The sequence below is a fragment of the Crocodylus siamensis genome, chromosome 3, assembly GCF_052110815.1.
Source record: "Crocodylus siamensis isolate JL-2025a chromosome 3, ASM5211081v1, whole genome shotgun sequence".
Classification (NCBI taxonomy): domain Eukaryota; kingdom Metazoa; phylum Chordata; order Crocodylia; family Crocodylidae; genus Crocodylus; species Crocodylus siamensis.
In genome coordinates, this window is record NC_143397.1 from 6824146 (window position 1) to 6896234 (window position 72089).

The following is a 72089-nucleotide window of genomic DNA, read 5'->3' on the forward strand; positions in this document are numbered from 1 at the left end:
ATGATGCTTAGGAAGCTGCCTGGAGCTAAGCAATAGTAACTGCTAGGCACAGGGTTGTGCACTAGATAATTAGCTCAGGGTTGCACAATTGGTAACTTTATCCTTAAAGGATGGAGACCTTTTTAAAGGTGTGCGACTGTGAGTGAACAGCTGTTGATGGTGCTGCCACCCATGAGTGTTCTAATGACTATGGTGTTGTACAAAAGATGGGCTCATGAGGACAAGTTGTGTGAAAGTGGCTTCAGCCCATTGGTGCATATTAGGAATTTTCACCTACTAATTTTCAATTTTGCATCTCCCCTCTTCCCACGTTCTGTCCCCTGTAGCCTTAGGCAGATCTCTTCCTCCTATATGCATTAGAACACAGATTTTGGTATTTCCACACTATGAAGTATAAATTTAGACACCAAGGTCCAAATCCAAATCTAATTCCCCTTTCGATGTGTAAAGGGCATTTATGTGGTGAACTTTGGATCTATACCTGCTACCCGAGCCATGTACACAGATGTTTAGATCTTATTTCCTTTGCACATCTTGTCAGGTATGCTGAGTATTTTCAGCTACTTATAGAATCATAGAAAACAAGGTTTGGAAGGGACCTCAGGAGGTCACATCTAATCCAAGCCCCTGCTCAAAGCAGGACCAGCCCCAACTACATCATCCCAGGCAGGGCTTTGTCTAGCCGGGTCTTCAAAACCTCCAAGGATGGAGACTCCACCACCTCTCGGGGTAACCTGTTCCTGTGCTTTACTACTCTCCTGATGAGAAAGTTTTTTTCCTAAGATCCAACCTAAACGTCCTTTGTTGAAACTTGAAAGCATTGCTCCTTGTTCTGTTATGCTGTTGTGATCCTACTCCATGTGAGTAGGCATGTACACTCCCTGTAAATATTATTCCTAGAAAACACCATCCCCCATACGCACACACCCACACACCCAAATCCACACACACACACACACACACACACACAGAATTCCTCCCACTTGTAACCCCAAAAGCCTACTGACAGGTGCCAGCTCCTCCCTTTTTAGCCAATAAGGGTTTGAATTTACAGCTCATCCTTCCCAGCAAAGTGCTACAACTACCAAGCCATGAGCTCCAATCCTGCTTACATGTTTCTGTCTAAATAGGCCAAAAGGCAGAGTCCGTATAGCAGGGAGCAGAGCTTAGGGCCTCTCTTTCACAGAATAATACCTTGTCACAAGGGAACAATGTTACAAATCCATCTGCTTGCTCCCCTTCTTATACTCCTGGGTGCCCAGTACCCTGCCTTCAGCAGCATGAGTAGAGTGGGATCCCAACTAACTTTCTCCAAGACCAGTTGCTTGGGCAGTCTTCTGGGAAGTGGAAGATGTGAAGTTAAGTACCCTGCCAGATGAAGGCACTAACCAAAAGGGAGACAAATGAGCAGTACTACTTCCTTCTGTACCGGTGTTTTGCAGTGAGCTGTATACGTGCTGTCATTTATAATGAGCTCCAAGCTATCAGCAAGAGACATTCAGTAGATGTCCTCTGTCCCTCTTCCAAGGAGCTGAGGATTTAGCTGGATGTTAGGCACTTCCACACCAATTTGGGTAATAACAACAGATCCAGGGCAGAAGCTAGGAAGTCCGGAATTGCTTTTGAGAGTGCAGAGTAGTCCCCGCCCAGGCACCGATGGGACTTATGAGGCCAAAATGGGTCTTTGTAATGAATCTAGGAGCCTACACAGTTTTGCAGGTGCTGGAATGGGATGGATCTGGTTTGCTTCTTATGTCTTAGGTGACCAAATTATGTGTAAATTCTAATTTAAGGGCTTACAAAGTTGATTTGGAGCTGGCCCTTTGGCTTCTCAGTGCCTAGCCCACCTTGGAAAAAGAAACAGGGGTTCCTAAATCATGTTGGCATTTCTGAAAATTCTACTCCAAGACTCCTTGAAAATGCCAGTGCTTCTGTGGTTATTTAGCTGCCTACTACTTGGTTTAAACCTCCCAAAGTGGCATGTGATACCCTGTTGAAGCTTCTTCATACGTCTCTAAGAAGCCAGACGGTAAAAATTGACTCAATTCTTCATGAGGAGGAGGAAAATAGAGAATGCACCAAACTCACGTCTTTCTGGAATATTGTAGCAAAAATCCTGTAAACTGACAATATAGTCCTGGGGAAAAATAAGAAAGGTCAGAAAAAGTGTAGTGAGACAATGCAGACAATAGCCACAGCAGTCGGCCTTGTGTGAATCAACAGAGCTAAGATCCATTTCAGGAAAAAAATAAAATAAAGCCATGAGATCATTATTCAGAAATGAAGATTCTTTGCCCCAAGGCTGTAGCCGAGGCTGGGGCTCATCAGCCCCTACTCCCTGCTGACTTAAAGAGAAGAATTTCAAATATGAGAGAGGCTGAAGAACAAAAGAGACAAATCTCAAAGCAACTAATGAAAGGCAAGAGCGCTCAGGCTCCACCTTCTACTCCAAGTTAACTCTAGAAGTAGCAGAAATGTATAAGCAGAGCAGAGATTTTTTTTTTTTTTTCTTTCTTCCTTTTCTTTTGCAAACTCTTGAGGAAAAGAGATTCAGAACTTTCCTGGACAGAAACTTCAAACACGTTAGGACAAAAATAAAACTTCAATAGGCAGAAAAAGTCTCCTTGAATATATCCTTCTATGCATGCATGCGTGCAGCTCTCCCCTCCCTTCCTCTGCTAAACCAAACCTGTTTGAAGAAAGAAAGACCACTTAAAAGAAGGTGTGTTTGGAAGCTTAATTCATGCCCTTCTTTTTAGTCTGTCCCTGTCTTTCTCAGTTGTATCCTATATTAAGTTGCCCTCTGTCTCTTTTTTTTTTTTCTTTTTTTTTAATTATATTGCAGTGACCCGGGAACTTCTTTAAGGTACATGCAACATGTTCATTTTTCATATCAGGAATCAAAATATTTGAGATCTTTTTTTAACCACAACATGTTTTGTGGAAGTCGTAGGCCATCGTGAGGAGAAGGTGCACTGGGTTAGCCAGGAAAAAAGATCTAGTGGAATGAGGATCCTCCTGCATGCCATTACTCACCTATCCTCTTTCATGCCAGCTTTGGATGCATTTGAACTTCGAAGTTTTTCAGGGGTGTGCTTAAAAAGGGTAAGGGTAAAGTTTTTCAGGGGTGTGCCTGTTACCACATTTGGGGACAGAAAGGAATTGTACCCCATGGTCAGATTGGTACATACCGTGGGGGCATTTTTACATGTGTAAGCGCTGCAGCATTGGGTGCTTTGAATAGCATCTAGAAATGCAACATTTGCAGTTGTGTAAGTGGCAATACACTAGAAGCACAGTGTGATGCACATCAGCTCTCATGCAGAGCAGACTCAATTAATTGAATCTGCTCCAAAAAAGTGGATATCCAACGCATCCGAGAACTAAAAGATATGTGTATAAATCCCCTGGGTTTTTTGCCTTCCTCTGTAGGCCAGGTTTGGATAAGATAACCTTCAGAGATCCCTTCTAGCCCTACTTTTCTATGATTCAATGATGCATGGGGCTGGTGTGCTTAAGGCATGAGCTTTTCACCCAATTGCACACCAAGCAACAACATGGACACACCACATCTAACTTCTCAGCTCTGATGATCAAGTACCCATTTACAGCAGGGTTCCCTGAGGGAAGGCTGAACCCATCAGGTGGAAGGTTCACCCTCATACACATCTATATCTACAGCAGGACTTCATAACTGCACCATCACCAGACTTCTATGTACTATGCACAGTTCAATTAGTAACTTCTGAAAAGCTTTGTGAGGGCCCAGATCCCCCAATGCAGGATGGTTATCATCTTGAAGTTGGCAAGCAAAGCAAAGTTCACAAATTAACTTGAAATCCTTTCACCAGCCGAACCACAGAGAAAACTGTGTAAAACTTTAAAGGGAACAAGGGTCAACTCAGCCCTTGTCAATATTGTGCTTACATTTGTCAAACAATAGCGCTTGACAACATGATAACCCCATCACTTTGATTTGAGAGGGAGAATGCGGAGTGTGAAAAAAGCTTTTCTAAATTCCCTGTAGCTAGCATTTGATCAAAGAACTCCAGATAAAAGACTGAAAATTGTTTAAAATATATAATAAAAAGGAAGAAAAAAAAACGCTGTATTTTTCCAATCATATTCTTGCTGAGGTTACTAGCAAGCCGACGGCAGCTAGGTGCCTGCCTCCTTTGGCATGATATAAGCTTTGAGAAAACTCCAGAATTTTTCTTATTTGATTGTTACCTCTTTAAAAGAAAACCAGGTATATTTTTTTGTTTTGTTTTCTTCTCCCTTTTTTTTAACTTTACTGCTGGCAAAACCATCACTGAAAATCCTTGAATACATGAAAAAGGCTGAGATTTATTCAATGTATTCAACGAGTGAATTATTTAAGTCTAGGAAAGAAGCCATATATATATATTTTTTTCAATTCCTTTCTCACTGTGGATAGTTTTAGGCTGAATAATATTACCTCCACCTTCCCTATACTATATGTTCATACACACACTCTTGGGTATGTAACTTATTTTCACTTTACTTTTGTCGGCTTTCAAGGAAGGCCTTTTTCCCCCATGACTCATGGCATGACTGCTGGGGGGGGAAAAGAAAGAAAGGAAAGAAAAAATTGAAAATACTTGAATAAATAAAAAATAGAAGATTTATTCAATAATTCAATTATTTAAATCTGCATAAAGTATGAGACCTGTAAGGCAAAAAATCTGTTTATAATACTCCAGGCCCTTTGGAACTTATTTGATATATAATTTCCTTAGCTGTTTGCTCTAATGTTTTAATCCTATTATTTATTTTTCCTGAAAGTATATTATTCTAGGAAGTGAACTCTCAACTGTATCTGAGCTGACTGATCAATTAGAACCAGATTCCTCTCTCATTTTCATAAATGTAAATCCAGAATCACACCATTGATTATTGTAATTTGGTAGTTCTTCTAGATTCACAATGGCATAATTGAAAGCAGTTTGGTCCCTAAGGTCCTTTTTTTCCCCTCCCGTTTGCACGTATAACAACATTAGGTTTAGCCTAGTGCCAAATGGATATGTGCCAGTATTTGAATCCTTGTTTCATTGTTTTCTTCACTGCCGCTCTGATTTTTTTGTTCCTGTTGCTCGTCCTAAAGGGGGGAGGAGAGGAATGATGCATAAAAAGAAGGTTAGTTAAAACTATGTCGTCTATGTCCATGCCTGAGTTTCAGCTCAGACAGATTTGTTGTGTGATTTTAGACAAGCTACCAAATATCTCCAAGCCTCTGTTTTCCCACTTATAGAATTGGACTGTTAATTACAAATGGCCATTTCTACTGTTCTTTTTCCTTCTTCAGTGGTAAGAGGCCAAAAGAAAGGAGCAAGCCCGGCTCAGAGGATCCTGAGCTAAAAGGCCTGTCTGACACCCAGTATGATCCTGTCCGACTGCCTGTGCCTCCGTTTCCCACATTTGGAAAATGAGACAGTAATACTATTTATTCACCTTTTGGAGCACCTCTGGGTGAAAAGAACAATGCATAATGTGGAGAAGATTTGCACGGATGATTCTTAGAGGCTTTGCTGCGTTGGCATTAGTACCGTGTTTCCCCGAAAATAAGACGCTGTCTTATATTTATTTTTCCTCAAGAAGACACACTATGGCTTATTTTCAGGGGATGATCTCTCTGGGCTCAGTAGCAGACTGCTTGCTGAAGCTTTTCCCCTATCCCCTGGTGTTTGTGTGGGGTGAGAGAGACCCACAGACTGTTGCTGGTCAGTGTTGGGTGAGAGAGACCCACAGTGCTGAGTAAAACAGCAGCCACAGCTTTATTCTTCCCCCTGAGGACACACAATACCTAAAGCAGAACTTCCTGCTCCTCACTTCACTGAGGAGACTTTTACTTTTACTTTCACTTTCTATTTCTCCCTCTCCGGTCACCTCCGAGATAGCAGCTGTCACGATGGGGCAAATGAGAAGGGCTGCCCGTCTTATTTACCGCTTCGCGCCGGTACGCTTAGCCACGCCTATCACTATGTCTTATTTTCGGGGTATGGCTTATATTGCGCAAATACGTAGAAATCCTGCTACGGCTTATTTTATGGGTATGTCTTATTTTCGGGGAAACACGGTAAAAGCGTCTGTTCGAAAGACTTGTCTCTCTGCTGCAGAGCGTCCAGATTGCTCTAATGTACAGATGATATGAATGGTCACAACAGCAAGCAATGCAAAGAAATTAAAGGGTTACAAATTATATTGCGAGATACAAACCAATCCCTAAATAATGGAGGTTAAGGAGAAAGTATCCTTGTTGCTGGGGTTGTCAGCTGCAGGATGCCTGGCACTTCCTTCTGAGATATCTCATGCTGACCATTATAAGAGGCAAGGCACTGAACTAAATGGATGACTGACTCATTTCAGTATAGCAATTCCAATCCTTGTCTAGTAATAGGGTAATATTCCTTTAAAGACTTGGGAGTCCTCTATTGGGACTCCTGGCCTGCTAATGCTGAAGGTATTAGAGACTAACAAAGCAACTATGTTCAGATTAGGTCCCTTTAAGTACTTTCACTGTTACTAAAACCTTTATTGGGAGTCCACTTGTGTGTATTTTTTATGCCGTTATTGTTGTGTAAAGAGCAAAGGCACAACACTGTTCCCGTGAGCAGAATTTTTGCCGTTATTTTTGCTGCTTTCTATTTAAGGCAGGTTCTGCCACTAGAACCTTTTTTGGTTGTTTGTTTGTCTTGCACCACATTATTTTCAAGCTAGCTTTACCCATTCTTCATTGCATCATGAATGACCTCTTTATAAGATTGAGGAGACAAAAGTATATTGCCTCTCTCACCTTGCTGATGAGAACCTGAAACCAGTTCCTTAAGCTAATGAAAACATCAAACATGAGTCTCAATTTCCCCATTAAAATGTAGATAAGCCAATGTACCATGACACCAGTACATACTACTAGAGCTCAGACAGAGATGCCTTCTGGCTGTCTAAGCTGAAGTTAAATATGACACTGTTCAAGACTAGAAGGCAGGCTCCTGACTGATTCTTCTCTCAGTAAAATAAGTACTGGCATCTTAAGTCTTTGTGAGTCATCGGGGCTGGGGACAGAAGTTATACACAAACCAGTTTAAGTCATCAGAAACAGGTTTAAACCTGGAACAGAACAGAAGTTCAGTGCACATAAACCAGTTTCAAAATGGCTGAAACTGGTTTAAGACTAAACTGGTTGAATGTAGTATCATACTTAAGTGCTTTGAGTCAAACGGGTTTATTAAACTTCTGTCCCAGACCCCATTGTGGTTCCAATTAAATTGGTATCTCCCAGCATGCTTCCCAGCCCTGGTCTGGGATGTGCTGTCTGCTCTAGCAGAGAAGGGCTGAGGGGTGGGGGAGGTGAGGCAGGAACTGCCCCCCTCGGTAAACCCCGGATGGGGTCTGGGGCCAGGGAGAGGGGCTAACTCCCATTCCCCCAAGTACAGAACAGCCCTGCCCTGCTCTGCAAAACTGAAAGTTACTGCTGGCTGTGACTGGGGACTACAAATCCCAGAGCCACTTGCAATTGCAGAGCGGAGGCTGGGAACTGTGCTGGTCAGGGGCAGGTCCCAGGTCCTTGCCCTGATCAGGTGATTAAGGCACAGTGCTTATAAAGACCTGCAAACGTGGGGTAGATCCCAGCCCCATGCCCTGATCCACTGTTCGGGTAGCAAGCAGGGAGATAGCTGCTCCACTGGCAGATGGGACAGGGGGCTGGCACCTCCATCTCCCCTGCAGCTCTTTCCAAGTCCCATGTCCCCAGTCAGGGAGCCAGGGCCAGGAGCTCCCTGCTGCCAGGGCAGAGGGATATTGTCCCGCCCCAGCAACGGGCAGCCCCAAGCTGCAGTATCCCAGCTCTGGCCAGGAGGGTGCTCCCTGCCAGACCCTGGGCTAGCAATCACAGGGAGCCTAGAGCTCCCACTGGTGGTGGTGGAGCTCATTCCAGGGTCCCAGGAAGCAGGAGCTAGGAAGTAGTAAATGACTCATGAGTAAATGCTCCCAGGCAGGCATCTACATGTGCAAGGAAATGGGAGCAGGTTTGCTGCCCTTTGGGCAGAAAAGGGCTGGGGGGTGAATCTGCTTCCACTTCCCTGCATGCGTAGATGCCTGCCCAGGAATATTTATTCACGGACATTTTTTTGCATGAACATTTATTTGTGAGTTAGCTGCTCCCGCATCAAATGCATATGTAGACACACCCACTGTGGAAAACATACATTATAGCTATTCCTCTGTGAATATAACTAAGTAGATAGCTAATTTTTTTTTATATATTTTTTTGCAATTATATATTACTTCCCATGAAAACATTGCAGGTCTCTTTGTTCATGTTTGTCTTTTTTAACTGTGGAAGAAAATTACATGTGTATATATATATATGGAAAACAAAACCTAAGAGGTCATTTTTGTGTATAGTCAATAAATGAGATCTAAGATCAGTTCTCTTGGCTACCTATGTCTGGACCCTGTCCCAAGGAGTGCCTTCATTACCAAGGTAGGTAACCTGAATTTGTTACCTAGTTTTCAGAAATTACCACACCATAGACCCGTGCTCTAGAATTTGCACTGGCTTATAGGCTTGTGCAAAGCTTTGGTCCCTGATTTGATTCAGCCTGATTCAATGGCTGAATCTCTGAATCTGAATCAAATCAGGGGACACTTTAATCTCTTTGAACCAATTTGGAGAGATTAGGAAAGATCCAGTGACTTGGACATAGAGACAGCTTTAAATGTTTTTTCTACATACCTCTAGGTGGCGGGGGCTCATGAATGCTGAGATGGTGGGGTGGATGGAGCATCCCACAGCAGCACGGGAGGCTCCCCAGGGTACCCAGCAGCAGACCCGGAAGTGGACCAAAAACACTTCTGGTCCACTTCTGGGTTCTCTGGGAAGTGTGCAGGGGGACCCTTCCACACCCCCCCCCCCCCAGCTTGGCGACTGGTGTCTCCTGTGTTTGGGGCGGTACCCAGGGTCCCCCTGTGGCTGATCACCAAGCCAGGGGTGATTACCATGCCAAGCACATGGAGGGCCCCCCTGGCGCTCCTGTGGGATGAGTCATGCACCCCAGCACCACAGCAATTAGGAGCCACGCCTGCTACCTCAAGGTATGCAGAAAAAACTTTTAAAGCTGTGTCTGCGTCCAAATTGCTGATTCTCTGAATCAGCATCAAAACTTCAGTTTTGGATTCAGCTGAATTGAATCCGGGACAGTGATCCGAATCAACAAATCAAATCACTGTCCCTAATTCGGGCTGAATCCAAATCCAAATCTGAATTGAACAGGGCCCACTTCACACCTCCCCACTTGCTACCAATTAACTCCTGGCTGTATCACAAAAACATAGCTATGGAAACCAAGCTCAAATACCTCTAGGTTACAGAAGAGGGTGCTAGTTTGTACTGAACTCTTTTTCCCCGTCTCCTTGGGTAGAATGATGCTTGGATGGAGTAACTAGTAGATGGAGTTTGCAATAGGAACAAGGAAGAGTTAGAAGTTTATTTAAATCTTCCATGTTGGTTTAGCTATTATTTACATGTTTTATTTTCCTCATAGCACCAACATATTTGATACGGGGTGAGTGAAGAAAAAAATCCAAAATATATGCCTTCATAATTACATACAAATATGACATGAACCCAGCAACCCTGACACCACTATCTCATTCATCATAGGGCCAAGTAATATTTCATTTTTATATACACAGTTGGCAGCTACATAGCTGCCAAAGCACAATTTGGGGCACTTTGTAGATCCCTGGTGCTTACAACTTGGGTTTTAGGCCCCTCTCACACAGAGGAAACTCAAACCTGTATCTCATGCTTCCCAACAAAGTGCTCTAACTACCACAGTTTGAACTTCACATCACCTATGCTTGAAGCTGGCTTGGTCACCAAGAAGGAGAAAAAATGGAGGATGAGAAGGTATATAAATCAGAGCAAGTGTGGCTCACTGAGAGTGGGCCCTGGCTTTTGGCCTCTGCCCCAATAACTTTTTTGCATCTTGCATTTAATATTGGTTGGATAAAATGGATTAGCAGCACTAGGACAGTTTCTGTCCCACTGGGACCAGGGTTGTCTCTTTTTCAGGGAAGCATTCATCTTACTGAGCTACATTCCCACTGTCTAGGCAAGTTCCCTAGCCACTAAACTGTTTGGCTTCGAGCTATAAGGGCTCTTACATTTTACTTTGGACAGATATGCACATATCCACAAAGTCCTATCCTGCCACAGCAGGGAATAGAATCGAAATATTGTATAAGTGCCAGAAATGACATTCACGCAGCTATAGCTACAACACAAAAGTGGAATAGGATTTTGGCCCTCAGTTTGCATTTAATGTGGTTACAATATGGTATTGCATTATGTTGTGCGTATGTGCGTATATAAACACACAATATGTATGTAAAATAATGACTCTCTCTCTATATATATGTATGCATAAAATCAAGCAAACAAGCTAAAAGCAAGGATAAAGAATAAAGTAAAGACTTAACTAAGATTGTTGATTGCAGACCAGACCAAATAGCTTACATTTGGAGAGAGCAGACTTTCTCAGTTTGTTTTATATAATGCCTTACAGGAATGCTAATGAAGACAACAGGGCTCATTAGAGGAAGATACTGTTATTTTCATTTGTTTTCTTTTTTTCAGAGGAACTGATGCATTTTTCCTGCAGATTGAATAAGGCTATGGATGTGTGAACCTGTCTAGGAAACAGAATTTTTCCCCCCACTGGCTCTCTGCCTATTTCTACAAGCAAACCTAAACCAGCCTTTTCAGAAAGAGTTGGCTAATATTTATTTTTGTTATTATTCAGTGTTTGTTGCTACGCATCCCAGATGTATCCATGTAGTTCCAGAAGCAAAATACTGCAAAGATCCACTTTTATATTTCATTCAATGTTCACAAGTCCGTGGTTAAATAGACATGTGCTTGCTAGATGAGGGGCCCTAGAATATGAAGACTTTGTGGTCGGGACTGCATCTTCCTCTTTGCATTGATATTCAGCTGCACATTCATTCATCAAATGTATATTCAGTGCATTCAGATGCTAGAAGCCCATTCTTCACATCTGACAAAGCAGACTGTTGCCTGTGAATGCTCATGCCTCTCTGAACACGTTAGTCTCTAAGGTGCCATCCGTCCCTACCTTCTCTACCTGGTACATTCTGTGATTTATAGAGTTGGAGAGGAATTGCGTGGGGTTTTTTATAGTTTCATTTTTTGTTAGATCTGAATTTTTTTGGTAAAAATGATTTTGTTCCAACAAAACTTTCATCAAGAAATACTCTCAGGTTTAGAATGGATTTACTGGTCAGAGGAAGAGCCACTTGAAACAGCAATATCTCAGTGCACATACCTGGGAGGTAAAAGACTTTGAACTCGAATCTAGGTCCCCGCCCCCCCATAAGAACCGAGTGCCTAGAACATGAGGATATTTTATCCCTCTGCCTCTCGCCCATATGGTTGATCTGTGTCTCATGCTTTTCACCACTCAATCTGAAAATAAAAATGTCATTTTTATTCTACCATCTTTATCACATTTTTTTTGCATCAGAAGAAAAAAACAATAACATTTGAAACCAAACACTTGGCATAAAATGGAAATTTTTTCTTGCCAATTCTATTGAACTGTAAATACAATAATAACTTCTGAAATAAATCCTGCCCTCATGTATTTTCCAGCTGTGAACTCCTGTTTGTCTCCCCAGGTATACTGATGTAGCCTTAGCAGAGTCCCTTACCCTAATCATAGCAAGGGATGAAGTAAGCTGTTGCTTATGAAAGCATATGCATCTGTGAACAAGTTAGTCTCTAAGGCGCCACCCTGCCCTGCCTTATTCATAAGTCAAGATGAACAAAGGATCAGGATTTTCTCTTTTTCAGGTGGGTCCATTGTTGGTATGTACAGTTCACATTTTTTATTCTCAGTTATATCAATGTAATTTCATTGACATCGGCAGAGTTAGTCCAGATTTATGTCAGCGTAAAGGAGGGAACAGTTTGACTCAAGAAATGGCCACAATAGTTGGTAGCTGAAATGAGAATGACAAAGCAGTGAAACCACAGAGGAATTGAGACTGGATTTGAAGATTGGACAGAATTAATATCAAAATGAGGGACAGAAAAAAATCTTTTGCCATATTATTTGCTATAACAAGTTGACCTTCTTTTCTTCACTGTCCTTCTCCTACCAGTCCTGGGACTTGAATTAAGATCTGCTTTTGTCAGGAGGAGTCTTGGTAACATCACCTGGGCTGATAGAGATCTCCCAGTCCTGTGACCCTTCTGTCCCCTGCGTGCAGAAGGAGTATAATTCTGTGGGAAAGTTTTGCCATGTGAGAAATTAGAACAGAGTACTATACAGAGAGTGCTAGACCTTAAAGAACTGCTTTTCCATTTATCACCATAAATAAGTGGCCTTTTTGAAGGCCAAGGTGAAAGAGACTTAGAATCAGGGGCCCGTTTGGGACGAGAGAATAAATTAGAGTTCATAGGAAGAGAAGAATGGAATAGAAAGAAAGAAAAAAGGAGAATCTGGTACATTTGGGGAGAAAGAGGGAAGGGGAGGGATGGATTGAAGAAATGGAAAACGGGGGTAGCTGATGGAATTGAACCTTTAACTGCTTGAGGTTTTTCACCATTAGTAGTGGGAGGATCTGTGATGAAAGTACTAGAAGGGCAGTCAAGAAATTTTATAAATCTTGTTTCTTTCACAGACTTCTATATGACTTGGGACTGTATAGAGGATCAAAAAGAAGGAAATAACACTGCTTTCCCCTTTTTTGAGTCTTTCTTTCTATATAGGTTACATAAAGGTGGAGGCAGAGACCAAACAGAGACCAACTCCGTTCCTCATGGTCAGCTCACTTCTGTGGAAGTATGGGAGACCACATCTCACTAAATATATATTCAGAGTGGAACAGTCCCAACAGTGGTCTGGGCACTACTCATCTGGGCTAGAAGAGGTCCAGATTCCAGTCAAGAGTCTGAATCTGGTAAAATATGAGTATGTATCTGGCCTTATGGCTCATGTTGCTAGTTATTCTAGGAGGTCTTTCTCCCTTTCATTCATCCCTTCCTCCCCCCAAACCCCATCCCTCTCAAAGATGTCTTAACCCTCCCAGTGAAAAGCAGAACCATTTTTTTAGATGTTAGAAAGTTCTGCTGGGCAAGAAAATTGTTTCTCACCCACATCCGTTCTCTCTTCTAGCTGAATCGGATAGCCTCCTTCGCATTGCATGGTGACCTGGTTTCCTATTTCCCTCCTAGAAGAAACAGAGCAGTGCCTCCTGCTTTTCAAAGATGGAAAACAACTCATGTGTGAACACCAATTCTGATTTGCTTAGGAGCCCACAAGCACCTCGACAAGATCCCAGCTGTCTCAAATGCGGGAAAAGTGATTTGTTTTGTTTTGTTTTTTCCTGACTGCAGTAAAATATAATTTGGCAGAAATAATGAGATTCAATTGCTCATAAGTAAATGGCAGCTTAAACAAAAACAGTTGGGCAGTAATTGTTGCTGTGTTTTCAGATTTTTTTTTCTTCTTTCCCACAGCAAGCTTTGCCATTGACTTTATCAGTGCATATTAGCCATTGGCTAAGGTTTTGGTTAGCCCAACCAAGAAAAGAAAATTAATTTACAGTTTTGCTAGCTAAACAGACCATGTAGCTCTGTTCCAGTTCTATGTTTTCCAAGAAGCTTTTGAAACATCAAAGGACATATTTTAGCTCTTTATTAGTGTTCTTTAGCTCAGTACCACTATTGCTGCCTGTCAGATGCCAGGACATTGGTGGTCAGGACTGGAGGCAGTTCAGGGATCAGAGGTTTACCAGATTGGAGCATGGGCAACTGGTACCACCTTAGTCGGGGGGGGGGGCTTGTGCCCCCCCAGTGACCAGTCATGGGGGGCACCAATATCACCAACCTGGGGGGAAGTCCACAGCCAATCTTCCTGATGGGGCGGCGGGGGGGGGGGGGGAGGGGGTGGCCACGACCGATCGAGCCAACTGGGAGTGGCCATGGCACTTCATCCCATTGCTCGCACTCCCCAGCCGGCACTCCCACCTGCCCCCCTGCCCGTCACCTAAGTGGAGAGTGCGGCCTATCAGGGGGTGCATCAATGCCCTCAGGGGTGCACATGCACCCCCAAGCACTCCCTATGCATTGCCACTGGATTCAGAGGTTTCAGAGCCAGGGCCACAGAGTCAGAGCCATGGAGTCAAGGCTGAGGTTAGCTGAGCTGAAGAACAGATCAGGTTGGGCCAGGTCAGGAAGCAGAAGTCAGGAGACAAACAACTTTTAGGAGCACACTCATCTATCAGGAAGAACCCTAACACTTCTCATTTTTCTCTCCAGCCTTACACAGAACAAGTGGCTAGTCTGGTTTTGCTGATTAGCCGACTGGGTGGCGGTCAGGGCAGGCACAAAGCATTTTATACTGCTGCAGGCCTTGTCCATCCCCTAGTAACTGTAAGGAGTGGGGGAGGAGGTAGGAGGGGAGAGGGGTCGAGGCTGGGACAAGCTACCGCTCTGGTGAGGCCAAGATTTTTGCATCATGGTTGCACTGATAGTGCCTTGTATCTGCAATAGTTCCAATTACACCAACAATTTACAAAAGTCAAAGAATATCTAACTGTATCTGAGAAAGAAAATGAATTTTCTAAAGGTTCATGAACTCTTTAACAATCCCATGAGTAAAAATACTTCCATTGAGCTCAGTGGGTTGTATATCACTTTAATGGAGGGACCAAAACCATTTCTGCTCCAATCCATTTCTTATCTGTTCCTAGGTCCAGTGTCAAAGAACCGTCGGTGGATGTTTGGTAACAATTTGGTGAAAATGAGTCATCCCTTCTTTCCTTGTGGCAGTCCACTGGCACCCTATTGGGATACAAGCATCTTAGTAGCAATTATTATAATAATGAGAACTTGTTTTTGTTGATGTTCTCAGGTAGGAAATAAGCCAGTAACTCAGCACAGAAGAGGAGACCATAACAAGAAATAGTTTCAATGACTGGCAGATTTTGAACGTTAGTTGTAGATACTACTATGGTGATCTCACCTGGCTTCTTAAAAACCATAGAGACTTTCTTCATACCACATGAGAATAGCTCCCAGGCCTGTAAACTTATTTCTAAACGCCTTATACAGGTGAAGTTTCCCAATGACATAATGGTGTTTTGGACCATTATTTGCAAATAGAGCTTAACCTGAATGAGGCATAGAGGATAAGGCTGTCTTAAAAATACGACAGTGATATGTTCAGATAGCTTTTAGCTAGCATCCATCAGCTGAGCCCTGAACTAAGTGAGAATCTTGCATTTGGGGTTGTATGGTATTGTGATATATATGTAATGTATAATTTTGGCCTGACAAAGGATTGTCCTCGTTACTTCCCCTCCATGTTCATTTTGCTTTTAGTGAGGGTGTTTTAAGGAAATTAAAACATAGGGTGGATATCCACCTCAGACAATCCCAGGAGAGCTTCTGAGCCACGTTGCAAAAAAACCCTTCTGGATGCCCTTTACTGCTCCTGTATTGTTGCATTACTTATTGGGTGTCAGCTCCATACTGTTTTGCACAAATCAAGGAAAGATCTTTAGCAATCAGCCAGAAAGCCTGCTTTCCTATCAATCTGTCTGGTTTTTCACCTTGCCAAGCAGAGAATGCAAATCACTTTAAAAGTGGAGATGGAAAGCTGACCGGGTTCAGAAATCTCCAGGTAGGGAGTACCTGCCTCCAACACATTACACGGTTCAAACAACTTGCAAAACCTAAGAGCCAAAAAAAACTTTCTATTAAATGAAGCCAGACAGACAAATCATAACAGGAGCGAGGGTCTTTTAAAATAGCTCCTGGAGTGGTCCCATCATAAAATCATAGAAAATCAGGGCTGGAAGGGGTCTCAGGAGGTCACATCTAGTCCAACCCCCTGCCCAAAGCAGGACCAGACCCAACTACATCATCCCAGCCATGGCTTTGTCTACTCACGTCTTAAAAACCTCCAAGGATGGAAAATCCACCAACTCTCTGGGTAACCTGTTCCAGTGTTTTACTACCCTCCTTGTGAGAAATATCTAACCTCAACTTCCCTTGCTGCAGCTTGAGCCCATTACTCCTTGTTCTGTCATCTGCCCCCACTGAGAACAGTCCAGCTCCATCCCCTATTCAACCGCCCTGCATGGAGTTGAAGGCTGCTATTAAATCTCCTGTTAGTCTTCTCTTCTCTAGACTAAATTAGTCCAGTTCCCTCAGCCTCTCTTCAGAAATCATGTGCCCCAGACCCCTAACCCTTTTTGTTGCTCTCTGCCAGACTCTCTCCAACTTGTCCATGTCCTTTCGGTAGTGGTGGGCCCAAAACTGGACACAGGACTCCAGGTGACTCCAAATGTGGCCTCACTGGTGCTGAGTAGAGGGGAAGAATCATCTCCCTTGATTTGCTGGCATCTCTCCTGGCTTTTACATGCCTCCATTGTGAGCTTGGTAAAACAGATAAGTCTGGCAGAGGCGAGGTGTAATTCAGACACCAGGAACACCTGGAAATGGGTGTGGGTTGGTATATTTGCCTGTAGATATTCATGACCATACCAATAGCCTTAAACTACGCCCCATGTTTGAATGCCTTTGTCCCACACAGGAATATTGCTGGAAAGATGGAAAAATAATACTGTTTCTTCTGAAGTACCAAACGTCTGATGTGAGTTCTGCCCAATCTCCTCCTCGGTATGGCACCAATGATCCTTCATCCTTTGTACCTTTTCCAGCTCCTCTTCTATGTCGTTATCCCACTTGCTTTCATCATGCCATCAATTCCCTTATTTTAAAATGCTGTATGTATTCTTTGGATCCAGCTTGCGAAGGACTTGGATCAAGCCTAAGAAAGTCTTACCTGGCCCAGGGCAGCACGGGGGAATCAGGCAGCACACAACTGCACTGAGCAGGTTGTCCCTTCCGCCATCCTCTCTGCTGTCCTTAAACCCTTCTTCAGAGGGACCTAGTATCAGGGGTGAGGGGAAGTGCAGAAGGCTTGGATGCTCAGGGAAAGGGAGAAGATTCACAGCCCACAGCAGAGGGCCAGGGCCCAGGCCCCAAAAGTTTGCTGAACCCTAGTATAGAGAGTCACTCACAATGCATTCATTGCAGTTTGTAGGCATTCAACCACATTACTGATTTCCTTAGCCATCCACACGGCTTTCTTCATTGCACATAAAGCATATATGTTGCGTATGAGTTTGGGAATGTAATAGTAATAGTATACATAGTCTATGTGTTAGCTTGGGAATGTAATACATCCAGGCTGTGAACAAGGAAACAGGTGAAGGGAATCATTTCTATTTTGAGGCGGGATGGAGGAAGCACTTAGCTGAGAAGTGGCACTTAAAAAGTAGTTCATTAAGTGATTTCAGGTGACAGACCAGGGTAAAATAACAAGAAGAAATTTAGCTAGTTGCATGTTTATTCAAGGAAAAGAAATATCAGCACTAGAATCAGAGAAATCAAAGCTAAAAATTAATTATAGGTCTTGTCATCCGTCTCAATAGTGATTTCTGGATGGTTACATACAGCATGGTAGCAGTAGGGTTGCTCAATATTTCCCCATCAAAACCGTGTTTCAGCAAAGAAAATAACTTCTAATGAAACTTTTTCTTTAAGTATATGTTTTCTGTGGATAAATTCCACTGTTCATTAAAGATGAAATGTTTGAAAACCAAACACATTTCAGCTTCTGGCTGAAAACCAGAATGATTTACTTGGAAATGTTGAACACGAAGCTTCACTGGAGCTGTCGTTCAGGGCCCTCATGCCTCTGTCCTGTATAGACTAGGCCCAGCATCCTTTCTCATCACCATCTCCCATGCTGCACCACAGTCTTATAGCTCCCCTGCTTCGTGGTCACATCTCTGCAAGGAAGAAAGCAATAGTATGTGATGGCAGCCATAGCCCAATCAGAGAATATATCCCATAAAGGAATATGGGTATAAGAAACACTAAAGCCATGTTTCTCATGACACTATACAATATTATTTCTGAATCAGCTCCCTCCCCGCCCCCACACACACACCTTTCTCAGCTGAAAATGTTCATTTTCTTTCGAGGATTTTTTTCCCCCCTCCAACCATCTGTATTCATCAGTGCTTTTGTCAGGGTTAGTTTTGTACCGTCTAAGAAATGGGGCTTCCGCTACTTCCCTTAGGAAAATATTTCACAGTCTGATAGATCTCCCCATTACAAAGAAATGGCTCCTGATGCCTAGCCTACAAACTCTTTTCCTTAATTCCCCCCCATTAATCCTAGATGAGTCTTGTTGGACCGTTCTAAATAAATCCTCTCTCTTTTTGGAGTTTACTCCCTTGAAATGCTCACAAACAATTATCATGCTCTCCCTTGGTTGTCACTTGGTCAATACATATTCAGTTTTTAAACTGCAGAGATGAACCCCTTGTGGATACAGGGTTGATCATATGTGTGTTATCTTCTATTTGTTCTTTTTAGAGAAAGCAGAGGTGTAGAAACAAGTTCCAGAGTTGATCAAAGGCATCTAGTTTCTCACTCCATTCAGCAGCCAGTCATTCATATTTTACTGTTTCCAGCAGAGCACTGACCCAGTAATCAATATTAAGTCTTAATATTTTTCTCGAGACACAGTGGCTTGAAGGGAGCATTTATGTTTATGAGTTGTCAGTGTGAAGGTTGTCATTTGTTATAATTAGACCTATAATTATCATAATTAAAAGAAAATGTCATTAACCGAAAGTGAATGTTGCTTCTATATAAGCAAAGCAGGATATTCTACTTTTTTTTTTCTTTGAAGGGAAATTTTTAAAACCCTAAAAAAACAGGGAAAAGAACAGCTCAGGAACGGCTGATGCATTTTTTTAAACTATTCATAGTTCACATGTCCTCGTAAAGAAATGGGCCCTGGTGAAGTACCGCATTGCAACTTCCAAGACCAAACTTAACACTGTTTCATGTCCCTGTGTAACCTCAGCTCTAGGCTATGTTACATAAATTAAAGTGTATTCTCACACTTCAGTAATAACAGTTACTTACATCTATGCAGCACTCTTCACCCAAAGATTTCACAGCTTGTCACAAACAGTGAACGTAGGTAAAAGCCTACAGTGGATGTAGGTAAATACCGATATGCCCAGTTGTAGACAACAAAACTAGGTCTAACCTACCTGTCTCTGTGTTACAGTTTCCCCCACCCCCCCAGCCAGCCCAAGCCTGATTTGTTCACCCCAGCTGTCCAGCTGTAGGGACTTATAATTTTAGCTATGGAAGTCTACAATTTACTCATTGGTGTGGACCAAGATAGCAGAGGCTACAAAGCAGAGGTGGGCAAGTCAAATGCCACCCTGTAAATCAGTGCCACCTGTAGACGTGTGAAGATTAGGGTCTTCTTCTTGTACGTGAGCCATTAGATCACACAGAATATTGTATGGGGGCGCAGAGGGGAGGGTGTGTATGGGGGATTATATTTGTATCTCACTTCTCCCAACTTCAGCCCCTTTCTATGCATATTTAAATATCCATTCACACACACAGGGGGAAAAAAAAAAAAAAAGATTCTGCAGGTAACTGGTGTTGCTCCAGGTATTGGTCTCAGGGCTTTTAGCACTATTGGAATATGCCTGGATACTATGTCTGCAAGTGCAGCGTTAAGAACTTAAGTAAAATAGACAATTTGTGCCTTACAAATGGGTTCCTGGGTCTAGCTCTTAACTTGGGCCTTATTTTCCTGCCATCTACTAAACAGAACAGGTCATTCCTGTTCATAAGTGCCAGTTTTCTCTATAGGGAGAACTACTGGAGTCTGCTCTTTCTGCTCTCTCAGTTGTGAATTTTATTCCAGATGCAGCATGTGTGAAGTTAGCTGAGTGTGGGTCAGTAGCTGCTCACCTCTAATGTAAAGCAATCTTGGTGAATACTTTCTCAGAGATGTCATTATACTGTCACCAAGTGAAATGCAACAGGTGATAGCCTCAGCATCTGCCTGTGGGAGAATCTGAAATTATGGAAGTTTATTGCATTCCATTTATCATGTTGTGGTTGTTAGCATGCTGTTTTATAGGCACATTGCTCCACAGTGTAACCATTTTAGTGTGCAAACTCTATGTTTTAGTTTAATTTGCAACAGATATGATATAAAGATAAACAAGATGATGTCTCTCACCCACCAACTGGAACTGTCCCCAGCAGTTTGCTAGCCATCAATCACAATGAGAACAGAAGTCCTCCCACAATCCACACTAAAAACCTTATTTGCAAAGAGGGTAATGAGGCAATGAGCAAATGCTACGTAGTTTTGTTCAGCTCTATCGGGAAAAACTTGAGAAGAGTGTGGGGAGGGAGCTAAGAGGACAATTGAGCCATCCTTTTGACAACATCAGTGGCAAAAAGACCACCCTTTCTCAATGGAAAAAAGATATGCGTACCTTTTGTAAGCAAAACACTAGCTGTTTTAACGTAGTTCAGCTCCAAGGACCAGATTCTCGTCCAACTATGAGAAATCTAAGTGAGATTCTATTCCATCACTTTCAGGCCTTGAAAATCCATTAATACATCTACTTTTGTAACATCATCCTTTTACCCTTCACACTGGATGCATCTACACATTCATTAATGTGCTTTAGGTAATGTGCATTAAATCTAGTACCTTAGGGCACTGTTACACATGCTCTGAGAGCTGCTTTAATTAAAGCACTGCAGTGTCTCATATGTCAGCACCCTGAACTTCAAAACAGTGGTGGGGTGTTTGAACTAGAGCTTGTTGAGCTTTAGTTCAAGTGTCCCTGCTGACATTTCAAAGCACAGGGACACTGATACACGAGACACAGGAGGCTGCTGAAGTCCGATAATTACCATGCTCCACCAGACTTGATTAACCGTTGCAGTGCATGGGAGCAGCCTTTGAACTTATGTACAGGCACCCTCCATTGTGAGGTACTGGAAAAAGGTGCATTAGCCTATTTTACTCTGTATTAGCTAAAAAGCACGGGTTTTTTTGTGATGATTTAATACTCATTAAAATAGGTTAAGGCGCATTCAAGCACATGTGTAAATGCACCCACAGCATCACAAAAAGCAGTGAAGAAGAGGAGAAAACATCCATCTTTTGCATTAAGGACCCTAAGAGGTGGTCTAGAATCTGGCGGTAAAAGACCCACCAAGAGCTGGCACTTAAGATGAATGACTAACCTGTGTTGTAGTACGTCACTTGGATGGAAAGTGATGGCTAGAAAATGGTATTTAGAGGCTTGCTTTTGGGAATTAGTTTAAAGGTAAAGTAGATATGCATTAGAATAATGGTCCAAAGCAACAACAAGTGTTAAGTGATTTCTACAAAGCCTATGTGTGACAAAGTTTCTTCAGGGCCCACTGAGTCTGATACAGGCAAGCAGAGAGCAGACACATGGGCTGGGAATTGAAGTCATGTACTACACTGTTCCGTAAGATGAGATAAGGTGGCACCAGGTCACAGTGCCGAACTGCAGGGCCCATGAGATTTCTGGTTTTGGGGAACAGACCAAATTAGGAGAAGACCGGTATAGCCCACATTAGGATGTGTGCGTGTGATGGGTTTGTGAAACAAAGGAATATGCTGACAGGACAGAGTGTGGACAGTATGACAACCACAGAAAGACCAGTCAGCGATTCCCAAAGATGAAGAGTCATCACAGAGGGAAAAAGATACAAAAGAAGGGATTTTAGAGCAGCATGGATAGAGGACACACCACAAGCCTGTCTCACCCACCCTAAAGTGGGGAAGGGTGGGCCTCAGCCTCCAACTTCCAGGCTGCTGACCTCTGACATTCAAGAGAGAACCTCAGGTTGAAGCTCACGTACTGGCCACAGGTACCTTGACTCTGTTGACAGCTCTAGAGCTGGTAGAAATAGAATTGTTTGCATTATTCTTATCTGCTATCGCTATCAATAAAATTTGCCTATTATTGAATGGAGAGGTCATGGTCAGTCTGAAGGTCTGAGTCCTCCCAGAACAAGGTATCTGGGTCATGAATCCAGTGCCAACACAAAGGATATGCATTCAATTCCTGGATCGACTGCAGGAGCCTTTTGTAGTTTTAGCCCAACGACTTTTGTAGTTTTAGCCACATCTGTAAAGCAGGTATACTGCTGTTTTCTCCCAACCTTTGTTGTCCTTGCTTATTTAAAGTGGACCAGAGCTCTATTATGTTATGCATCTGTGTAGTGTCTTGCTAAATTGAAGCCCTGATTTAGGTATTCTATACCCTACTGAAATGGTACTAATACTACGAATGCATTGTTATTAAGTATTAATCAATTAAATAATACTGTTAACATAAATAGTAATATTATTATTTATCAGCAATGTAACTTGGGCATAATCAAGAATTTATTCTTAGAAGTGAAAATAATTACTTCTTATGATATGAATATAAACAGTGATGTTTTTGCTTAAAGGTATAAACAATATTTTCTTTTCTGTTTGAAAATTCAATGCATATGATAAAGACTTGCTGTTGCATTGAAATGGAAATTATTGAATAGCTTTTAGGTTCTGAGTTTTGTTAGGATTTTTTTTTAAATAAATGTATGTGTAAAGACATCTTTATATCTCTCATGAGAGAAAACATATTTTACCGACAAACCCGACATCAGTTATTAATCTGAGAAATCTTATTGAAATCGTTGTAATAATACCTACTTTTCTAAATATACATATTGAAAAAGATCATTGTCATTAATTAAAAGTAGGCCTAAAATAGTTCCCCATCCCAGAATGACTTTTTTGAGATTCCAAAATTTTTTTTTCCCATTTCAAATCATGAAAAGTCAGCATCTTGAAAAAATGTCTGAAGCTAAAAACTTAAAAAAAGAAAAAATATATATTTTGAGTCAAAGTATTTAATTTTGATATTGTTTCCATTTCAGTTTCATTCATTTTTATTCATTGTTTGATACTGTTATTTATTCATTTATTCAATCCATTCTAGGCTGAAGACTCCGCATCCCCCCACCATCTAGGAGTTGCTGAAATGGGATCATCTTACAAATTGGAAACCTTTTTCTCTAACAGTTTCAAGTTGAGAAACTCATCAAAATCAACTCTTTTGCACAAAAAAAGGTTCGCTTTAAATGGATCACTGTCTTTCTCTTAAAACATGTCAAAAAATCCCTGATTGGCCCCACCCTTAAGAGTTACACAAATAATTATTGTTAAGCAAGGGTGATGAATATTAATTAAACGTTTTTCTTAAAGGGACTTTTTCCTTATTTAACTGGCCTCATGAAATGTAGTATACTCAAAGAGGAAAGATGAAAGCAGCCATCTTATTTTTATTACCTAAAGCAAATGAAATGCAAACACTAATTCAACAGCATTGACAGTAAAGCAGGAGGCCCATTAGGGATTTTGCTATTTTTACTGTATTTTACTTGGAAAGTACTTAGGTACTACAGTGATTGTCTATGGTACAAAACTCTAAGATGATCCGTCTACTGTAACTGCTCACATAGTTATATTGTAAAGTCCCTGGGAAGGGAAAATATTTTCCTATATGGGTAATCCAATAATGCTCAATCTTAATTTGAACCTCTGGGTACTGCAAATATCATTGAAGCAGTAATGGATAGATCTAATATTTGATGCATCCATTTTTGATCTGGATATTTCCCCTTTAAAATACTGCTGGTGGAAAAGAGACAAAAAGAAAAAGGGTCCTTGAAACACAGATGTAATGATCTGTATAAAGTTATTTCTTCCCAGGCACTACCACGATGCCCCAAAACGAAGCTATTTGAACCAAAATTAGAAAAGGAAAAGAAAAAAAAGCACAGGAAAGGTTCTTTACTTGTTTAATTTGACCATTTTAATGGAGCATGTTGTGTTTATGTCCTGATTCTTTATGTGAGGAATTAATGAAGCTGTTTTTCCATTTAAGGGACTAGGGGGATTCGAGGAGCCATTGAGAGGTTACTGCTCAGGCTAGTGGTCTGTGCAGCTGGAGATGTCAGGCCTGTGCTCAGGTCGCATGCTGTGCAGAAAGACTCGGCCCACGTGCATTTCCAAACGGATGCAAGTGTTATATGTAAGCAACAGCTGTTCCATTACCTCCCTTCAAATGACTCCATAAAGCAGAGACCCTTTTCCCAATGTGTTTTAGTTGCTCTTGTTGAACAGCTTATCTGGGGCGTGATCCAGTCTGTGAAAGTCAACAGGAGGCTTTCCACTCTCTTCCATATGCCTTGGATCAGGCTTGTGATGTGTTAGTGAACCTTGCTTCGCTTCCCATGACAAAAAAAAAAAAAAAATCTTCATTTTAGTCAGCAGCAAGCATTTTATTTCCCGTGCTTTATATGGAGCAAATCATAAGGGGGCAGTTTCCAAAGGTTCAGAGCTGAAGTTCATTTCTAATTCATCTGAAATTTAAATAAAACTCTTTAGTTTGTAATTAGGGCTGTTTGGTACATTTTGCAAAGATCCTTTGTTCAGAGAGGCCCGAGCTTTTGATGGTGACAACCTACTTGGTCACATGCATGTAATGAAATAAGCTGTAGCCAACAAAAGCCAATGCCTCTTTGAAGGAGGCATGGTCTGCAAGCTGCCCCGCCTTGTATTTACACTATAGCCATACTTACCGGCTTCAACCAAGACACCAGTGTAAGCAGAGTGGGGCTGGACCTGATGATCTTCCGAGGTCCCTTCCAGCCCTAATGTCCATGAAGTCTATGAGGGGAAATCAAAGCCTGGCTCTTAGAGCAGATCAGGAAACAATCATTGATTCCTTTTTTCCCCCACTGTCATTTTTCTGGAAATAAAAGTGTTTAAATAATATGGTTATTTTAGTAACATTTTTGCTTAGCATCAGAACACTCTTTTGATAAGGCTCCACAAGTGTCCTGTTGTGATAATTCAAAAAAAAAAAAAAGTTAATAAAGGTTAAAAATGGAGGCGTATGCTTCAATTTTACAAGAATGAAAAATGCTGATTGATGTTATTCATTTTTCCTGAATTCGGGGACAGAAGAAATTGAAACGGGAATTCATTAGGAACTGGAAATCTGGCTCTCTCTTGACACTAATTATTATCTGCATCTAACAGGAGAGGATTTTATACAGTGATACAGTTGATACAATTGGTGATGGCCCTGGTATGAGCAGGGGGTTGGGCTACATGACCTCCTGAGGTCCATCCCACCCCATTGTTTTATGCTTCTATGAGTAAAGATACAAAAACGTTGAATCACAAGTCCAAGGTTGCCCCCAAAGCATGTGACAAAGCTAGGTACAGAATCTCTAGTCTCTCTCCAAAGTCAGATGTGTGTACATTTTGCTTCTTTTACCCCAAGATCTTAGCTGACTTCTTATTTATAATAGTTGCAAAGCTATTACTTACCCTTTTTCTTCTAGGCCCTAACATTAGTATTGTGATAATATTGTCTTCCTTGCTAGCTGGTTTCCCAAAGTGAAAGATGTACAAAAACAAAGTGAGAAGGAATACAGCTGCTCATTGCAGAAACTTGAAAAAAAACAGCAATTTAAGTTTGGTCCTAAACATGGGGAACATTTCAGGAACTTACAAAAAAAAAAAAAATCAGTCATCTCTGTTAATTCTCTGAGATCATTTCCCACCATTAAACCCCTTAATACTTATAAGTAACAAACTTGCTTTGAAGAGGGTTTACTTCACTTTTGAGAACGTGCTTTGAGCTTGTCATTTGTCAGCAGCACTCACGAGTCCCTTGTCAGATTGCCTTGATGATGATGATGTGCATGTTTTTGTATTTCTGCCAAGGAAATAGCAATGTCAGGACTCTATATGAGTTAGCACTGATGAGGCATATTTACCCTATACCAAACTGCCTGAATGGCATGCTTACTCACTATGTATTTTAAGCATGCTCTACTTGACAAGGTATCAAACACTTGAGAACACTTAAGGCTAGATTGTGACATGATCACGCTGTTGTACTGCCCCTGGAGCAGCTCAGAAGGGAGATTTTGGAACTACCTTCTCCCTCCTGGATTCTCGACTGCTCTAGGGAGGAAGTGTGCTATGACAAGTCTATACCTGATGTAGCAGATGCTCGTTGACACACAAGCGCAACTGGAGACACATCTACACTGCTGTCAGAGGCAGGATTACAGCACAGGTGGGCATCTGCACACCTTGCTTTAATATAGTTATCATGGGTACCAGCAGCAGTGAAGCAGAGCATCACAAACCTCATTACAGGCTGGTAATCTGAATACTCAGGGTTCCTGAGTATCAATGCCATTGCATTTTCACTGCTCCTAGGGGCTGAGTTAGCTAGACAGAAGCTAACCCAGTCACCTTACACTTTCCTTTCTCTGCTTCTTACCAGGCACATCTACATGTGCATTAATGCATTGTAATTAATGCACATTAAATTTAATATCTGTCATAACAGGTACCAGCTTAATGCACAATAATCAGCACTAGTGCATAGTAGCACTGGCACATCTTTTAAGTGACACTAATGCACAATAGGCTAATTCTGCACAGCTTTTGCCAGGACACCCTAATGCATAGTAGAATTTTCCTACTGCTCTTTTAGCATCTTGTGTAGACGTACGCACTTAATCTTCCCACAACCCTGTATGAGTGAGAAATGAAGTGGCCTCTTCGAAAACTGGAAGTCAAGGTATGGAAAGTGAGAACAAACAAGTAAGATGGTGTCCTTGCACCTCTGATGCAGACTGCTTATCACAGAGCCATGAGTCCTGAAGTTTGCAACCCTTTGAAGAATCAGCTCTTGGCAGTTAGAGCTGATCTTGGAATCTAGACAGCACTGGATTTTGCTAGTCAGTCATTCTGTGGGACACCATCTTGGAATGAAACATGCCATAAATATATGCCAAGTTGACATGGTTCAGAACTCAGCAAATAACGTACTGTAGAAACCAAATAGGTGGCAAGACTTCATTTGTCTCCATTATTGCTGCTGTGGTGACAGACATGAATACAAGAAAGCAAGGACACCGACTATTCAAACTTCTCAGGGAAAAAAAAAAAGGACCACCTGTGTAGAGCTGGTTGATTGCAAACAATAAAACAATTTACTTATGTACCTCACTGAAAACCATTTTGCAAAAGCACACGTTGAACCAAATCCTGCTTTGTTCAGAAATTGGAGTTTCTCTGCTGATCTTATTAGAATTCTGTTGGTTTTCCCTAATTTTCACTAAGACCAAACCTGGGTCTTAGTGAAAATAAGCTTTATTTTATCTCTCTTCCCATCTCCCTCTGCTGCACATAAGTGGTCTGAATCGTTTGCTGCAGATCTCTTAACACAGGTGATGGCCTACCAAGAGCATGGAGCGATAGTACAGAGAGGAGTAGGAAGAGCACAGCCCAGCTGCAGACACTTCCTCAGCCCGATGAAGGGTGTTTGTGCCCAGAAACTTGCTATGAGTTTTTCCAACTATTTGAGTTGGTCTAATAAAAAAATATCAGATTTACCCAAAGAACCTTGTCCACCTAGTACAAAGAGAAGGCATTTGGGTTAGATTTCCCCACATAGGTTCGGGGTTTCAAAATCTGCCAGCATCCTTTGTGTCAGGAGGAGCTGTGGATTTGAAGCCAGGATTTGCTGACAGGATGATAAGAAGGAGGGAAAGAGGGAGAACAGAAGGTGCCGTTGTGTATATTAGTGTGTGATGTCACTCAAAGGGGCATTTTCATTTACATTGGTTTAACTGTTCCACTGAGCACATTAGCCTATGTGCCTGCTGTGCTGTCTTACCCTCTTCTCTTCTAGCCTTGCCCTTTAATCTCCTTTTCCCCCTTCCTGCTATCAGGATATTGTCTTCTCTCATGTTCATTAGGATACAGTTAGGGGAAATCTTCTGGTCTCATTATGTGACTCAACCCTGTAGGCCTTCCTTGGACAAAATTACCATTGCAGTCAAGTATAACTTGTGCCTGAATACAGACTGCAGGATTAGCTTCTGTTAGTGCAAGCTTGTTAGTAGTGGGATTGAAGCGGTACCCAGCAGCTAAAATAAGTAGAGGCCAAGACCTCATTCTGCTAGGTGCTGTATGTCTATATACTAAGAAACACTCCCCCGCTCAAATGAGTTTGCAGTCTGATGAGCCAAGAAATGCATTAAGTCCCTTTACAGGTGAGTCTCCAAGTCATGGAGAATTCAAGGGATTTGCCCCACCTCACATCAGAAGCAAGTGACAGAGACAAGTATTGAACCTGCATCGGCTGGCTCCTGGTGCACTAATTAATAATAAGATCACCCTCATTTGCCCAGACTTTCAGGGATCTGCTAGACCATGAAGTCACATATGGTTGAGGGTAATTAGTGCCTGTCTTTAGGCCCCTTTCCAATCTGTATAGAGCAAAAAGAAGAAAAGAGGTGTAGAAATAAACAAAGGAAAGGAAAATGAATAGGAATAGAGGAGAAGTGGTTTTTAAGACCTGTCTAGACAAAGCCTTGAGTGGGATGATGTAGTTGGGGCTGGTCCTGCTTTGAGCGGTGGGTTGGACTAGATGTGATCTCCTGAGGTCCCTCCCCACCTTAATTTTCAATGATTCTAAGAAGAAGGGGAAGTTTGAACTTCATGGCATAAGCTCCATATACAAAATGTCCTTGGTAGCATGTTGTGGGAATTAGCACTGCTTTCCTTTTAAATTCCTAATAGTGTTATGTGTAGGGAGAAAAACAAAAAACAAAAACCAAATTATTGATCATCAATCACTGTTTTCGATGGGCAAATCTCCAAGGTTCTGAATTCAACCTGGATAGCCAACCAAAGGTTTCCCATCTGTTTGGCACATTTTGGGGTGGCTAATGAGTTGTCTGATTACAGGAGGCTGGTAACAAAGAAAGGAGAGGAGAGAGACGGGTGAATCAAAGGCAGAAATAAAACAAGTGTCAGTCTTGTGATCAAATCCTGAGACACATCCCTGTATCCACAGGGACTGCCTACACATACAACATTCTATCCATGTGGGGCAAGCTGCGAGATGGATGTCAAAGTTTTTAGGCCTGACCGGTACCCAGCCTGAGAATGATCCCTATTTAAATCCTATTGTAAATAATGGTGGACATGCCAGGATCTTTGATGGGTTTTATCTCAGGTCTTGGAGAAGTAATGCAGTTACATTGGTGCAAACTATTAGCAAAATGACAATTAGATATCTCTTTGATTCCAATCAGCACAATATGTTGTATATGCATCTTGTAGTGAGAACAAGCTCCTACCCCTCTCCTAGCTGCATTAGTACAAGAGATCTGCAATAACTGCTCTATCTCTGCAAGAAAAAATGGTTCCAAAAGTGCAGAATGAATTTCTAATTAGGTTGTTTGCAACATGAACAAGGTACTGAACAAGGAATTTTTTATAAGATGTTGCATCCTTCTGAAGAACAAAAAGGGAGGCAATTTTGCAATATACTGTACAATTTTGTTGGCAATAGATTTTCTTAGAGGTGCACCAATATATTAGTATATCAGATTGGCACTGCTAACCAGGAATTTTGACGGTATCAGATAGGGTTTTTTTGGCCAAATGTGGCTGACAATATGGCCAATTAATGCCCTGTGCATGCACACAGATGCAGCATTAATGCATCAGGAATGCAGCATGCTGGCTTAGAGAGCAGCATCTGGCTGGTAAGTCTGTTGTGTGGGAAGGGTTGGGCAGGAGAGAAGAGCCATGAGGGGTGGCAGATCGAGGTCCCCACAGTAAGGAAGGAAATGGTTCTGGAGTGGAGAAGGTGCTGCCCAGCTGGGGAAGGATGGAGCATGGGACAGAGCCACAAGCAGCTCATCTGGGGGGCATGGGAGTTGGTGGTTCCTGCCATTATGCACACCCCAGGAGGGCATGGGGGAATCTTCCCCTGATCTGCATGTGGGGTAAGGGTGGGCTGCTGCTGCAAGCTGGGGCTCGGGCAGCACCAGGCTCTTCCCAGTGTGGGGCTGGACCAGGCTTCACTTTGAGCAGTGGTGGCACTGGAAGGGGGAGTTGTGGGAGCTAAGGCACATTTTGGGGTGGCTGCAGCCTTCCCCATAGTTCCTCTCCCAGCGCTGCCACTGCCCACCCCAATCACAGCCAAGGCCTGCCCCCCACCAGGATGAGCCCAGTGCTACCTCAGCCCACAGGGGCAGCCCTTGCCCCACATGCAAATCCAGGGCACATGCTTCCCATGCCCTCCTGGGGTGCTTGTAGCAGTGGGGGACACCCCCCACACCCTCCAAATGAGCCACGTATGGCTCCATCCTGTGCTGCACCCTGCCCTGGCTGAGCAGTGCCTGCCCCTGGCTCAGCCCCAGCCCCAGCCCCCTCCCTCACCACAGCGGCCTCAATCTGCATCCCCCATGCCCCTTCCCTTCTCCCACCCCTTTCCAGCCTGACACTGGTCTCCAAGCTGCCATGCTGCATCTTGGCAATTACATCAGTATCAGCCAATATGGCTTTGCTAAAAATCGGCCATTGGTATCAGCCCAAAAAATCTCTATTGGTGCACCGCTAGATTTTTTTCCTGGAGTTTCTGTTGCATATTGTCCACTGATTATTGGGAGAAAAAAACAAACAAACAAACAAACAAATGAGTTTACAAAAGTATGAGAGATACCACAATTCTTCCATTATGGATATAAGAGTACACTAATATTTTACACACATGCAGTACCTTTTATTAAGTTATATGGGAGGTAAGTGTCAGTATTCCTATTTTACAAAGTGGAAAACTCATGCACAGTGAAGTCAAGTGACTTACTCAAGGACCCAGAACAGACCCAGTGCAGAGCCAAGGTTGGACCCCATGTCTTCCAATTCCTACGACAGTAGTCCACAAATGGGCCATACCACATCACAGGCAAATGGAGGTGCTGCATGCTTTCAGAAGCCTTTGTATGGAATATAATGGGTAAGACTGATGCTTTAGTAGTTGATTCATTAGCTTTCAGCTTTCACTCAGCCCCTAAAACTCTGGAGAAGTTACACTCCAGAGTGAACTTTGTAGCCGAGGCCCTTCTTCACTTCTGTGTCTTTTTTTGTCATCTAGGAAATTGTCCGGTTTGATTTTTTCTTTAAATTATACTGTAACCTAAATTGAAGTGTCTGTGTGGAAAATGGATTGGCAAAGTTCCTTGGTTGTCTGTCATGTAGTTTATTCTGCTCAAAATGAGATGAGTGCAGTGATGGGAGACAGTAGCAAGTAGAGATTTTTGTACAGATACCTGAACATCTCTGTGTATATCCCCAACCCCTTAAACCTTGACATGCCAGGATCTGAATGCCTCCTCCATCATACTGAATACTCTCATCTCCCAGATTGTTGCGGGGACATTTTCATATCATTTTGGCTTCTGATCCTGTCTAGTCAGGAACTGGAACATTTCATGAAAATGAAATACAAGGTCAAAATCAATTAACTAAACTTTTCAAAGCAGAAAAATAAAAGTTTCTTTTTTTTTTTTTTAATTCCTCCCAGGGAGAGGGCATCTGCATTTTCATCAGATGTATATGAACTGAGCAAAGGTGATACTGTTTGAATCATGTATTTATTCCCTATTCTTCTATTGTCAAACAAACCCGCAAGCATTTGTATCTCTCAGGTTGCTAAATGATTTCCCCAGTTACCTAACTACAATAAAATTAAGAAGCCAAGAACAAATGCTGGACTTACCAAATGTAAAGAAAGCAAACCTGGAATTTGAAGCAAAGGTGTGTTTTTGGTTGGGCAAACCACTGCATACCAGAGCTTGCTCCGTATCTGCTAGCTCTGGAATCAAGAGCTGCATTAGATGAGAAGCGGGATTTATTAACCCAATATAATAGGATAGTATGTTCCTTTAAGAGGGAACAGTCAGGACTTTTGAGAGAGCCCAGCTCCAGGGCATTTGGGTAATGAGGGAGGATCCCTCAGAGAGCTTCAAAGCACAGGGGAGAGAGCAGAAAAGGTGGCAGCAGTGCAGGAACAATTTGCATGAAAAAGGCAGAAGAAGCTTGCTACCAAGGAGGGACCAAGCTGAGGTACTGGCATCAGAGTCAAAGGGCTCTCCTCCTAATGCCTAGAACAAGCCAGAAGGGTTCAGTTTTCTCTGCCGTCACTCAAAGACATTGTTTTATTTGAGGGGACTGGCTGAGGGGAGCAAAACCTGCATGCAGAAACCAGCAGGTTAGGCAACCTGCCTGCACCCAGGTACAGCAGAGCACTCAGGGAACTAACAAAATCCTGGTTTTTGAGCTAACATGTACATAGCCCCATTAGCCTGGGGTCTTGGTGCAAGGTACCACATGCATAGTGCAGAATAAAAAGTGGTGGCCAACATAGGGAACTTACAGGATTTTTGGCTCCTGCATAAATGTGTATTTTCACATCCCTCATTTTGTAATGCCTATGGTCCCTGACCTCTTAATGATGAAATCAGTCTTGCTTGATTGCATTGCCTACCAGTGGCTGTAAGCTAAGGTAGAAGCTCTAAGCTTAATATGGCTGTAAGCTAACAAATAGTCTCTGCTCATATGTGTACATGTCTTTGTATAGAAAAGGGAAAAACAATCATCAGTGATTTGGATGAGGGGGTAAAAAGCACCCTGTTCAAATTTGCTGATGATACTAAGAAGTGGGGGGACGTGGGCACACTGGAAGGATGCAACAGGCTACAATCAGACCTAGACAGGTTACAAGGGTGGGCGGATGAGAATAGGATGGATTTCAACACAGACAAGTGCAAGGTGATGCACCTTGGGAGGAACAACCAGCACCATACCTACAGGTTGGGGAACTCCCCTCTTGTCAGCACGGAGATGGAAAAGGATCTCAGGGGTCATCATTGACTCCAAGATGAACATGGGCCGGCAGTGTGGGGAGGTAGTTAGGAAGGCCAACCGCACCTTGTCATGCATCCACAGATGCATCTCAAGCAGGTCCAAAGAGGTGTTTCTCCCCCTCTATGCGACACTGGTCAGGCCGCAGCAGGAGTACTGCATCCAGTTCTGGGTGCTGCACTCCAAGAGGGATGTGGACAGCATGGAGAGGGTCCAGAGGAGGCCACTCGAATGATCAGGGGACAACAGGGCAGGCCCTACAAGGAGAGGTGACGGGACCTGAACCTGTTCAGCCTCCAAAAGAGAAGGCTGAGGGGGGATCTTGTGGCCTGTTATAAACTAGTCAGAGGGGATCAGCAGACATTGGGGGAGTCACTGTTCCCCCGAGCACGGCCAGGAGTGACCAGGAATAACAGTAACAAGCTGGCAGAGGGTAGGTTTAGGTTAGATATCAGGAGGCACAACTTCACGGTCAGGGAGGCTAGGGTCTGGAACCAACTTCCAAGAGAAGTGGTGCAGGCTCCTACCCTGGGAGCCTTTAAGAGGAGGTTAGATGAACATATTGCTGGGGTCGTTTGACCCCAGTATTCTTTCCTGCCATGGCAGGGGGATGGACTAGATGATCTGCTCAGGTCCCTTCCGACCCCAGGAACTATGAAACTAATATATTTTGGAGAAATTCATGGATTCTATTTCTCTTTCGTTGCATGTCTATGCATTAAGTGCTATGGCGTCTGTGTATATGCTCACAGCCAAAGATCTTTATTGAACAGTCTTGAAGCATAAAAATTCGACCTGTCCTGCCAGAAGGAGGGGTCTTTATTTTTATTTTATGCTATTCAGTAAAGCTGACCCTACAGGATAGGAAATTCCCCGCAGACTGGAGAGGTGGGATGCTGAGACGTCAAAACTGTATGTGTCGGCTGGACTATTAAGACTCCAGTCCCTGTAATGGTAACATAAAGGGGGTGATTTAAACCCATGAAAACTAGGAAATTTGGCATAAAGACTCCCAGTCACTCCCTAACTCATTTCCTCTGCATCTGTGGGAAGAAAGTGTGATGTTATGTTCCTTATGTGTTGCTGTATCATAGCCCTGTGAGTGGAGTTGAAGTCTGTAGTGGGAACCTTTTTAGCTTTGTGGATTTAAATAAGACCTTTGATGTTAGTATAACAGTCAGTAGTGTCCTCAATGTACAGTTTGGTTTGATGGGAGGTTATTTATGTGTGAGTTGTTGCTATGGGACACTGTAACAGCTTTTACTGAGTAGGTACAATGGATTTAGTTTGCATATTTGAATATATAAAAATATATTCAAATGAACATATAAATAAATATATAGTTGTATATAATTACCCTACAAAATGATGAGGTAGACCCTTGGCTATTCATAAACCATAATGATCAGGTCTGGGCATGGAAAAAAAATGTTATTTGGGTCTTGAGTCTTTTTATGTAAACACTATGGAAAAGCACAGCACACTGTTAAAAGCTAGATGGATGTTTATAAGAAGAAGTCCAAGTTGAGGCCTACAGTCTTCTTTTTGTTATTTATTACATGCTTAGTACCAGCAAAGCAATGAGCCAGATGCTTTAAAGTACACTGTATACTGGATGCTTAGCCCTATTGAAAATCTAGATCCATACTCTAGGTACGGGTGGCCCACAGGCCTCTGCTAAGCAGGGATCCAGGGTGCCTGGGTTTCCCTTTGCAGGCAGGCAGCATTCCAGTTTGCAGATTGGCAGATATTCTGCTTGAGGCTGCTGGGAGCAGGATGCAGGGGACACTGCATGTACATAACCCAGAGTACAGCCAGACAGCATGGCGAGCAGCTCCCTGCAGGTAAGTATATGGGGGTGGAAGGGGCATAGGGAGGGCAGATCAAGGGCCCTGCAGTTGGGGAGGGAGTAGGACAGGGTTTGGGGGCACTGCCCAGCCAGGGTGATGCATGGGATCTGAGACTGAGGCAGGAAGTGGGATGGAGCCATGGGCAACTTGTCCAGAAGGCATGGGGGTGAAAGGGTGGCAGCTCCCCATCAGTGCTCATACCCCTTGAGGGAGACATGGGAGGCATATGCCCCCCTTCCCAGATTTGTTCTGTTATATCTTTTATAGTCATGTACATGGGGCACAGGGCAGATGTAGGCTGCCTACTTCAGGCATAGGCCCCTCTAGTCTTCTGCCTTTTTCCTGGGGTCCCCACACCAGTGGCATGCCCCCTGCCCATGTGGAAGCAGTAGGGGTGGTGAGTTGTGCTCCCCACTGCTGGACATGGTGTGCACAGCCAACATGGGGCTCTTGGGGCAAAGGCAGCAGAGTAGAGAGCACTGAGCCTGAAGGGCACAGCCCACATCTGTCTTCACCCCCTCAGCTCTGCTCCAGCCACGGTGGAGGTGAGGAGTGCAGGAACCAGGGAGGAGAGATGAGCATGTGCCACTCCACCCCCAGCCCAGCCTCCCCCGTAGGGCACAGAGGCCCACTTCACCCTTGGCAGTAGCAGCAGCAGGAGATAAAGGGCTCCCTCCCCCTGCTGTAGCCCAGAGGCCTAATGAATTTTAATCCACTGCTTGTGCTGGGGCCATACAAGACACAAAGGAGGAGTCTATCTGACCTGAGATATGCAGGGAAGTAATAGGGAACCCATTTTTACACCCAGTGACCAATCTGTCTACAGAAGGGTTGGATAACATCCATGCCCTTGCCTGCATTGTGAATATTGGATGGAGTCAGTAGCACTATTTTTGCCTGGTGTTTGGCTCCATTCCTCCTTTCAGCAGAACAGAATCATGGAATCATAGAAAATAATGGTTAGAAGGGACCTTGGACCTCAGGAGGTCATCTAGTCATCTAGTCCAATTCCTTACTCAAAGCAGGACAATTCCCATCTAGATCATCCCAGCCGAGGCTTTGTCTAGCTGGGTTTTAAAAATTTCCCACAATGGAGATTTCACCACCTCTCTGGGTAACCTTTTCCAGTGTTTTACTGCCCTTCTAGTGATAAAGTTTCTCCTAATGTCTAACCTAAACTTCCCTTGCTGCAAGAATTGCCCTGAATGCATGCCATTCCTGAGAACCCAGATATTCAGGTTCAAATTTCCTCTGGAAGAAGGGGTTACTTAGAGCCTTTGTCTCCTGTGTGGAGAAATCCCTCCTCCCCACTTCCCCCACCCCCAGTCTGCCTCACTGCTGCAAAGAGACAGCCCCCATCTCATTTACTGCTGATCCTACATGACCGTATGGAGAAATTCCATAAACTCTCACCTGAGGGTGCTGATGTTTTTTAAACTGACCATTCAGCATTAGTCATGGTCTGAAGATACCTGATTGTGGGTGGGTCCAAGTACTGAGGTCAGAAAGGTTATAAAGAGCCTCTCTCCAGGAAGAAGGGAAGGCGGACATTTTAAAACAGACTCAGAAGCCTAGACCTCCGCAGCTCTCCCTCATTTGCCATATGTGGAAGCGAGTAACTTACCAGAAACTTAACTAGGAATTTAGTTTAGTCATGGATCAAAAGGCTACCAAGCCATTTGTGTTTGTTCAGGCTTATTATTTTGCTACTTCTCTGTCTTGTACCTCTCCTCCCCATGCCTACCTTTTCTACAATAAAGCTATCCCATATAGCCAACCTGGTTGTACATGCTTGAGAGAGGGTGGGCAGGCCTTCTTGCTCCCTTGACTTGGCTGACTAAGGGAGGCTACTTTCTATGTGTCAGGCTAACAGGAGCACCCGAGTTCCCAGGGTCTACAGGGCCCGTGTATCGCAGGTGGCACAGGGCACCGACAAAGACCTGAGTCTGGGTGGTAGGAGTGCTGCCTCAGGTTTGTGGAGGTGCTCTAGGAAGGGGTCAACCATAAGTTGGTGCCCATGGGAAGGCATCCAGTACTCAGTTTTTGGCTGGGAGCAGTGAGGTGGGCAGCTCTGGGAAAGAGAGCTCCCTACTGGCCTACCACGTGCCTGTGCTAGTGCCCTAACAATCAGTCTATGACTAAAATGTTACGATTTATATGAAAAAAATATAAAGGATGGAGACATACGCACATCATTCAGAGCACATTTTTCACAGAAAAAAACACTTCCCTCTGACATAACTGTCCTCATCCTCAAGGTAACCTAACACCTTTAAAAGTCAAACTTGAGCACAAAAAATCCTCAGCTGGCTGGACACTAAGATTCAAGGACTAAACATTGATATCCAGTTTATGGTACATTATATTTTATCCAACTCCTGAATTCTTTACACACAAGAAAGGTGAGACTGAACATCCTCTCTTTTGACATGCTTGGACCTCCCAGTAATCAGCTCCTTTTTTACTAATTGTAAGTTTGCTACCCTTAAGAATTTCTCCGCTATTCCTCTGCTACTTTTCACTATGCTGTGCCTGGTGTCCTTCATCAGAGACCTGATGAAGAATGCCTTGCATTTGAAAGCTTGTCTAACTTTATCCCAACCACATAGTTTGTCCAATAAAACATACCATCCTAAAAAACCCTTGCCTCTCATAGGACTTACCTGATCATTTGCTCATACCTGAGTGAGCATACACTTATTCAGGGGGCATGTGCATAACTTAATGGCTTACTTCTGAATCCCAAAATGTGTGTTAAGTGCCTCAAGTTTGGGTGGTGTTGGAGAAATATTGTAGCCATGATGGTCTAGTAATTATGTGAGAGGCAAGATTTTTTGTGGGTCATATCTTTTATTGGACCAACTGCATGCTTGGGATAGACTTAGACAAGCTTTCTCATGTGAAGCTGGAAGTCTGGAGGAAGAAGCAGCTACATGATGATCAGAAACAGTGCTTCAAAGCTGCATTATCAAAACTGCATACATGTCCTTTAGGTTCATAAAGAGAAATGGGATTTAGCCCCATTAGTGTCCGCTGAAATCAATAGACATTTGGAATCTAAATACCTTTGCAGATCTGAGGCTTGGGGACAGATTTTTATCTAAGTCTCCTAATGGCCTAAATTCATCTTTAGCTGCTTAAATGCCTGTAAAAATGTGGCTTAAGGCACTTTTGGAAATTGGATGTAGGTGCCTAAATCACTAATATGCCTTTGAACTAGTGATGTATTGCAATTTTGTCCTGTATGGTCATGAGCACCCCCTGAAAATCTCATGTCCTCATTTTCCAGTGACTTCAACTGCATGGAAAAGAGCTGTCCAGGGTTGTGCACATACACTGCAACTTCCCTTTTCAAATGAAATAGTCAACATTAATTTTGCTGGTGCAATACTGACATGAGGAATGGAGATCCTATGTGTGTATGAGGATTACCAGCAACATACTACAGTATGGAAGGATCATCATATCCCACTAGAAATCACAATTCATATTCTCATCTGCTCATCTTTTTTTTTTATACAGATTTGGTTGTTATCATCAAAACCTTTCACTCTTCCACAATCCCACCTACTTAAGACTGGATATATCCCTGTCTCTAGGAACAGACAGGAGGCAATCTCAATGCATCTGTTTATACTATCCACTAAAAGCCAGCTTGGATAAGAGATGGTTATTTTAAATATGTAAAAAGCAATAATGGATCCCTGTAGAACCAATACCCTTCAAAGCTGCAGCTTAAAAAGAAATTGCTAACTCACAGGAGTGCAAGAAAAGCATCTCAGATGACTAGATTTTATTTTTCTACAGTCTAGTGACTTAAAAATGGCCATGATATTCCCTTTTAAAAATCATAAAAATAATTCTGATAATAACACAAGTCTATATTCATCACTTGAGATCTAATCTCCTAAGATTTGAAAAAGAGGAAATATTCAATGCAGGATATAAACTCCCAACATGATACATTATCTATACAGTAGAAGTGGCAAGACACTTCAACCTACAGCAAGGATGGTTGGTCAATATAATTTAGTCTACATGTGTTTAATAATGCATTTGTACCCACAGTATCTAGGTGATACTGGCTACATATTAGTCCAACAAATAAGGCCAGCTCCAACTTCATTGCAATCTAACCCCCAATTTGAAAATTTAAATGGGATTTTGATTGTGTCAAGGTTTTGTATAAGCTCTCTTCACAGTGAAGTTCTCTGTTCATTGGCAATAATTGTATAAACCTCTGATGGCTAGTTATATAGCTTTGGTTTTGTAAGTCTTCACAAAAAGAAAGAAAGAAAGAAGAAAAAGGAAAAACAAAAAGAACTATAATTTATGTTTTATCCTAAAACCTGTATGAGTTCTCTGATAAGTAAAAGGTGTGTGTGTGTGTGTGGGGGGGTGTATTAGCATTTTTATACTGAAAAGAAAAATCTCCCAGCACCTTGTTCCCAAAGAACAATAAACATACCCACTCCTACCCTTCTTTATGTATTAAGAAAAGAAATGATCAAACATGAATTAAGAAAAGAAATGATCAAACATGAAAAGACATTTTTGTGAAAATTCCTGCACAATTTTTGCTTCATTTTCAATTTTTTTGCCACAAAAGAAACTAAGCAATAGCTAAATTTGCATGAAAACTTTGGAGATTTGTTTTTCCTACCAGCTCTATAGCTTAATGAAAATCAAAAATCTGTGAACAGGTGTGTAACCCCCCCCCCCCCAAAGCTTCCCAATTAAAATAGCCAACTTCAGTAAACAAACACCAGTTGTGACTTATGAACTTTTTGGAACAGCTGTACTTAACAATATTAGATGTTACTGACATGCACTATACATTTTTATTTAGTAGGTTAATTAAGGTGGCCATTCACTTAAAAGACCTCATCTTCAGGTGTCAATTAGAATAATTTAATTAAAGTCACTGGAATTCTGTCAATTAACAGCAGATGGGAAATTGTCCCAATTCTTATGAAAAGAACAATGAGTTTTGCTTGGACTGAAGGATGAGTATATCTGAAAAACGTGCATTTTTGAAGGACTGAAAAAAAAAAGGGTCAGATTCATACAGAAGCCAAGAGAGAAAAACCCCTGTAATGGCCACAAAAACAAGAAGTTGTAGTTCTCTATGATATGGTCCCATTAATCCAGAGCAGTATTTGCCCCCCCCCCGCCCTTTTTGAAGATTGAATAAAACAGAACAAAAACAAACAGACAGACAAAAATCCACAAAGTTACCAAAAAAGCTGGCATAGAATTTTTCTAGTATTTTGAAAGTCTCCAAAAATAAAAAGGAAGGAGAAAGAAGAGGAGAGCCCCAGGGGAGGCACACGTAGGCCTAGGGTCAGCGAGAATCTAGTCAGGAAACTTCTGGAGGGCCTGGATGTATTTAAATCAGCTGGTCCTGATGATCTCCACCCCAGAGTGCTGAGGGACCCCTGAAACAGCTTTACGAGCACTTGTGGTGCTCTGTTGTGGTGCTAGAGGACTGGATAATAGACAATATGGTTCCCATTTTCAAAAAAGGGAGGAAGGAGGACCCAGGAAACTGTAGGCCAGTTAGTCATACTTTGATCCTGGGTAAGCTTTTTGAGAGAACTATCCTGGTGCATGTCCACGAGGGGCCAGCACAAGTTCATTAGAGGCAGGTCCTGTCAGAACAACCTGGTGGCCTTCTTTGACCAGGTCACCAAATCCTTAGATACAGGGGTAGCAATGGACATCGTCTTCCTGGACTTTCGGAAGGCCTTCGACACTGTCTCTCACCCTGTTCTCATTAAAAAACTAGGGGACTGTGGCATCAACACCTACATAGTCATATGGGTCACTAACTGGCTGGAGGGCCGCACCCAGAGAGTGGTGGTGGATGGGTCATTTTCGACCTGGAGGGATGTGGGTAGTGGGGTCCCCCAGGTCTTGGTCCTCAGGCCCACACTGTTCAACATCTTCATTAGTGACTTGGATGAGGGGGTAAAAAGCATCCTGTTCAAATTTGCGGATGACACTAAGATGTGGAGATCTGAGGAGGTGATCCTCCCTCTCTATGCGGCACTGGTCAGGCCACAGCTGGAGTAGTGAGTCCAGTTCTGGGCGCCGCACTTCAGGAGGGATGTGGACAGCATGGAGAGGATCCAGAGGAGGCCACTCGCATGATCAGGGGACAGCAGGGCAGGCCCTACGAGGAGAAGCTACGGGACCTGAACCTGTTCAGCCTCCACAAGAGAAGGCTGAGGGGGGATCTTGTGGCCTATTACAAACTAGTTAGGGGAGACCAGCAGGCACCGGGGGAGTCCCTCTTTCCCCAAGCATTACCAGCAATTTGTAGAGATAACGGTCACAAGCTGGCAGAGGGTAAATTCAGACTAGACTTCAGGAAGCGCGACTTCACAGTCAGGGCAGCTAGGATCTGGAACTAACTTCCAAGAGAAGTGGTGCTTGCTCCTACCCTGGGGGTCTTTAAGAGGAGGCTAGATGAACACCTTGCTGCAGTCATTTGAGGTCGCTCTTGATGATCTACTCAGGTCCCTTCCGACCCTACTAACTATGAAATTATGAGAAAGAGGAGGACAGAGGGGTGGAATCAAGTAAGAATCAGCCAATCAAAACTCCTCCTTGAATCTACCAAAGTTTTCTTTCAACACTAATGATTTAGAAAACCCTCACTGGAAACATCCTAATTCAAAGAGTTGCCTTTACAGATCCAGACCCAAACTCAGACTCAGTGAAGTCATCTTTTACATAGCTATAAGCTTATGCTTTAGTGGATTTTTCCTTGAGCCTTTCATTAAAGCGCTTTACTTTGCTTGCAAAACTCTATTAATTATTTTTTGGGAAAAACTGAAGGCAACTCCTGGATTCTACCATGCATCTCCAGTGAGATCCATATTTTCCTGAGTTAATAATTCTCTGTACTCCAAATAGTTGTAAAAGAAGCATTTTGTACTTACTATTATAAAGAAAAGCCTTGCATTGAATAGCAATCCAGAAGAATAGCTAACTTTAGCTTTAACAAAGGCCTTTGAGCCATGTACTCATTCCCTTTTTCTGTCTCATTATTAAAGAATTTTGCACCAATATCTCCTTAAAGATTGAAAAAGTCCAGGCATGAAGATACTTCAATAATGGGTGACATGCACGTACCTAGAAAGATTAACGATCTGTATACTTAAAAAGGAAATTTTGTATTTCCAGTTAAAAGTCTCCCATCAAAAATAAGAATAGGTAACTCTTGCATTCCCATTTTTCTTTTCTCTAGTTAGCTTGTGTTGTGGTCAAATGGTAACAGCATGGAGTAAGTCCACATCTTGTCAATGTCAGTTATTCTCATGATGCTGAAAGCGTAAGAGAATGAAAATGAGGGTTTTGTTTTGGAAATAATGTAAATTTTACTCTGGGTTTTGTATCAAGGGTGGTTAATTTGTGATGCTCTGAGTTGATGATGATACCGACTTGATGGAAACTATACAAAGAAACTCACTATGTCTTCATCAAGGCTGTGAAACACACAAGGAATAATGAAGATTTGTGGCTGTTAATGAATTGGGGTTGGACCGGAGTAGATTGATACAAATGTTAGCATGATGTTACCTGTTCACAACAAGTAGTCGTCTGCATAGGATCCATTCTACCACAATCTGGGCAAATGGTAAGAGCTCGGAGATTTGACGTTAAAAGCTCTCTGTTCGACTCCTTACCACACTTGAAATATGTGGTATGATGATGTAGATCTCACTTCAGGCTAAGAAATTCCAAAGAGGCCTCTAATTGTTAATGTCTCAGTTTTGAGATGCGTGTACAAATCATATGCCTTAATATGGAAAGGGAGTGGGGGGAGGGAAGGACACACACTGAATCCTGGGTGTAGGAGTTTTAGGCATATTGGAACAAATTCTGTGCTGCTTTTACATAATAGGGGTACAATATTGGCTCCATTAAAGTCAATGAACTCTTTGACATGGATGTCAATAAGCTAGGTTCTCACCTTGTGAATCCAAATGCCATGTTACATCTTTTATAGTTATTTTCACTAGAGAAAAACAGGTAAAATAGCATCTGTGTACAAGGGAACATATTAACAGAGAATTAGACCTTGTACTTAATAGTAATAACCATGCCTTTTCATTGGTAAAATTCCAGTTCCTTTACCAGGAAAGGTAAATAGCCTCCTCCCCGTTGAACAGAAGCTGAGACAGAGAAGTGACATGACTTGCCTAGGCTATTTAGGGGATCAGTGTCAGGACCAGTAGGGAAACACAAATCTTCAGAGTCCCAGGGCAGTGAGGTATCCTCCAGATCACATTGGGTGCATCAACATATGCAATAAACTCTGTAGCCATTTCAGATGGAGTCAATTGCTCCTAGGACTAGTGGCATGCACCTGGAACAGCAGCAGTTTAAGCCAGTGTGGAGCAGCCCTGAGCTGGCAGGGAGTACTGGGGGTCAGTCATGGGTTCCAGGTGATGGCACTGGGCATGCTCAAGGGCCAGCTTGGGCATGAGGGTGGAGAACCAGCAGAACTGTGTGGTTAGATGGCAGGCAGCCTGCGTACTTTAGCTCCCTTGTGCCCCAGCAAACCCCTGTCACCATCTACAGGTGCATTTTGGTGCAGTTACTTACTCTGACATAAGATAGTGCTGTCCCTGACAGTACTCTCTTACAGCGGAGTTAATTAATTTATTGCACCCTAATACCGGTGCATGTGTAGATGGTGACACTTTATTGTGGACCTAATTAGTCTACTCCACAGTAAAGCACATGTGTAGATGAACCCATTCGCTCCTAATGAAGCCCCCTTTATGTCATTGATGCTAATCACTGGGCATGAATTAAACATACATTTAGATAGATCTGTGTAGGATCAGGGCATTAATTCTATTCATTTCAAGTTTTACTGTGCCTGTTTGAAACTCTAGAGGATGGATTCATTGGGATGTTTTGCAATACATCCATTAACCTTGTTTAGCTGGTAAGATTCTTTGCCCCTCATTTTTGTTCCATTTTTAATTGAATTTAGCATTGTTGTGGCAGCAGCTCAGGCCTCATCAATTTTTCGTCTGTCTGCTGTGTCATAGTTGGTTTTTTAAATTAATTTCAACACCTGAGTTTTGACAACTTTTTTTCTGCAAGAGATTGTATTTTAGGGAGTAGAATAAATCATTTGACAAGACGACGTTATGGTTTTTTGGGTTTTTTTTTTTTTTTACGTTGCATGCATAATTTTTAATATGCTTGAGTCAAATCCTACATTTTTTACTCCAGCTAAACTCACAGTGAAGTGATCTGGAGTTTTGCCTAAGAAAGTGTTATAGAAACTCCCCAGGCTTTTTTTTTGAAATATATAGAGAAAAATAAGTGTGCTATCTTAGAAAATGTCTAACAAAGATTTTAAAGCCTTGGGTAACTTGCTGATCGATTACCTAGAAGGAGAAAAAGGCTGTTCCCCTTGTTATATGCATGCTGTCCACAAGTGTGGATATTAAAATACCTTAACATTTCTATGTTGGCAAGGCATAAATAGTGAGCCACTGTAATTAATAACTATTAAACCTGTTTGACTGATCATATCTTCTGGCTTGCAGAATCTCTTATGTGCAGGTGTGTGCATTAATGGAATCCATTAAATTCATATATTTCAACAGATAGTAATTTACGATCTTTTATAAGATCTGTCATGAAACACAGTAGGAGATATAGGATTGTCTCAGTGCATTACATAGCAAATTGTACTCCCCTTCCCTCTGAAATGACTTGACTTTAGAGACTAAATATGAATGTCAATGCATTGGACAGTCACATTAGGTATATTTTTTGCTCTCCCATCGCCTGGGAATATGTGGAATAAACCTTTTATCACTGGCAAAGCGGAGAACAAGAGTGAACAATATTCAAAGTGGCTGGAGGAAAAAATGTGTGGGAGTTCTATCTATTTCACTTTATACATAAAAAGAGAAGGAGATTGAGTGTGTAACCCTCATTTATGAATTGTAATGGCTCTCCTATGAGCTACTAACTATTCTTTTCAACTTGTATTTGTTGCTTTTTTTTCCCTTCCTCCTTGGCCCCTTTCATAGTCTGAAGAGATCAAAAGACATTTTTCAGCCATTTCCTCACCAGACTCAGAGGCCTATTCACCCCTTGAAGCATGTACCTATCACTCACAAATGCCAATACTACAGGCACACCTTATGGTGTCCCTTAGGAGCTTGAGCTAGAAGGATGTGAGTTTAGAGAGGATTAGTTACAACACAGGCCTGGGGATTGGAACTCCAGGGTCCTGATCTCATGGGGCAATAAACTGCTGTGTAATCTTGGGAAAGCCACATTTTTCTTCTTATTATACAGTAAAAGTTCTGTTACTGGCATCTTAAAAGCTGGCATGCTCCACTACCAGCATGCTGGCTTGTAAGATAAAGTGAAACCGGAAGTGCCCACTGTAGCACTTCCAGTTTCTCTGAGTCCCTATGGCTTGGGGCAAAGCAGCCTGTGCTTCCAAGCCCCCATAGCCCGGGGGCACAACAGGTTGAGCAGGGCTATGCGGGACCCACCTCCCCATCCCATGGTGATGCCATGGGAGGGATGGAGGGACCCCCCAGACATGGCACAAGAAGCAGTGGCTGGGGCTGTTCAATTAACCGGCATATTTTGTTATCTGGCATCCCCTGGTTCTGGGGGATGCCGGATAACAGCTCTTACTGTACTTAGAAAATACAGACGGATTCCATGGGGCTATTTTGTGGCTTGATTGGCTATAATAAATTGCAAAGAGCACTGAAGCCCTCATAACTAATACCAAAATAATTTGAATGCACCATGTTTGGATTTTTTATTATTATTATTACTGTTGTTGTTATTACTTATAGGGCTGTGCAAAATTTTGCTAGGTGTTTCAATTCAATGTTGTTTTGACTTGTTTCAAGTTCAAAACAGTGAAATCAAAATGAAATGAAAGGCTTTGAAACATCCTCAAAATGAAACGAGGGCAGTCAAAACATTTCAAAAGTTTCAAAACATTTTGAGTTTTGAAGCTGGGCTTGCTTGGAGGGAAACAGAAAGTAAGGAGAGGGAGGGGGAAAAGGGAGGAAGGACTGCACTCATATTGACTGTGTAGCTGGCCAGTGACTGTCATCCTTCCCTGAGGTCCTAGACTCATAGATTCATAGATTCATTAGGGCTGGAAGGGACCTTGGAAGATCATCGAATCCAGCCCCCCACCCAAAGGGCAGGAAGTCAGCTGGGGTCGTAGGATCCCAGCAAGATAAGCATCCAATTTACTCTTGAAGGTGTTCAATGTAGGTGCTTGAACCACCTCCGATGGCAGGCTGTTCCAGACTCTGGGGGCTCGGGCAAGTAAAGAAATTCTTCCTTATGTCCAGCCTGAAACGGTCTTGCAGGAGTTTGTGACCGTTCGACCTCGTCATCCCTTGGGGCGCTCTGGTGAACAAACGTTTCCCCAGATACTGTCCCTTCCAATCCCAGTGCTCAGGGGGAGGGATGGAAAAACAACTGCACCTTAACACACACACACACAGTCACACATCACAAGTTTTGCTTGTCAGCAGCTTGAGGTGCAGTTTACCATAAACCCCTGCATTCATCTCATTGAAAGCTTGCAGGCTTCATGGCCTCAGTAGGGGCTACCACGCCTGGTATTTTCACCCCCCCGTGCCTTCACACTTACAAGCAACACCAGTTGTCCTTTCAATATATTGAGGTGCAGTTTCCTAGAAACCCCTGCACCTATATCTCCTTGAAACTTGACAGGCTTTGTGCCCTCAGAAGGGGCTACCCTCCCTGATGTTTTCATTTGAATCAGGCAAGAAACGACAAAGTTATAGGCAGTTCCGTGCTTCCTCATTATAGCCAGTGGGTGAAACGGCAAAACACGGACAGTTTTGATGAAACGAAACAGAGCAGTGCTTTCAAAATTAAACGCAAATTGAAATGAAACAGTCTCATCAATACAGTGAAATGGAAGTCAACATGAAACGGTGCTGTTTCACGTAGTCCTAATTACTCATACTTTTATCCTTTGTGGGTGAAGATGACCTCATCCAGTGGGGGTGGGGAGGGAAGAAGAGAGAAAAAAAGTGGAAAAGAAAAAGGGAAGGAGAAAAGAGAAAAGGGGAAGAAGGAAAAGAAGAAAAAAGGGAAGAGAACAAAGGTGGGCTGGAAGCTAGGTTGTGTGAGTATGTAGGTGACTTAGAAGTCCGATCTTTGCTTTGAACAATGTGCTGCAGCAGGGGCATGAGAGCGATGAGGACTGGGTATGGGAGGTTTTCCTGGCCACACGTTTTTTCATTGCTTCTGCTGTACATTGCTGTTCAAAGGCCAATACTCCGTTCTGGATTTGGGATCTCCAGGATGGTCAGTCCCGAGGGATTTGCTCCCATGACTCTGGGTCAATGCCATGACTCTGGGTCGAGCACCTTGGTGTCCAGAATTTTGTCCTGCCACTAGATCTGTAGCATCTCTCACAGGCAGCACAAGTGGAAGTGGTTTAATTACTTGGCATGACACTAGTAAATGGTCCAGGTTTTGTGGCATAAAAGAGGGCTGGAAGGATGATGGCTTTGTAAACTTTCAGTTTTGTCGACATTCTGATGTCTCTATAGTCCCAGACTGACTTACAGAGTCTACCAAAGGCCACACTAGCTTTCGCTAATCTCACATTGACTTCATCATCAGTGTGAACAGCACGGGAGAGAGTGCTGCCTAGATAGGCAAACTTGTCAACCCTTGACACGTGTTGGCCCTTAACTGAGACATGTGGTTCCCGGGGTGTTGTGCCAGGTGCAGGTTGAAACACCGCTTCAGTCTTCTTCATGTCAATAGCGAGTCTGAAGTTGTCACAGGCTGACGAGAGTAGGTCCATGGATCGTTGCATGTCAGCCTGTGAGCCTGCGCATAATGCACAGTCATCAGCAAAGAGGAAAGCGTGAAGCATGGCTGTCTGGACTTCGGAGCTCGCTCGGAGCCTGCGCAGGTTGAAGATGTCTCTGTCAAATGGTACCTGATCTCCCTACCAAGGTCATCATCTTGGAAGGCATCTGACAGCATAGCAGAGAATAGGCGCAAGCACATTGCCCTGGTTGACGCCATTTGTCAAGGGGTCCGAGTATTTGCCATTTGCAAAGTTGCATGCCATCATGCCATTATTATTATTATTATTACTATTAATTTTTCTAATTATGGATACATTAGGGCATGGAACAATAACACAGTCCATGCCCAGAGCCTTTGATGAGTTTTTTTGTTTGTTTGTTTGTTTTTTGGGGGGGGTTGACAAATGATGGCACCAATAAACACTCCTTGCCATACTGAGGGTTTCAGTACATTCATTAGCAGAATAGGCAGTGTGTGTGCCCACCAGAAAAGTTTGTGGCTAAAATCCAGTCACTTCTAAGATGTGAACTGCCAAAAAATAGATGAGCAGAAGACGCTTGAGAAGGGAGCAACCTCCAGGTAGCACCTTCTACTGAGAGGACACAGCAAACCACCTGGATTTTTGAAGACCACGGTGGATATTGGCTTGGATCCCAAGTGTGGAGCAAGAGACATGACACATGTGGAGGCCAAAGCAACAGAGGTTACTAGAACATATGAGGCTGGGGCAATCCTCTTGAATACTTATCACAGCACCCTGCATTTTGAAATCCTCCTTTAAGACCAGGAGGATGTAGTGAAGTAGAAAGGGAAGTGAGGAGATAAGCACCAAAGTTAGTTGAAATGCAAAGGCAAGCTGTCTAAAGAAACCTGGAGAAAGAAAGAGGAGAGAGGAAAGAGCTAGAACAGCCCCCCAAAGGAACGACAAAGCAAGATGACGGGGGGCAGTAGGCTGAGCTGTGTAGAATAGGACAGAAAAAGAGGAAAGTAGCCTGAGAGAGACAGAGATGCTGGAAAACTGGAAATAATTCAGAGAAAAGCAAGCAAAAGAATCCAGGAGCTGCAGGGAATGAGTCACGAGGAAAGATGGAAAGAAAGAAATATGCAGTGCCTGACTAAACACTGACTAACAAGGGATGTGATAACTGCCTACAAGTGTCTGAAGGCTTTTCTTTAATTTATTTATTTAGATTGAGAAGGGCATATTTTAAAAGATGCCTTTCCAAGGATCTACATGCCTTTGGGATAAGCAGCAGAAATAAGCACTCAACTGAAACTAGCAGCTCAACAGCCAGCTAAGCACTGAGGAAGGAGATAGATGGTTTTAAGGAGATGCAATGTTATAAAGCCAGCAATTATGGAATAGAAAAGAAACCTACCTAACAGGGAGTTCGGCTGGACTGGGAAATAATTTAGAGAAGAGATGGAAAAACCTAAAATATATATACACTGGAAATGACAATCCTGACCTGGCAGAAAACGGACCAAGTGACTCAGGGCCATTTGCGGCTGATGTAATTCAGGATAGCTGCAGTGACTTCAACGGATTTATGACACTTGATGCCAGTTGATGCTCTTACCCTCGATCTTTTCCACCTTTAACACTGAAGCCATGGTACAAAGTTCACAGACCCAAGTACTATAATTATGTGAGCAGAAAATTTTACCACCCTCACTTGCCTGTTTCTGCACTTTCATTAAAAAAAAACAAAAGAAAACAAAAACAAAACAAAACAAAACAAAAATGATAGAGTCTAAGATTTGACATCAAGCTTTTGGATCCAGGAGAATGTTCTTTGGAATTAGTTCTTCTCCCCACCCCCGGCATGTAGTAAGAAGGGTTGCTATTACAGCTGGAACAAACAGGGGAGATGAAAATTGCTTTCAAACAAAAGAGACAATAGGAGGTGTGTTCACGCCAGAAATTGCTCTCCCTCTGAGATACGCAAGCCCATATTTTGGAGGAAGCAGCTGCTTCTGCACCTGCAATCAGGTTATTGTCAAAAGAAGGGAACCAAGAGATGCTTTGAGTAGTGTGTGTGCAAGAGAAACATGGATATCCCATCAGGTCCCCTCCTTCCCTATTCTCAATGCCTAGGATTTGGAGAGATGCCTTGGGTAAGCAGCAGAGGCTGCGGATGTGACACGGAGGAGTTCGGAAGAGCTGTAATTGCGAAAATAAGACTGAAGGGCGGTTGTAACTTTGGACTGACGTTGAGAGCTGTCTTAAAAGGAGCTTGATAAGGTCAAACTAATAAACTTGGGAGCTGCTCAAGGGGAAACCAAATTCTGGATCTGCGAGACACTTTGACAGATAATTAGCATAAAACAGGGCAAGTACCCCACCAGACAGAACGGGAAATCGCAGAGCGCAAATACTATCAAGCTAGAATTAGTCAGAACAATGGTCCAAATTCTGCTCTTTGATTTACATGCAACCGAGAAGAAAAAAAATCTGGACAAAAGCTTTTGAATGAACTGACATTGGGCTGAAAAATCATCCCTGCGGTAAAATGATGTGAATTGAGTTTGGCAATTTGGGTTGGCTCTGACCAGCTTGGTTGTTTTCTGGGTTATTTTGGTGGGTTTTGTGGTTTATTTATTTTGTGGACACTTTATTTATTTATTTTTTTTGAGAGAGAGGATGCCTATTTTTAAATGCCTATCGTGCTTTTGATGTTCTGGTTCCTTGTTCTATAATAGCATTGACTCTTAACTACACTCAAGTGTTTTCAGAGTACTCATTTATCTTAAGCTATTTTCTCTCCTTGCTTGTTTTCCTCCCAACCACCCTCTTAAACCAAACTGATAACAAGGTCAATATACAGTATTCATCAATCATTACTCCACAGTTCCAATTCCATCACACCCAGTCTCTTTCTACCATGTAATACTTCAATGTGTTATGCTATTTGATTCAGACTTGCTTGTGGAAGAAAGGTGGCTATTGCTGCACTGAGTAATATAAAACATTGGGTCAACACATTGAAGTGGGTTTTATAATGCCCTAGATGCTGTCCTATCAAACTGATTTCTGTAGTTCTGTAGGGGGATGTGATGGTCACTGATGCACACTACCATTTGGGATCAAGTGCTGGCTTCTCTTTCACATTTAGCATCACTTTTAATTTCAACAGAACCTTTCCTTTGAAGTACCTTACAGCTCATTAATGTTGCCTCAGCATTTATACCTGCAATTAGCACCTCCCATTTACAGCTAGGAATCTCAGGATGTGGTGTCCCAGCATGTTCAGTAGTAGGCGACCTTCAACTCTCTGGATCATGGTATACACGTAAGAGGTCTAGTGAGAAGCCCAATTAATCCATTTGGGGATGACAACCCCCATTCAAGAGCAACACAACCGCTTACAAGTTTCACAGATCCATACGTTGTCTGAGTTGGAGTCCAAGTTTGCAGCAAACTGATTTCTTCTTCTCACCTTGCTTCAGTCCTCTGGATGAAAGCTGCTTTGTGTTGAGCTGCAGCCAGCACCAGATTTTCCCTCCACATCCAATGGGATTCTTCAAATAATTTTTGCCCACATCATGGTACCACCATAGAGGGCAACCCCACTTTCTAGAGCTATCTAGAATCTCACTATACAAAATATTCTTGGGGACACCATCTTCTCTCATTCTCCTGACATGACCAACCCATCGCAACCCCCTCTTCTTGATTGTGCTTTCTAAGTGTGTCTGTCCTGCCGGCTGCTGTCCTCCATGCTTGGTATTCTGTCTTCCCACCTTTTTGTCAGGATCTTATGCAGACATCTCATGTAGAAGCTGTCCTGCGTTTCGATACGCCTAGCATATGCAGCCCACATTTTGGAACCATAAAGAGGAATGGCAGCACACAAGTGTTGTATATTTGCATCTTCACCTTAATAGTTTGCTGCTGTATTTGCCACATAATAAATTGACTTAACTATACAGTAAAAGTGGAATGAACGCAACTCTGGGGCAAAGTTAGACCTTGAAAAATGTGTGACAAATGTATTACATGTGAACGTTACTCCATACAATATGGAACGTATGAATTTTTGGAGTCAAGTTCATTTTGAGGTAGCCCTTTGCTCACTGTAAATGGCCTTCCCTGCCACCTCAGAGGCTGGATCTGTGACAGCTGTCCACAATAGATGTCAGTGTGAGACAGAGTTAGCCATGTTCCCACTCCTTATTCTAGAGTAAATTTAGTGTGGCATGAAACTTGGTATAAATAACTGCAGTAAGTGTGGCATCTCCATATCCTGTGACATGAGAAGAGCCATTCATCCCAATGTTGACGGCCAGAGCAAGACCTATGCGCTACTAGAGCCCTTAACTATGACTTAAGAGGAGCATAGATTTTCAGTGACCCCCTACATAGGTGTGGATTTTACCCAGTGATAATAATGTCCAGATCCTGATAAGTTTGTCTGTATAAGTACCCAGTGCTGGGCACCCAATGCCAAGTTGCTGACTACCCTCAGTTATGATTGACTGTGGTTGCTTAATAGTCTACAGTAAGCACACAGATACCTGGAGCTGAGAAGAAGAGGGCATGCAAGTACTTACTGATTGGCGAGTACTTACTGATTTGTGCACATTTCCATTATAATGCCATGGACAGAGGGAAATGGGAGTGATCATTCAGTTGTATCAGGAAAAAAAAACAAAAAAACCCTGTACATGTAAAGCCTCCCTGTACTTTGCTATGGGGGAGGATAGATCATAATTTCTGCTGAATGTTTTCCTGTTCTTGCTTGTCTGGGAGGGAGGAAACTTTTTAATTGGTTTGAGCCACAAAATCAGACTCCCTCCTAGGTGGCTATTGAGCAGGAGGTGTCCCCAGGTATTGAGTTAGGCATCTGACTTCCTTATTTCCCAAGAACTGAGTCAATACCCTCTTGACAAATGGTCACGCCAGGACTTCAGTAGCTGTCTGCCAGGAGCAGATTTGCAAGATGGTGAAAAGAATGAGCTATCTTCATGCACTGCCATTACAAGAGACTCCTTCATCCTCTTCTTGTCTCCCTGCACAAAGAACTATTTCAAAAATTGGGAATTACTTGATAATGACACCACCACCAACAACTACTACTCAAATAAAAATTGTAATAGTATCAATGCCCCATTTAATGCATTGAGCCTAATACCTAGAGGACAAATGAAAATAAATAGCTTTTAATTTTTAAATGATTATAATAGATGTCGACTAGACTTGACAAGTCAAACTAACACCAAAGGGCAGTAGGGTTTAAAAAAATAAGTTCATGTGCCAATGCATGTTATGCATACATCTCAGTGCTTGAGGTATATAGAAGAATATATACAGGGTCTTCATAAAGTCCTTGCGCACATTTAAACTTTAATAACTTCATTTGTAGGTATGATAGGAACAATCTGTAAACAGCATTTAAAAGCAAATTTATTAAAGTTTTAGGACAACTAGAGTACACTATGCTAGACTCCAACATAACCACCATTTTCTTCTTACAGCAGATATGGACTTCAATTCTGCTAGCCATAGGATGCAATTTCCATTCTCATCTACAGAAGCCATTTTTCATTTGTTAAAGGATCTGAAATAAGAATCAATTCGTTAATACTTATGAAGTCTACATTGCATACTCTACTTGTCCTAGAACTTTAATAAATTTGCTTTTAAATGCCATTGACAGATTCTTTCTATCACACCTACAACCTAAATTATTAAAGTTTAAAAGTGCACAAGGACTTTATGAAGACCCTCTATAAGTACAAGTGTGTGTGCATGTTTGCATACTTTCTAGCTCTTCTCTCTCCTTCCTTCCTTTTTTCCTTCCACTTTGGACGTACCGGACCAGGCCCGCTTGGAGCTGCGTGGGGAGATCCTGAGCGTAAGACTGCCCAGCTTTCTATCAATTATCTTTTCTCACTCCCACCTGTCTAAAGGTCTCTAGCCTCTGTTTATCTCGCTTTCTGGTTCTTTTCTTGCATTTTTGTAGCTTTTTTCCCCTTTTCTCTCCTCTTTGTCCCATCCCCCCAGAACTTCCGGTTTCTTTGTCTTTACAGCCTTCTTTCTTACTGTCTCTTTTCCTTTCTTTCTCTCTTTCTTTTCTGTTTGCTTGTTGCAGGGAGTTATCTTTTCCATTAGCTTACCTTCCGAGGGGTACTCTTAATTACCCCCTCTGCACCCACACCTTTGTTTTCTTTTTTTTTTGCTGTTTCAATCCCCTTTCCCCTCCCCCCTGCCATTTTTTTTTCCTCCACCCCTTTCCCCCTCCCATCTAGATTTTTGTGGCTGCATTCACAGACACTTATCTTTTCAGTTAGTATAAACTTTTTTTTTGTTTTCCTTTTGCTTAATTATAGCTGGAAATTAACCCTGTTCCAACAGGAATGGCTGCTCCTACACCCAGCAGCTGGCATAAGGATGTCTCCCAGAACCTCCCCATTTCCCCATTACCCATGAGGGTTTGAGGGTTCCCACCCCTCTCTTCATCGGGGTTGAGGTCTGCATAAATGCCCTTTCTAGTCTCCTGGGAGAGCATAACATACATTACGCAGGTCGTCTCAACTCAGTCCTGATGATTTATTTGAGTGGTTCCATCCTAGTTAACAGGGTGTGCACAGAGAGCCTGGATATTGTGGGCACGGATTATTTTGTCATGCCCCTAGACACCCCAGCAGTGAGGGTGGTGATTTCTAATGTGTCCCTACAAGTAACTGATCAAGAGCTGGCCAAGATACTCAAGCCCTATGGGGTTCCTACGAGTCCTTTTCACTGATTGACCATAGGGAGTAAAACCTCCGAACTGAGGCATGTCCTGTCTTTTCGAAGGCACGTTTTCATGCTTCTCAGGGAGGGCCCACGGTCTCTGCCTCAGTCCTTGAGCCTCGTGTTCAACGGGTGGAGGTTTGTGATATATTTTTCTTTTGGGGACACCATGTGTTTTCAGTGTGGTAGCACTTCCCACCTAGCAGCTCAGTACCCATGGGGAAGATTAGCCAGAACATCGGCAACTACAGCGGTGCCAATGGATGGCGCATCCACTTTTGGGATGAAGACCCCACCCAGTGAGGCTGGGAGCTTTTCCGACCGCCTTCTACCCCTGTTCCATCTGAGGGGGCTGGAGTCTCTGGCATGGACTAGGCCCCAACCCTCCCCACCCACTTATTCCACTTGCAGTGCCCACCCCCACCAGTACAGAGATGCCACCAGGTGGATAGGCTGATGCCTCCACTTCCCCCCTGCCTGCCCTGATCGCCCCGATTGAGGCTGGAGTGGTCAGCGATTGTGGCACCAAGGCCTCGTCGGATGATGGGGCTCAGGCCTCCTGCCAGTTGCCCTCCACCACGGCTTTGTCTGAGGTGGCTGGCCCTGGGGAGGCAGGCCGGAAGCAGTCTGGCCCTACCTCTATGAAGGGTGGGCCATCTGCCACACAGAAGAAGAAGAAGAACAAAGAGAAGAAAGTGAAAGGGACCACTTGGGGCTCCCCATCCTCACTGAGGCCTTCCTCCTCAGGTGGTGCTGGGGGGGGAGGGGGCTAGAGAGCCTGGCCCTGCTCTGGCTGTCATGTCAACGACCCTGTTCACTGGGGATAAGGGCAGCCTGAGTTGGAGGAGGTGAAGGCAGGGCTCACTAACCCCTCTCTTATCCTCCAGCTTTCAGAGACGGGTGGCAGTAAGACATATGCACAATGTCTGTCTTCTGGAGATCTGACCCAGGGGGCAGCAGAGGAGTCTACTGACCTCTTGGTCACATCCCAGGTTACTGAATTGGATGGGGAGGCTAGTGAGATGGAAATCCAGCTTACTGAGTGTCGCAAGTGGCCTCGAGAGCGGGATGACCTCTCTCCCCACAAGAAGGTGGAGATTGCACATCAAGATCCAGACCTTGACCTGGTTGATCAGAGGAGGTTGATGGATTTAGATATTGAGGGTGTAGATGCTGAGCTCCCAACTAGGGTGCAGTCTTGCCACATGTCTGTTGGAAATGTGCAGCCCGTGTTGGCAGACCCCCCCCCCCCCCGGGTTGGTCCTGACTATGGGGGCCTCCTGACCTTTTTTGAAACAGATGAAAGGACAAAAGAACATAGCGGGGCACATCACTCAATGATGCACAGACCCTAAAGTTTTTATCAAGGCTGCCAGGGCTGCAAGATGCAGCAAGATGTAGGCACTAGGCAGATGGCTTATCGTCTGGAGAAGCTCACACAGTGGGTGAGAGATGAGTGGGGCCTGGTGGGGTCCCTGGAGTAGAGTAGGGCACAGTAGGCCTGTTCTGATATGTCTCTGCTTTTTGCTCTGCTCTTGAGGACTTGCTCTTTTAGCCAGGAAGAACCTGTGCACGAGCCCCCTATTGGTGTTTTAACATCAGCCTGCTTCAAGACTCTTACCTCCGGGACTGCTTTGCCAACTTTTGGCGGGGCTGGAAGGCCACAAGACTGAATTATTCCTCCTGGAAGCTATGGTGGGATGTGGACAAGGTACAGATCTGGGCTTTTTGCCAGCAGTACACACAAATGGCCACAAATGAACGGCGCTGCCATATCAAAGAGCTGGAGGAAGATGTGGTAGAGCTCAAGGCTGCCCTGCTGGCTGCCAGCAGTCATGCGGTGCTGCATGAGAGCCTCTGGTTCCATAGGAAGTGCCTGTGTGACTTGACGAAGAGTGTGGCCCATAGAGCGAGGATTTGTGCCCACTGCCAAGAGCTGTCCGAAACAGATACCCCAACCCGCTTCTTCTTCAACCTGGAGCGACGGTGGGCAGTGAGCAAAGTCTTAGATCAACTCAAGACCTCTGAGGTCCAGGTAATCACTGATCCCTGTGAAGTACGTGCACATGCTGTTGCCTTCTATTGTGACCTGTTTGCAGCTGAGCTGTCCTGCCTTGAGGTCACACGGGAACTCCATGCGGGCCTGCCACACCTTGGTGCCCTGGAGGCTGGCAAGCTCGAGCAGAAATTGTCTCAGGCTTCAACGGATTACCTGCTGAATTCTACAAGACTTTCTGGCCTCTTTTCGGCCCCTGTCTCCTGCGTGTTTTCCAGGAGAGTCTTGCTGACAAGGTCTTGTTGATCAGTTGTTGCTGTGCAGTGCTCACACTGCTGCCCAAGAAAGGAGACCTTGGCTGCATTTAGAATTGGTGGCCGGTCTCCCTGCTGTGTGTGGATTACAAGCTTCTGGCCAAAGCACTGGCCACCCGCCTCCACACTGTCATGACCTGAGCAGAACTACTCGTGCCGAGCAGAAGCATCCAAGACAACCTGTTTCTGCTGTGCGATCTACTTACAGCCAGTGAACTATTTGGCCTAGACATTGGCCTCATCTCTCTGGATCAGGAGAAAACCTTTGACCGGGTGGACCATGCCTACCTCTTTCAGAACCTGGCGGCCATTAGCTTTGGGCCCTTTTCACCGGAGCCCTTTGGGTCATATATCAAGATACTTCCAGCCTGCTCAAGGTGAATGGGGTGCTCTGTGCCCCATTCCCTGCATGCAGAGGCATCCAGCTGGGCTGACCCCTTTCAGGTATGCTCTATGCCCTGGCCATTGAGCCACTGCTGTATGCACTGTGGTGCCGCCTGAGTGGTGTGGCCTTGTCACCTGCCACAGGCCTGTCTGTTGCCCCTCCACTCTGGCTATCAGCATATGCAGATGATGTGGCCATCTTCCTTAGCACCCAGGAAGACGTAGAGACCCTGACAGCCTGACAGCGAACCTATGAAAGTGCCTCTTTGGCCTGTATCAACTGGGCCAAGAGTGATACTCTGTTGCTTGGTGCGTGGATCATCATGACCCCCCAGGATTTGCCAGGGGGTCTCACCTGGAGCTGCGAGGGCCTTAAGATCCTGGGCATGTTCCTAGGGCCCTTGACCTTCATGGCTCACAAGTGGGACAGCCTCAAAGAAGGAGTGGAGGCCCACCTACAAAGGTGGCACTGGCACCTATCCAGCCTCTCCTACCGTGGATGAGTCCTCCTCGTGAACAACCTAGTGGCAGCGACCTTGTGGCACCAGTGCACCATACATCTGCCAGAGGACCTATTCAAGAGACTCCAGCGCCTCCTGGTCAATTTTTTCTGGGATGGGCAGCACTGGCTCCTGCAAGCTGCCCTTTACCTACCTGTAGCTGAGGGGGGGCAGAGTTTCATTGACCTTGTGAGCAAGGTGGTCACCTTCCACCTGCAGGCCCTTCAATGACTCCTGTACAGTGAGGAGTGCCTACCTTGGCAACAACTGGCATGCTGGTTTCTGCAGAGGGTTGGGGCCTCAGCTTTGACTGGGAGCTCTTCCTGTTGGACCTTACGCTTTTGAACTGGGCGGTGCCTCCAGCTTTTTACCGTGGCATGGTGCGAGCCTGGCAAACAACTTTCCACCTCCAGTCCCAGGCCCATCACCTGCAGTTCCAGCAGGTGCTGAGGGAACCTCTGGTGCACAACCCAGCTTTGAGGTGCCCTGTGCCAAGCCTGGCCTCTGTCAGTCTCATGGCTGTTCTCATTCAGGCACATGTTCTCCTCCTGAGCCATCTCCTTGACCCTGCTCGGTTAGCCTGGCTCTCACCCGCGGCCGTGACCACCCAGCTGGGCATGTGCTCTGTCCACAGTGTGGGCCATCTCCTGTGTGACATGCGGGCTGCCCTCCCATTGGAGGCAGCAGCCACCCTGGATGACCATCTCCGGGCAGGCCAGGTCCCCTGCACTGAGGATGCCCCAAGTGAGGCTTTTCCTGCTTTACCAGTCACCCCAGACATGGCCAGTGAGCTGGCCGGTGGCCCTGGCACCTTCCTAATGCTCTCTGTGCCTCCTGACAGAATCATGGGTTGCTCCTTTGCTTTTCTGTCATGTAGAAGTCTATATGCCTGGGAGGTTCATGTCTGTCATGCCCAAGTGCTGGCGGGCTGCCCCGATACACTGTGGCGACGGTGCCTGGGGCCACCAGATTCCCCACCAGCCCACCGAGCATGGCACACATTGTATAAGCCGCCAACTGCCAAAAAGACTGGTGACCTGCAGTGACAGTTGCTGCATGGCATCCTAGTCACTGGCACATTTGCGTCCCACTTTGATTCAGCCACCTCTACAGCCTGTCCCTTCTGCCCAGGGGGTGTTGAGGAGACCCTCTTTCATGCCTTCCTTGACTGTCCCTGCCTGCAGCCGCTTTTTGTCACCCTTGAGCCACCGGTGCAGATGCTGGGCAGGAGCTTTTTGGAGATCACCTACATGTGCTCCTACCCAAACTGGGTGGCTGAGAAGGACCCCATCTGCCTGGCCAACTTCTTACTGGGTCAGGCCAAGTTGGCCGTCCTCAAGAGCTGCCAAAACCAGCTTTGCTGGGACCAGCTCAGATGATGCCCTGCGGCTTTTCCACCTCCTGGTGCAGACGCGCCTCTCACTGGAGTTTGAGCATGCCGTGCTCCGGCGGGCAGCGCCTGCCTTTGAGACACGCTGGTCCCTTGAGGGAGCGCTGTGCCATGTGAAGGACGGCTGTCTCAAATACATGCTCTGATGTCATGACCGGTCTGGGAGACTGGGCTGGCTCGGTGTCGGACTACGACTTTCAGCACGTGCCACGTCCTGGGCCCTCACCAGGCTGCTTTTTTGCTTTCTTTTTGTGTGGGAATTTGAAGGTTTTTGTTATGTGTATTATTGGATGGAGCACAGTACGAATTGTTTATTTATAGTTATGACCATGTGGCTGGCACTCCGACCACATAACTAGCAAGTAAGACATAATGTGGCATGTAGCGAGGATGTCTGTCATGGTGTGATGTGTTGAATGCAATGACATGGTGTTCTTGGTTTGATAGTAATTTGTTTGTTTTTTTGCTTTTAAGTGGCCACCCTTTTTGTATCCCTGAACCCCTGAATAAAGTAGTTAAAAAGTCAAAGTCCTTCCTTCCTTCTTTTCTTTCTGGTTTAAGTACAGAAGGCTGATGCTTTGAGGAACGTGATGATAGGTGACCTAGACATCAGTATTAATGGTCTCAAAATACACGCGTTGAATTATTTTGTGACAATGACATTCAATTTCATTGAAATGAAAAAATGTCAAGATAGGATTATGATTTCAATTCATGCGTCATGTCTCTGTTGGAACTTAGAAATATACAGGCCAATATGAGAATGAAAAATAACGGACAGTGGGAAGATTATAGAAAAATGTGAAGTTGGCCTCAGAACCATCCCTGTGATGCATGAGAGAGATTATATTTATGTATGTAGGTATGTATGTATGTATAATTTCATCACTCTCCTTTATTTTGTACCTGTACTCCAGTAATGCTACAGAATCCCTGTTGTGCTTGGCACTATTGTATTAAAACCAGTTCCTACCACAAAGAGTATACTCTCTAAATAGATAGAACCGAGCTGAGTTGCTGAAAGTGTATAAACCAGGTCATTGTCCAGACTATGAAAAGAACCGAGGTCTGTTGCAATCTAATTGAATTCCCTATCTGCTGGGTTATGGTGTTCTTCATGTTGCTCCATTGGGATCAAGCTTTAGTCAAACCCACTCATCCATTCCTAGCCACAGCATCTCTTCATTCAACAGCCATTCTACCAGAGTCCTTGTGAGCATAGATATAAAAAGAGTACATTTCCTGGCCATTGAAAGACTTAGATCTCAATGTACCTCTGAGGTTCATTCTTCATTCCCATTCAGAGCTGTGAAAGCTAGGGGCTCAGAAACTGCAGGAAAAGTGAAAATCCAAAGGAGAAAGAAATAAATTAACTGAACAACATATAACCTCGTTTGGACAAGGGGGAGAAAGAAAGAGAGAGCGATATTGAGAGTGTGATATCAAATTCCTGTAGTGATCACTGCCTTTACTTCATTAACAGGCATAGGTACTGCTATACTGGCTCGGACCAGCGGTCCATCTAGTCCAAAGTTTGTCCCCAACAGTGACCAGCAGCAGATACTTCAGAGAAAGATACAAGAAGCAGGAGGCAACTGGGGAATAAGCTACCCGTTGGGCACATCTACGTGAGACGCCCACTGTGCAGTTACTGTGCAGTCATTTAGGACATGCATAACCAGGTACTAAATGACTACGCAGTAACTGGTGTTACTGCACAGCAGTATCCTGGCACGGTTGCCTGGTGATGAACAGTACCTCGTTACTAGGAGCGTAGCGTCATGGATCGCGCCTGGCGATAGTGCCATAGCAATGAAGTTTGGTGCTCGGGGCAAAGCAAACAGCGGCAGCCCGATTTCACCCTGCGGACAGGGGGCACACGCCACCCCATGCTTGCCGGAGAATGCACCCAGGGGTGGGAGCCCCCCCGAAATGGGCCACTCACAGCTCCATCCCATGCTCCACTCCAGCTGGGCGGTACCTGTTGGCGCCCCTTCGCTTCATCGCCCAGAGTGGTCACCTTGCTCATCCCCCCATTGCTACGGCACTGCCCACCGATGCTACTGTGCAGTAGTAATGACCCATGAGCTGCTGCGTGGTCAGCATCTCATCTAGAGGCAGCCACCATGAAATTTTATCTGACTTCCAGGACTCTGGGTTAGTTTTTGCCCAGGAAGCATGGAAGTGTCCGTTTGGTAAGGTATTCAGTGAGGGGTGCACCAAAAAACCTGGAGAGACGGACCTCCGCACGATACTAGCATTTTCAGTTTTTCTCTCTCCTTTCTGCTTCCTTCCCTTATTTCTTTTGCAAATTACAGGACAACCAAATCACACATTTTCAAAGAAAAGACTGCAGGGGATGCAGAGGCATCTTCCTTCCCAATAAACAGCAAAATAAGATGTTCTTAACCAGCTTCCTCACAAGTCTCCTGTATTGGCTTTCTTTGTTGGCAGGGCACAAGAGCTGATAGCAGAGCCGTGCTCCAATCTGACAATTCCTACAGCGTGTCGCTCTTTCACAAAAGGGTGTTCGATTTCACTGAAACCTTGACAGTCCATGAAGTTGACTGACATCTCTAGTTTCCCACCCACATCCCCGCTATGATACATTCATTATGTTGCTGCTGGAGTGGCATGAACAATGCAGGGTTTGATTCATGAGGAGGTTTCTTAATCGCGCCCCTCAGTTCTGGGCGCAGGGGCTGGAAGCAAGTTAGTTGACTTTTGCAGAGTCCCTTGGAGTTTTGATTCTGCCAGGCCCTTGTCCTTACCCCATCCCATCTGCCTCTTTAGGACCCCAGCAGCTTCCAATCTGCTTCTGCGAGCTTATTGTGTAGAGGGTGTCAATGAGGTTCGCGCTTCTATAGATGTCTGAACATTGTCACGTCGTGGCTCCGGTGCTCCAGAAGGCCTAGGACCAACTCTCCTATGAACAGGCTTGAGACTCAAGCCTTCAATCTCCATTGTCCTGCTGCTGTGCAATTATTTACACAAGTATAAAACAGAAGTGAAATTCTACCATTTTCATTTGGCTTCATTTTATACCCATTTTCCAGTGATAAAAAAAAAAAAAAATACTATAAGGAAGCAAGGCAGCAGTGTGCGAGGCACTCAGCCCTGACTATTCTGCACAAGTCCACTTATCGCTCCTCTGATTTTCCTCCCAATAAACATTTCTAAAAGACAGTATTGTATTAGAGAAATTAAGGGGAAAAACAGGCTAGCAGAGAGGTTCAATTGCTTTTTTTTTTTCACATTTCAATGTAAACTGCAGTGTAAGATCTTTGCAAAACTTAAGCAAGTTTTTTCCGCGTGCAAGAGAGAGACAATATTTGTAATACTTCTGTTTATCCTGCCTGTCTCCCAGCAGACCTGTTTGTAAGTCTGCTTCTGTGTGCATTGCTTTGTGTCTACCAGTCCGTTTTTCTTCCTGCTGCCTCTCTCTCTTTTGTTATGTATGTGCTGTCTCCTTCTAAAATCCCTTATGCTTATTTTCCAGACGCATTTATTTATGTTCCCTCGCTAATTGAAAATCTCATATTTGAAGTTATTATTCTGATTGATGTCTGTCATTTTGATCAAGCAGTTGCTCACAGATGCTTTGTTAGAACAATTTTGCTTGTTAGTTTATCACCATCCATCTCCCTCCTGACCTTCTGTGATGTTTGGTAGCAAAACCATTAGATATCTCCGGCAAACAGAGAGACAATTGGCCATCCTCCCATATGCACATGGCTGCAGCTATAGCAGTGGAGACCTAGATGCCCTGTGTTTAGCACAGGGTCCCACACACTCCTCTTCCCACTTGGGGTAAAGTTCAGAGATGAAGATCCTTGCTAGATTTCAGGTTTGCGGCAAATAATTTGGTGCTTACATGACTGCCTGCTTAGGCACATGCACACCACAAAAGGAATGCCACTATTTGAAAATAAGAGGAAGGGTAGTCTGTTGGCAGGGTGATAAAGTAGTAGTTGATAATATTAGGTCCAATTACCTACTGTTGCTGCAAGTTGCATGTGTGACCACAGACCACATCTGTAGGGCTAACTCCAGAATGCAATCCTGTGTTGAGCCCATGGGCTCCACAGTGCATGGGAAGTAGTAGAAACTTCAGCATTTAAGTCCCACTTCAGTCTCTAGAGGCCAGAAGTAGCAAAGGACTCTCATGCCTGAAGGAGAATTGCAGTGGAAAGTGCCAAACTCAAAAATGACAGTGTTAAAACCCATTGCTCAACAGCTGCCTAGATCCCAGCATGGCTGAGAAATCAAGCAGTTGTCTCACACCTGAAATTAGGGGACTGATCCCAATTCAACTGTATGCACCTAAGGGGCTCTGATGTAGCCATGTAACTTCAATTGTAGGCACCTGCACACTGTTTGGATGCTCTCTGCTCCTGTATAACCATGCTCAGCCTGCATTACTCTTTTGAGTATGCTCAGTAGGCTGCACTCTGGCTGTACGGTTTTTGGGGTGAATTGTACATGCCCAGAATATTCTGTATCAAGCAAATCCTGAATGCTATTCACAGAATTAATAGCAAGGAAGGGGGCCCTCATCTTTTAGTCCAGTAGTTAAGTCAATTGAACAGGGAGAAGAAGATCCAGGTTCTAGCTTTTATTCACTCAGAGAAGATTTGAACCTACTTAAGCAAAGCACACTAACTTAAGCAAAACCTAACTACTAGGTCACGGGTTAGGCTTTACCCAGAGTATTCTCCAGCCCTTCTCTTGCAGCTGGAAGAAGTTGGAGTTGGACCAGTTAGAGATGATACCCTGGAGAAAAGAGGGCATTGGGTTTTTGCCCTAAACCTTTCCTTCAACGGAACAGGAGCGATGCAAGTTGCAGAAAAAAATACAAGCAGTAGGGGCAGAATCCTTTTGCAAGGTAGCATCTGTATCACTTGTCTGCCTTCCAGTCACTTCTCCTACTGGCCCTACATATCCTGCCCATCTGGCTAGCCACTTGTCCAGGTTTGAGAGCAGGGCTGTGGGGCACTTTGGGCAATGCCTACCCCATAGCTCTGTGGTTAAAAGAGTATTGATAGGAACCAAGAGACATAAAATAAAATCCCTTCTGAGTGAAAATGGCCTAGAGACAGGCATGGTAGTGCTTAACTTTTAGGATTCCAAGATTATATCTATCTATCTAGAGAGAGAGAGAGCGCGCTCTATATATAGATCTATATCTATAGATCTATTTATCTATCTATCTATATATATATATATATATATATAAAGAGAGAGAGATCTATATAAATATATATATATATATATATATAGCTATATGTAGTCCTAATTCTTTCATATAGAGTCCCTAGATTCAGGCCTAATTAACTGAAAGTTAGGAAATGCAAGATATTCATTGCCTAGCCCTTAGCAGCTTTGAGTCCCAGCTCCTCATCAGTTCATTAAAAATAATTATGCCTTACCTAGGTGTTGTGATTATGGTTATGAAGATGATGACGTGGTCAGAATCAGGGGTGAGGTGGCAACAAGAATGGGCTCCCTCCATAGAAGACATACTATCACGGAGGTCAGGATGAGATCAAACCCAGTCACATGCAAATCTAACTCGAATATCTTCCCAAAGAACATCTTAAATGGAACAAAGAGAAGGGTATAGTTCATTTGTCGTGCGTTTTGGTAGTGCCAGAGAGTACTAAACATAGACCCAGAGACCCGGTGTGATGGGTAACAACAAACACAGCCCCTGCTGAAGTGTGTGAAGTCATCCAAGTCCCGTATGATGCTCATAACAATACAATGTTTCCACTGCGATTTCAGAGGCTAGGTATAAACTTCATATTTCCACTTTGCATTTATAGACACAATACTGATTGATCACTGAGATTAGATCTTTCCACCCACAATTAATTTTAAGACATTTTATTGAAAAAGGAAAAAAAAAAAGTGGTAGGCATAGCAGAGGTTGTCATTTAATTCACAGGGAATGGAAAGGCAATAACAAGGCTGAAGAAATAAAACTTATAATAGCAGTTTTGCCGTTGGGCACCATAGAGGGGAAAAAAAAAACATGTCAAAATAAAGTGAAATAATGAATTTGCCTTCACCTTAGTTCTATGGAGTGGAACGAGGTGTGGTTTGACAACAACCGCTCTTCCGAAGTCCAGAAGAAACCATTGTGAGACAGTCACTCACGTGTGCCAATGTGAGGGGATGTTACAGGCACAGCTTGTGCATTTTGGCTCATGTTGCACTGGTTTCTGCTTTCAGATCTGAAAGGTCCCATTTTCCAATCCCAGCCAGTCAAGATGTCAGTCCTTTTGCTAGCAAAGGAGTTGGTTCAGAGCAATCATTTGACCCATGACTGGTTTGTTTGATATTTTTTAGGCTGTAACTCTCATAATAAACCAGCAGGATTTCCCATCTTAAGTCCTGTTTTAATAGCTTTCTCCCTTTGACTTATGAGCATCCCTTGTGACTTGAGTGGGACAACTTATAGACTAGCGTGCTACCCAAATGCACCTAAAAAAGCATTGGAATTGGTCAGTCCCTGAGAAAATCATACCTGATGACACCCTGAATATGACCACAGAAGTAGTGTCTTTGCAGCCTCAGATAATTAAAAATCAAGACCAAAGATGCACTTAGAGTAGAGCCGGGCAATTGGTTTGGCTGGAAAGGCACTTATTGAGTTTTGGTGCCCTCTCGAGAGCCACATGAGGTTTGGTGTCTTCTTGACGTCCACCTCTCTTTCTCTGCCTTTTTCCCCTTCTCTCTGTTCCCCGCACCACCCCCACCCGCCTGACTTCCCAGAGCTATAGCACACCCTGAGCCTTTCTCTCTCTCTCTCTCTCTCTCTCTCCTTGCCTCCCTCCCTGGAGCTGCAGCATGCCCTGATCCTTTTTTTCCCCACTCACTTTTTCTTTCACCCTCTTTCCCCTGCACCTGGAGCTGTAGCACACCCATATCCTTCATCTGTCTCTCTCTCTCCTGTCCCCACCTCACCCAGAGCTGTAGCACAATCTGATCCCCATCCTTGACCTGGATCTTGTTGGCCCCATCTGCAGCTTATGGCAGTACCCACCTGGCACACCAGAAACAACCCCAGGCAGGTGCCAGTGTCAGCTGTAGACACACCTGGTAGGTCCCAGATAGGGACTGGGGTGTCCACCCAGGTCCACAGCTCTCATCGCTGTATCAGTGCTGGGCAGAAGCAGTCCTGCCTGCCCTCCTGGCACCGTTTGGCACCTGGGCCAGAGTCACCAGCTGCCCATGGGCTGGATCCCATGAGTTGGGGCCACCCACTCGAGGGCCGGATCCGATCAGTTGGCAGGCTGGATCCAACCTCCAGGCTGTATTTTGCTCACCCCTGACTTAGAGGTATTTATTTATCTGTCTGTCTGGTTCCCATTTCTGCGCTGTCCAAAGTCAGTAATATCCATGTTTAGGAAACCTACAAGAATGCTGGATCATCTGATATCATATCACACAAACCCATATGTGAAGTAACAAGATATACATATAATTTGACTAAGAAAATAAATCTTTAGCATTCTCCTGCATTTGTTGATTTTGTGCCTTTGACAAGATCTATCCTCTGCAGGCAGACCACTAAGCTGGGAAAGAATAATATGTTATCAGTAAATTAGTATAGAATTGAATGCGTATTGATAATATCTGCTGTTGTTTTTAACTAGAAACCAAATCATTTGACTGATTAACTCTGCGTCTCCTTTTTTAATTTTTTTTTTTTATTATTATTATTATTTCTCATGGTAGCTACAGATGGAGCTTTTAAGCCAGTCAAGGGAAAGTATATTAATTCCATCCCCCTTTTAAATACTCTATAAAGAACTCTATCGTTCATAATAGCTTTGTTTACTGCGTAGTACAGCATGTTCTAATTATCACCTCTGCCTCACTAACCATACGGTTTATATTCTCACACTCATCAGTTATTTTTATGCCCCCTGCAGAAATGAAGAGACCATTAATAAGAATAATTCTTTCAGGATAACATTTTGGGTGAAGTTATGAGAAATATAGAGGGTAATGCAGGAAAGCACAGAAATTCAGCTGCAGCTAGAATTTCCCAGCAAAAAGTTCCATCTTTCTTCTTTTCTTACATATGTTAAAATGCATGTATCGGAAAACATGTTTTAAGTCTGAAATAGGGGGAAAAATAATGGAAACATCCAGATCAGCTATGCATTAAGTACTATTTTTAAAACAAAGAGTTTAAAATAGGAAGTACGATAAAGCAAATAATGATTTTGGATGCACCTGTGACAAGTACTGGCTTAGTCCATAATGTTCTTATCTACTTTAACAAGGACACTCATGAGATAAGGTTTATTCAGTATGACTACGGATACTGTAGTCAGCCCAAAAATATAGTAAAAAAGGGTTTATTGGTAATTTTTTTCTACTTTAGCTCATGGATTTTCTCAGTTGGATGACCAATTCAACATGAGTAGTGGTGGCAGTGTGTACATTCACACAGTCTATTTGATGACGAAATTGGTGTTGACTATGAAGCTACATTTTTCACAACAAAGAGCACAACTTCCTCAAACTTTTTAGGCATTTTGTTACATTCTGATTTCAGTGGTGGGCAGGAAGTGGAAATATGAAAACACGACATGGGGGTGCAAAGCAGTTTAATGAGATGCATGCTTTTCATAGATTAGACACAATTACTTTTGAAATCACGATACACAATAGAAGCTAAGGTTCATAGATTAAAGGATTTTAAGGCCATTTTCTGGGCTGACTGCTTGCCAAAACACAGATCATATCATTTCACGCAACTGGTTCCCCTGCTTCTAAGATCAAGCTTATTGGCTCTAGTTGAGCTACTGCATACCGTACAAAAGGCATTACATTCTAAAATAAAGACTTCAGGTGATAGAGAGTCCAGGCCCTAAGTAAACTATTGTGGTGGTTAATTAGCACTGCAGTGGTAAGGAAAAAAATGAAAAATGGTAGTTAAAAAAATAATGCCATATTTCTCCTCTTGATATGCCGAGCTTTACCTTCCAATTCTTGGATCTTCTGATGTGTTGTTATATTTGGATTAAACAGACATCTGCCATAAAAATACCCTCTCTAAGTGCTTATGGATTGTGATCAAATAATGTTGTTGCTTCCTGTTTTTGTTTTAAGCTAGGCTGATTGAGCTTCTTTTCTTTCTCAGCACAAGGCCGGTTTTCCAGACCTCACATCATTCCTTCAAGTCTCATGTAAATCTTTTTACTTTGTGCACTAGGGCTGGGTGAGTGCTTCAGAGTACAGACCTGTAGACTACTTATAATGGGCCAGGATGGGAGGTGTGGGCCTTTGCCATGAGCCATAGGCAAGCGGGGCTGGAAGGGACCTCCACAGGTCATCCGGTCCAACCCTCCGTCTGTGGCAGGATCATTCCTATCCAAACCATCTTATACAAATCCATTGCCTCCCCCATTAGCAAAATCCCAGAACTGCATCAACTGTTGTGTTGCAGCTGCATTCCCAGCCCCACCGCGGGGAACTGCATCAACTGCTTCATCAGCTGCTCATGGTGGAAGCAAACTGGTGGTAGCTTAGGTTTTCCATGAAAGAGGGATCTCCTACTTCCATTTCAGTTTACTGCAGGGTAGGATTCAGGCACTTGCCTTGGAACAAAGGATGCGCAGTAAAGCAAAAATCTCTTTTTGCCCTGCTCCAGGGTGTTCATAACTGTCACTAAAGCTGTATAATGCAGTAATAACCTTTTCTTACTCCTACTTAATATTCCCAAAATGAGACCACTAGCCCTTTAATTCTGAAATCACAGATGTCTATCACTTCACCTGAAAGGGATTCCCAGTTGTCTTTTATCTTTCCCGTGAGCCTGCCTCAAGGGAAGAATATTGCTCATTCACTTATACGCACAGATCCTATGTCAGACACCAGAACAGGCTGGAAATCTCACCAGACACATGATCTTATGAGATTTGCAGCTTGACTTTCAAATAAAAGAGACGGAGAGAATAAATTTCACCCAAGCACTCACAGCCCCAGTGTTCCCCCAGTGTTCGTTGACTTTATTGTACAGATCCAAAATGGGTGGGGGTTGATCAGCTTGAGCTGATCTCACTTGAGGGTCACTCCTTGCTCATACAGATTAGCTCAGGGGTTTTGCGTTCCTGGCATGAGAATGAAATCACTGCTTGGGACCAGCCAAATCCTTTGAGCTTTTCAGAGTAATGAAACCTGAAGGATTTCTGCCCTGCAGTAAAAGTGCAGCTGGTTTTGCGCAGTGGCTTAGGCTCCTGTTCCACCCTAGATAGGAGACAAAGACCATCAGACTCTCCTTATGCCTGAGGAAGGGTGTTTGTGCCTGAAAGCTTGCAAACAACATTTCCCCCCCCAACTAGTCAGTTGATTTAATAAAAGATATCACATTTACAAATAGATATCATATTTATCAAGTAACCTTGGCTGATTATCATAGAATAGGCAAATATACTGACAGCTGCCAATATGCATGGGCACAATGAATCTGAATTCTTGAAAGTTCACTTGGGAGTTGCAATCGTATCTTGTGGGCCAGATATATAACCCTCGTTCATATTAATACCTTGTTGTCTTCTTATTGTCCTATTGGTTTCAGTGGACTACTTCTAGCAAGAAGAAAGTAATTGTGACTGAAAACAGCTTATAATGAGTTTTGATATTGGTAATATTCTCGCACCAATGGAAACAACTGACTTTCCTCTAGAAGCTTAAAACACTGAACTTAATAAAACTGCAACCACAAACCTTCAAGTATCTTCTTCAATCATAAAATAATGTTTTTTCTTAATAATTGTTTTAAAATTATAATAATAATAATACCAATATTTTACAAATATCCTGACTGACCCATATGCATGAACTGTCACCAAGCTAAAACAATGAAATGTCCAACCAGGGAATTCAGAGGTGGTAATGGAAATCATACTAAAAAATGGAAACACAAAGGTATAATTCAATTATATTTAAAGGCAATAAAACAGCAGAATGGGTTTGTATTTCCCTTATTTAAAATGAAATTTGCAGAGCAACTTTCAAAAGATCACTCTGTCCATATGTAAAAAAAAAAAAAGGGTATTATTATTATCATTACTGTTATCCTGTAGCATGGAAGGTAGTTGCTGAGGATTGTTCCAAACTAGCTGTCAGCTGTTACTATCAGCAGTGATTAAACATAAGCACGAGTTGTGATTCATCAACAACAGATAGAATCATCATGGATGTAAAGCGTTCCTTGTTCCAAGGTCAGATTTTGTATGAAGCTAGGACAACTTTATGCACCAATCTGTGTTGAGGTTTATTTATGGTAATTCCTTCACTGTCACATTAGTACAGAATGGGATAAAATATATTTGCCATTGGACAAATATTTTCGTAAATTCTCAGATGTGTATCTAGATATATATGTGTGCGCGCACACACACACACATACACATATATATATACACATGCTTAATATAATGCAAATATATATATACACACACACATGCTTAATATAATGCAAATATATATATACACACACATGCTTAATATAATGTGTTTGGTATATTTATGCATGTATAGGCATTCTGATAATTACATTAGTATTTTGCAAGTATTGAGAACCTAAGGTATCCAAGATCTAAAAGAGCCTTTTAGCAACTCTCTATTGGGTATTGGTTCTGCATATTTCTTAGACTATAAACTCATGAACGGTCCCTTACCAGCTATTTGCACTATACCTAGCATAATGGAGGCTTATCAGAATCAAATAACCTAGGTGTTACGAATGCCTAATTAACAATAATACAGATGGCAACACTGAGGTATAAAGAGAGATTAGGTATGTTGCTTAACTTCATACAACAGGAAAATACCTGTGCTGGAAATATGCTCTGAGATATTTTCGCCCCTAATCCCGTGTCTCAGCCAGTACAATCCCCACCTAAACCCCACTGCAGAATTCGATCATCTCAGATTCTCCTCTATCCACTGACAGTCCCTAGCAAACAGAGGCCAGATAAGCCACAAATTCCTTTGGCCTTTTAGGATGATTTGCTCTCTATAATCATAAGTATTCCACTTCAGATGAGGATAAATAGATAGCTGGGGCAGGTGGGGGGGACGGGGAGAGGGACATAGTAAAATATGCCTGGGCAATGGCTGTTTATCACATGAATTCCCATCTTTTCATCATTCACAGATTCTTTTTTTAAGTGTAGAAGGAACATTTATGGTCACCTAGACTCATGTCTTCACCATGAGGGCCTCTGACTACTGTTTCAGGTTAAGGCGTGCATATGGGAATTATATGTGATTAGTGTCACTTCCCGCTCCTCTTCCCTCCCCAGCCATGGTGGCCAGGTAGTTGCTTTCAGCTGGATGGAAGAAGTGGAGGACAGTTTCCAGCACAAGTCCAGACAACGACCTGAACTCCAGAGCTTTGGGAGCCACAGCGAGGTACCTTAACTACTCTGCCATGAGTTTTATCAGCAGATCCTACAGGGGAGGGAAATCATACCTAGGCATAGAAGAAGTGATTATCAAGCCTGCTAATTCCTGGTTGACCCAGATGAACTATGATGTACCGTTTCTTATTTGTGAGCTTTTCTCTTGAAAAGAAAAGAAAATCATTTCACTTGATTCTGGAGAAGAAAATCTCTGGTGTGACTTAAGCTATTTATGCAATTTGAATGGAGGAGAGTGCAGGCAATATTCGATTTTCATTTCACACACCCTTACGGCAGCGTTTCAGCCCTGAGTGGCATCTTTGGCATGCAAGTACACTTCAAAAGTGTATTGCCCACGTAGCGTGGATGCATAAGCCAGTGAGATACAGCTTCAAACCTGCTTTGAGTAAGGGGATACTTAAAACCTGGGTCTCCTGCTTCCTGGGTCTTCTGCTTCCTCTTCATCTAGAGTGTCCGGCGAATTGTTAGGGGCAAAAGAGATGTTTGTAGCAATAAGTATCATTTTAAGCATAATTTGTGTGAACAAATAAGTGCTAAATGTACAGAGGATATTATGTTCACCATATACTTTGACAAGGTGTAATCAACAGACAGAAGGAGAAACAAAAATGACCTTACCAAGTGCCATTTTTCACAACACGCACAAGGCAGAGAAATGTGGTGAGAGGATTCAAAGAGCATAGAGTGGCAGAAAACCAATGATGATACATTACATTGAGATAACAGGTTTCATTCAGGATCTCAAAGTACTTTTTAGACATTAGCTATTTCTCAC